Source organism: Centrocercus urophasianus, unplaced genomic scaffold, assembly GCF_019232065.1.
Source record: "Centrocercus urophasianus isolate 14NV4802_14NV808 unplaced genomic scaffold, USGS_Curo_1.0 seq_5, whole genome shotgun sequence".
NCBI lineage: Eukaryota > Metazoa > Chordata > Aves > Galliformes > Phasianidae > Centrocercus > Centrocercus urophasianus.
In genome coordinates this window covers 687,202-750,918 of record NW_024885088.1, presented here as the reverse complement: position 1 = coordinate 750,918, position 63,717 = coordinate 687,202, and the positions used below count along the sequence as shown (strand labels likewise).

The window sequence follows — 63,717 nt, the reverse complement described above, 5'->3', positions numbered from 1 at the left end:
AGGCAGGGCAGCGAATGGCAGCGGCCAACCTACTGCTAGGGCACCTGTACCACAGGGAGTTTTTGAGAGAAAACCCCAGCATAATGTTCACAGTGCGCTTCCTTTCATCTCTACTGATCTTGCATTTCAGTCTTTTCATCCATTACTGTTTTCATAAACGTTTTCTCCCTCTGATCTGCCTGAGAGTAGTTGTAGAATGCTGTTCGTTTCAGTTCTGCTGTCAGAAGTGTCAGGTTGTGCCTGGTGTGATGCATAGGAATTCTCTCGTGTGGCACTGGAGACAGATTATAGAAACAGCAGTAAATCTCATGTCTACCACTTTTTTTCAGCCAGGTAAGAAAGCGCCATTCAGCAGAATTACAATCATTTGGGTTCCAAAGGAACAGGTAAATGATGCCACCCAAAATAAAAGCTCATGGGAACAGTGGTGGCTGTTTAGGAGAAAAGAAAGATGGAGTTAAAGATGCAAAGCAGAAAGGTGGAGCGGTAAGGAAGCATCAAATAGATGCATATCATCCAGTGGAGGGCCACAGAAATGACCCAAGGGATGGCACACTCCCCCTGTGAGGACAGGCTGAGAGCTGGGGCTGTGCAGCCTGGAGAGGAGTCAGGAGAATGTTCAGTATCTCAGGGAAGGATGTGAGAAAGAGAAGGACAGACTATTTAGCAGGGTCTGTTGGGATAAGAGAAAGGAAATGATTTCAAGCTAAAAGAGGGGAGATTTGGATGAGATTGAACAAAAAAAGTTTTTTACTGTAAGAGTAATGAAGCACTGGCACAGGTTGCCCAGAGAAGTGGCGGATCTCCACCCATGGAGATGCTCAAGGTCAGGCTGGATGGGGTTCTGAGCAGCCTGATATGCCGCAGGTGTCCCTGTTCACTGCAGGGGAGTTGGACTGGATGGCCTTTGAAAGTCCCTTCCAACTCAAAAGATTCTATGATTCTGTGATAACTGCTGTTCAGTGCTCATGAGGCAATTCAATCCATTCACCATTAACTTCAGATTCCAAACACGACGTAGAAACAGCAATGCTGTGGCAGTCCAAAAGTGTGTTTAATCAAGTATGCCGCCTCTGGTGATGCACAGGATCAAGGCCTACAGGAGCTGCAAGAACAGAACAGGCATCTAGGGGTATTTCCTGGTACTCTTCTAGCCTCAAGATGTTTGTGCCATAGCAGTTTCCTAAAAGATGGATTCATGCTTGATGGTTGCACATGGGTTTTCCTTCTGTTAATTTATCCATTTTTCTTTGAACACATGTAAAATTTGGTATCTACGATATCTAGTGTTAACGAGTTTCACAGCTTGCCTCTGTTTTGAGGAAAAAATACCTCATTTTGCTTTGTTTTCATCTACCCACTGGAAAATTTCACGAGAAATTCCCTGCTCCCTTCTGATATTGTGAGAAGTACTATGAACAGAAAATAAGCTGAAAATATTCATTTCCTCTGTGCCATTTGTGATTTTTCAGACTGCTCCTGAATCCACTGTTAGTCATCTCATTTTCCAGATGAAGTGTCCCAGTCGTTTTAGTCTAAATATAAGAATAGTTACATGCTTTGATCATTCTTTAGGTTGGGCACATGAACTAGATGCAAATTGAAATTGCAGGTCACCAGGTTTTCTCTTCATGTTTTCCTTTCTATTTATTTTCCTAATGATGCTCTGTTTCCTAGTCTGATTGTTCCTGAGCACTGAGCTGAACTGATATTTTTACAAAAATAATTAAAAATAATTCCAAGGTCATCCAAGGTCATTCATAATCCATCAATGTTTCTATAAATTTAGCTTTTGCTTTTTTTTTTTTCTTTTCCTTTTTTTTTTAGCTATGTGCATCCTTTTATACCCTTACTTCCTTTATATCCTTATATCCTTTACTTATATCTTTGTATGCAAGAAAGAAGTCTTTTACAGTGAGGGCAGTGAGGCACTGGTACATGTTGCCCAAAGATGCAGTTGGCGCATCCCTGGAGACTTTCAAGCAAGGCTGGATCAGACCCAGTACCTGTTCACTGCAGGGGAGTTGGACTAGATGACCTTTAAAGGTCCCTTGCAACTCTAAGAATTATATGATTCCATGATATTTACAGTCATAATTACCTGCTATTTTGACATACCTGTACTCAACTCCAGAAAGTCCTTTTATATCTCTTTGTAAATAAGTCTTGTTTTGTTGAATTCTTTAAGACTATTATCCTGAAGGATTTAATCTCATCAGCAAATGTTGTCTCTACTCTATTTGCCTCCATTTCCATATCATTTTCTCAGTTGCACCCTCTCATCTATTTCTCATCTTTTAACCAATCAACGAGGGTAGCCACTAGAGCATCTTTTCCTGAGAGCTTATCTTTCAGAAGGCTTTGGTAAGGATCCTTGTCAAGTCTTTTGTAAATTCAGCCACTGAGACCTCTACTGTCTGCATGCTCATGGAATCCTTTAAAGAAATTCCTGGACTAGCTAGGCAGGACTTCCTTTTACACAAGTCATACTGAGTTTGCCCTTTGATGCATATTTACCCAAACATCTTTTTTCATTCCTTACTGCAACTTCTACAGTTCCTCCAGAAAATAAAGGGAAAGGAGAAATGTTATCTGAGCTGCAGACAGTGTTTGCTACTGCAAAGTCAAAACATCAAATTCTTCAGACATACGATGAAAAAGTGTTATTTTTATTTATAGTTGAGATGGCCCTGAACTGAAATAAAAATCAGAAAAATGAGACCGAAACAATGAGAAGCTACACAGCTTCCCTCAAACATTGATTGAGGACATTGTTCATTTCTATGCTAGATTTTCCATTAATGCAAAGCATTCTGTGAATGCATGACAGTGCTGTTAAACTTTAGAAGTTTTAATGAATAAGTTGTTCACAGCTATAGAGAATTCAGTAATTTATATGCTTCCATTGCAAAGACTTTTCACAAGTTTGAGACACCCACAAGGTGAACGTGAGCTATGACACCTGGGTCCCTACACACAGATGATGTATGTAAACAGCCAGAAACCCTGCAATTAGTACATCCCACTCATTTTGTTGGTGGGCAGATGAGCACAGCATTCCTCCAGTTTGCTTTGGGTTCATGAGTAGATTTTGTTTTGCAGTTGGCCAAAGGGGTTTCACTCATGCACATTATTTAAATGAGAACTGAATAAACTTACATTTTAGACACAGAAATATGAGGAACTACAGTCTGGAAAATGAAAAAGCTTTATAAAAACCATATGGGGAAATCTGAAGGAGGCAGCTTATGTAATTGCACAGTTCTACAATGAATGAAAGGCAGAAACCCATAGCCTGATACATTCTCAAAGGTTTCCTTTTATAACCCTTGTCTGTCCAAAGAGGATAGGGTGCAGCTGGGTAGAAATTGTCTTTTTTTAGCAAAAATCTAACAAAAAAAAAAAAAAAAAAAATTAAAAAAAATCTGGGATTCTGTGGGGTTTTTTTTGTTTGTTTGGTTGGTTTGTTTTATTGGTGGGTTTGTTTTTTTTTTTCCTTTTGAAATGGAATGAGAACAAAAGATTTTAAAATTTTCTGTGGTAAAGTGTGGGAAAATTATTATCCAATCAAAAGGTGTAATTTTGACAAAATCACTGTTTCAATTTGAATTTGAACTTCTTCAATTTTGGAAGGTTTTTTGTTTTTGTCTTTCTTTTGTAAATTGTGCTCTTTTGAAATGTGTTCCAAAGCCATTCAAATGTCAAAATGCATCGCTTTCAAAAATACCATCGTGGTGTATTCTGATCTTTCTAAATACTTTTCTTCTCCTTAGCTTTTCTAATAAAGCTTCCTTAGTTTCTGTGGTTGCAAGAAAGTCCTTCTGCTGCTTCTTACTACTCCCCCTCCCCCCCAAATAATCTTTCATTTAAAATATATGTGTCAGGGAAGATCTGTGGCCAATTTCAGTCACAAAACTAAATCCATTAAGAATTAAGGGAGTAAGTGCAGGACGCAATTTCAGTATAGCTGCCTTGCAGGACTGTAAGTATGGCTCTGGAGAGCTCTTAAAATTGTGAAGTAACTGAGGGAAAGACAAACCTCTGGATGCGAATAAGGCTGGTGCTGCAGAAATTTCCTAACATGTAGGAAGCTTCCAAGAAACAACCATGTATTACACCAATTGTAATTGGTGTGTGTGCACGTGTGAATGTCTGCATATATACAAGACATTAGAGTAAACAATTGTGTTGGTTTAATTAGGTAGGTTGCACCAGAAGTAATGCCTCCTATTTATTTCTGTGGATGCTACAGTAGATACAAAGTGCACAATGAAACTATTTGATAGAATAAATTCTCAGCTACAAGATGCTGTTTTTCCACATAGCCACCACCATTAGATATGCATTTTGGCCAGTGATGAACAAGAGTTCTTCATTTTGTGGTGTGACAACTACACATTTCCATCCAGAATGTGTCTTGTCTTTCACAACTCTGTCACCGCCGCTGAAATGCACCATCCACTGCCTCACTATGCTCACATTCACTGTTTGGTCTCCATTAATCTTCCGTAAGTGTCAAGGAAGGTCAGTGGGTGCCATTTTTTGCATACAGAGTAATTCAGTGCCACACCTTTGCTTCATATGCACTTCCATGTCAGATGCCATACTGTCTGACTGCCTCTTTGCTGCCATCTTTCACACGGCAACAAATTGCAAAGGGATATTGGTGGGAAGGTTCAACTTCCATTGCCATACCACCAGTATCTGCTTCTGACATCATGGACTAACATAATAAAATAGGAGGCATTCCTTTCAGAGCAGTCCTTGTATTTCAGGGGATAGGTCATTTAGTATCTTGGGCATACAATCAAATAATAAGAGAAGCTGAAATAATAAACAGAAACTGGTGGTACCAACTCCTGGTCTCCATTTTGGAAAAGAAACAAATGGGGTTCTTAGCAGAAATGAGAAGATGGAGGTGCAGGAGCCCCTCTCAGTTACAAGCTCCTATCACCGCTCTGAAGAAGTGCTTGAGTGAGATGTAAGGTTTTAGTGTAATCTGCAGGGCAGATCTATTTGTAGTAGCACCTTTCCCCAGTGCTTGTTTCTTCGTGCCTATCTTCATGCCATTCTGCCACCTCCTCAGATGCACCAACTTGACTGTGTGTGGGCTGTGTTGTGTAAAATGGATTACTGGAGCGATCTGGGTTTAAAAAATCCCTGATAAAAAGCGTAGGAGGAGGAAGTAAATGGTTGTAGGTGCTGACGGGTGGAAAGTGCTTAAGCTGGCATCACAGTAAAGGACTACAGATTGCACAGTCAATTCAGAGAAACATCTAAAAATAGCATAAAAAGAGATGAACGTGGTAACAGAGCACCTGACAACCAGGAGAACACCAAGAAAAAGGCTGAAGGGGAAAAGTTTTTCTGTGCAAGGGTAATGGAAATTGGGAACAAACACCATGCCTCCTGCTGCTTCATTCCCACCCATTGGGAAAACAGCATTTTTACACAATAAGCACTTTGTGAGCCTGTCACTTATTTCTACCCCAAGAGTTAAGAAAAACAACCCAAGAGTTAATCAAGAACAGAGTTTGTTCCCAATGTTGATTCCAGCTCAATTTACAGCCACTCACCTTCTGCCTCTCCTCACAGCCTCCCCGGCCGTGGCCATGGTGGCTTGCAGGTTCCTCCCTCCTCTTCCAGAAGGTTCTGACAACCCTGCCTCAGCTGCTGCCTGCCATGCACAATGCTGATGGACTGAGGGCTTCAAGGAGACTTTTTGGTGGAGGTTAGGTGTTACCGGAGGCAGAAAGCATGGTGTGGGAGCCGCTGCAAGCTGTGCAGAGGGGCAGAGGCCCAGCACACAGCAGAACCCACCTCAGCTGGTGCCACCGAATGCATCCTTAGTGATTCCAGAGCGTCTGTCAAAACCGATCCAATCTTCCACCTTTTCAGGGAAGGAAGATGATTCCCAGTCAGCCCATTTCCCCCTACCTGATGTAATTCCTAAGATGCCATAACTGCTGAGCTGCTTCTTCCCCTGCCCCACCTGCTGGAAAAAATGGAAGAAGGGAAGTGAAGCTATTGTCTTTTTATCTGGGGAGGTTGGGAAAGAAAGGAGGCTGCAGTTTTAGGATAATCTTTCACATACACTAGATTGTTCAACATAAAAGGCAGCCAGCCAGGCCACTGGAAGACTCGGTAGTTCCCGCATTTCCTCATACTGGAGGGACATGATTAAGGGATATTGTAATGCTGCTGCCTTTGATAAGCTCAAGAACTTGGGGATTCGATTTCTGCTCCTTGTCTGCTGGAGCCCATCTTGGTTCCCCCTGGAGAGGATGTCCAGGGGATCTGGATGTTTCTGTCTCACACCTATAGGTGCAGCTGCAGCTCCCACCTTTACAAGTTCAGCCAGTAGCGAGGCATGACGTATGTCCCATGGAGACACACATGCACATCCTCATGCATGCACACAACAGTGATATGAAACAGTAGTTTGCTCGTGTGGCCAAGAATACCAGCGGTATCCTTGAAAAGAGTGTGGCCAGCAGGTCAAGGGAGGCAATCCTCCCCCTTTCCAGTACTGCTGAGGCCATGTCTGAAGTACTGCATCCAGTTTTGGGCTCCCCTATTCAAGAAAAACAGGGAACTGCTGGGGAGAATCCAGTGGAGGGCCACAAAGATGATGAGGAGCTTGAAGCATCTCCTTTAAAGGAAAGGCTGAGAGACATGGGGTTGTTCGGACTAGAGAAGACAGAGAAGGGGGTTTTATCAATGCTTACAAATATCTAATGGGCAGGAGTGAGGTGAATAGAGCCAGGCTGTTCTGGGTGGTGGCCAGTGACAGGACAAGTGGCAGTGGGCACAAACTGGAACAGGAGAAGTTTGAGCTGAGCATAAGAAATTCTTTACTTTGAGGATGACAGAGCACTGGAACAGGCTGCCCAGAGAGGTAGTGGGGTTATTTTCTCTGGAGATAGTCTAAATCCTCCTGGACACTTTCCTGTGCAATTTATGGTAGGGAACCTTTTTTAGCAGGGGTTTTGTGCTGGATGATCTCCAGAAACACCTTCCAACCACAGTGATTCTGTGATTCTGTTTGAAGAGGAAAATGACATATATTTTGAAAGACAGACATAATGGGATGGAAGGAGGGGGACAATTTTTTTTTACCAAAAACGTCTTTCACACTAAAACAGTATAAACTGCAAATCTTGCTTTTTCTGATTTTAGTGGAAGAGCTTTTGAGTGACTGGAGAAAGGAAGACGGTCAGGCAACTGCACTGTCGCAAGCTGAATGCTGACTGTCCTCATTCATCCTCGAATTTCAGCGTGACTGCTTTGAACGCTGCCAGCTGAGAGACAGGCCAGCTCCACGCGTTTCACAGTGAGTGGCTCTCTGTAAAAAGTTCAACACTCATTTGGTGGTTTAAAACTACAAGGCAGTTCACCAAGTCTAAATTGAAATTTACAGAGACTCCGCAGAAATACTGCAGACTGACCAAAAATTTCCAAGAAGGGTTTCTGGGAAGCACCGACGTTTCTCTTCCTCGCAGCTCCCCCTGGCGGCCCCGCTGCAGGGTGGCAGGTACACGGCTTTCAGCGAGCAGACTTCCAGGCGTGCGGATAAACTAGCTGCTAAGGACGGCTCTATCGCACGCGTGCATCTTGGAGATATATCTCAAGATCTGTTTACAAATCCCGACTTCGGCATCATGAGTTTCACACTAAATTACTCCGCATCACTTCTGTCATTTTTTTTCTGCAAATTATCACGTAGTTGAGGGGGATGCATTAGCATATTAAAAATGTGTTGAAATTTGCTTGGACGGGGATTACGGTAACTTCAGAATCCCTGTTAGACTAAGCACGAGTTGCAGATTTTCTGAAATGTTTTGATGTGCCAAGACCAATACTACAGGGGTAAAGCAGGGAACAATAGGGGGCCACAAAAGCCAAAACTGTTTATTAAAAAAGACTGGAAATGGCACACTGGTGCTGTCAGAGCTGATAATGGTAACATGAAGATTAGAAGTAATAGTCAAAGGAAGCCAGGACACAGCAGCCAGAGAGATGGAGACCAAGGGCTGATAGCAACATATTAAAAGGGACTGCAGGGAAACCTACAGTCATTATAGGGAAGTGAACTTTACTTTTTCAGCTTTATAATTAAGCAAACCAGAAAGGTGGCAGCTAGAATAGCCTATATCTTGAAATTAGCTTGAAACTTGGCAAGGAGATTGCTTTAAAGTAATCAAATAAAGTCTTGCCTTGTGACATCTTCTGCAGAGATGTCTTTTATAACCTTGCTGATAGTCTCTTAAAATAGCAGTACCATATTGTGAGCAATAACAATGTCAAAGTATTCTTGGTTAATTAATGGCAACGGTTCCCCAAAAGTAACTGGCCATAAACTATACACAGATTTAGATTATATCTCTCACAGTTTAACAGATACAACTAGGTGTACTCGGAATTTTTTTTCTTTTTTAAACCAGGAAGCATTAACTCCTTGGATACAACCACCTTCTTAGGATATAACCAACTTTACCAAAGCTAGTAGAAAGGCTAAAACTTCAGTCAAACTAAGGTTTTAGAGCACCACCTAGTACTTAGAACAAGCACACCTCAACAACAAATTTAAATTCCTGCTTTGGTATTCTACTTTTTCTATGAAAATCCACAGCAGTGGGATGCAAGCTTGCACATCACTACAGAATAACAAAGCCTGCTTATCAGGCCACTCTCTGGGATACAGAGATCACACCTGTGTGCTTGAAATAGAGGGATCAGAACCTGCCATAAGTTCTAGACACATCTTTTTTCTCCTAAACTTTCACTTACTTCCTTTCTTGCATGAAGAGGACATGGTAGTTTAGCAAAGTTTCCAACCTAATTGTGATTTTCACATTGTGATGTTTGAAACTAGAACATGAAAAACAGCTGGGATTGTGACTGCGATTGTAGCTGTTGTCTTCAGAAACAGATTTTGACCAAAGTACTAAAGCTCAAGGTGCTCAGGATTACACAGTAGTGAGCAACAAAGCAATGGAAAACATCACACACTGCAATTGAGAATGTCCTATTCACCTGGAAGCTATGCATTGTCAGTGGATTGCCCCTGGGATCAAGCAGCAGTACAGGAAGATGCCTACAAAAGCAAGGGGCAGATGCTTATGTAAAAGAATACTTACTGTAAGAGACAAACTTTTAAATTAAGATTAATCAAAGACTATTCACTATGAAAGTAAAATCACCATAAGATGGAAAAGCACATACTCCTTAACCTTTGGAAAGGAATACTTGTCAAAACGTTTTCTCAGCATTCAGGTGTAAAGAGACACAAAGACAACTTATAGAAAAAGGTACCCATTTATTCAAGATATGACAAGTATATTTACAGTATCCATTTGCTCAGAATGAAATCCACCCTTACAATTTTTTTTTTAAAGCAGCAATTATAAATTACATATGAAAGAGGAAACGTTCCAAATATGTTTCTGTTAGAGATTTTTTTTTTTTAAACAACAGAAACATTTAAGGCTAAGTAGTTTAGACCATTGCTGCCACCCACATTTATCTTGGCAAAACCATCTAAAAGACAACATTACCTTGAGGGATTAAGACTGTGAAACTCAGCATACCCTTTTGTTCCCTCAGATGCATTTCACAACAGTTCAAAACTGACAAAAATTGACTTTTCATTTAAAACAAAAAATTAAACAGGAGCAAGATGAACTGCCTACATCTCAATTCCAGAGGGCTAAAAGATAATACACAGTAATGCATTCATTACCACTGAAAGATGTCAGATTTCTTGTCGATGAAAGAATTTCAGCTTACCAAGCTATCTGCTTTCAGTTAGAGCTCCAGTCACACGGCATGATCCACCTGTCCCAGCAGCTTACTTTTCAAAAGACAAGAAAAATCTTCAGGTAGCTGACTTGTAATGTAAATGATGAACACTGCTTTAAACAGCACTTGATTCCCACAGTACAGACTACTGCTCTACCAAAGCAAACATGATGAGTTTGCTGAACAGTTGTAGTGTTATTTCTAGTCATTGAACACACAACAGATCCGCAGGAACAGTTAAAACTGGTTCATCTCTTGAGGTAGGAGCCACAAGTCACATTTAGTCCATATGTAACACATGCTATCAGGCAAATATAGCCAACTTTTTCATATAAACATTCAAGAAAACACTGATGTGTCTTCTCAGATACTGTTCACTAACTGTCATGGCATTTTTTCCTCCCAGTGAATCATTTTGTGCCTGTTTGAGAAGGAAACTAATTAAATATAGGAGTTAGAAATACTAGGTCACAGCCATTCCATTAACATTAATGCAGCTGCAATGAGAAAACACTGGTGCCTTATACAAAAAGCTTTGTAGCAACTTCCAAAACAGTATCTGAGAATTCTTAAAAGATGTTTTGAAAAAATACCAATTTTAACTGCATAATAATAAGATCAGTCATTAGGCCGTTAAGACTACATAGCTAGGTGAAATACTATCATTGCATTTCAGTAAGTTTTCGGGATTACATTTGAAGGGAAAAAGAACATTAAAACAGAAAATCCCCAAAACCTTCACAGATGCAGTGATCACTTAACGATCACTTTTTGTTAGGTATCTATAGCTATATCTATTGAAAGTACACAATGTTTAACATTCCAAGAGAAGCAGCAAGTGACCTTTGCATTAGTGGGGGACACATACTCCAGGCAATGGCTAAGTTGTTGTTATGACAGATACAAGTTTTGAGTTATTTGAAGGTTTGAAGATAACTCAAGGAACAAGTTATGTAACGCTGAGATTGGCACTTGATTGTTAATTAGCCCATTCACTAAATTTGCTCCCCAGAGACTCACATACACAGAGTTTTAAGTTTTCATTTTATTACTGTAAAAAATAAACGTCAACTTGTAGTTCCAGAATAAACAAAGAAACCTTAGCTTCAAACCATTTAAAAACAAAAGGTTCATATTTTGATAAGATACATTTCACAAGATCCATGTCAGCACCGTAACCAAGTGCATTTTTTTTGTTTTTTTAACCAAACACATTTTGAAGTTTCCACGTTAGTGAGAAGGGGCTACATTCTCACCTGGATGCAGACATAACATGACTCAAGAAGAACAAACTGGAAGGAGTGTAAGTCAGTTTCTAGAGTTCCCTGTTGAACTCTACATGTTCGGAATCAACACTTAAGACTGAAGTTACTGAAGACTGACCTTCTGCATATTCCAAAATGGAAGGCAAATACAGTCAACTTACATTTGGCTTTGAAACATTACCTTAATGTTTTATTTCAACCACATATTTACAGAAATGCATACAACAGAAGTGTGCAGGATTTCCTTTTTAGTCATGATATACTTAGAGATGAACAGTCATCTCAACTTTCATGCAAAGGTGCATCTCCTGTTACACAAGTTCTCTGTACTCTGCTTTTTTTTTTTTTTTTTTTGGTTTGTTTGTTTTGCATTCTGAGGGTAACAAGAGGAAGGTTGGAGAAGTTGGAGTGACCTTAAAAATGGAGGCCTGTTTGCTCTACTGCACCTTCACAATGAGGAGGTAAAGTACAGGCACCTTTAAATCCGGAAGGGTTCATTACCTTTTCCAAAACCAACAAACACAGTCTTGAACAGTTGTAATGTGAGTTATTCCATGACTTTCACCTCTTCAGTTTACTTCCTGAACTCTGGAGTTACTTTTCCTAGAAGCATACTTGCCCAGCTTCTAATGTATACTGTCGACTATACATTTTAATTTAAACTGTTATGTAAAGAATGTTACAAGCCTTTCCTTTGTACACAACTTAATCTTTGTGCTGAGTATTCTTCAGAAGGATTTTATAAATAATACAATAAGTTTAGAATCAGTCTTCTGCCCTGTTGTCATTATACCATGTTGTTGCTTTCTCCAACTTTATCTACAAGCTGCAAAAAAGAAACAAAAGAAGCTTTAAGCTACAATACTCTCATGTACAATTGAATTAATCTCAGATGCAACTTGCTGTTTGCACAGTTGGTATGTAACTGAAAATGAGAGTAGTACTCACCAAGGTTTCATGATTTAAGTTTGTGAAATTAAAAATCTTGCATTGCAACTGTGTTTCTAGATGACATGTTTTCTTATATAAGACATTAACAGCGCAACATGAAGATGCAAGAGAATGAAAAAGGAAATAGAAGAATACAGATACCACTGCTAGCTTAATGATTAAAACAAAACAATGCGGTATCAGCCACACATGCATTAGAAGACCAAGTAAGATATTTCAACTGACCATTACTGTGGATTCTCTTCTGAGCCTACGTAGGCTTTGAATAAAACATTAACAATTATCTTTTTAAAAGAAGATTTAACCCCATTATGATCAAATTAAACGTGAGTAGACAAGATCAATTGACAAGTAAAACATTCAATTGATCATGAACGATGAGCCAGAATGTGGCCTAAGCTGTACAATTGGAACACATGATCTTGAAAACTGATTTTTAAAATACAGACTGATATATCTCTTAGTTACGTCCCCTATTAATTTTTAAGCAGTAGCTATTAAAACTGCAGCTTTCAAAACCAGGGTTAAAAACACTTGTGTTAAAATACATACAGAAATTATCACAGTAAAAGCAGTTGACCAAAATACCCTACCTAGATTACCATCTTTCTGGCACCCATTTACTGGCTACTTAGTTAAGAATCCCTGGTTACTTAGTTATGAAAATGGAAAACTGCATTTGAAGAAGTACAGAGTTTAGTAAATAGCCAAGAATCAATCCGTTACAGCAGGCCTGAATAAATGTTGTACTTGATGAATGATTATGCATAATGAGAGTTTCTGGATTCACCATGCAAGCTGCAAATTAACACTGTGCAAACCTCTTTGTTACTACAGACCACTTTTCTTAGATACATCCAGATGCTGCACAAAGAGGAGAAATGCCTCTCTCATCTGACAGGCAGGAGAAGAGGCACAGAACAGAAGAGGCACAACAGAACAGTTGCACGGTTTGCCTGTCTGTGGTCACCTAGGGCCAGCAGTGAGGCAGGAACCAGTATTCATAGTCACAATCCTGACACACAATCCAGGGCTTTTTCCCCTTTACAAGGCTTAAGCAGGGGCAGCTTCTGCAAAGGTGTTGTTTCTTTTACATTTGAAAGCCTCTCACTGGGAAAGAGGGTTATTTGAGGGTTATTTGTACGGTTCAAAAACTATGCAGTAATACATTCAAATTCATTGTTATAAAAAGCTGTATCTTATTTACTCCCAATGCATTTGTGCTACTGCAATAGTAATGAAATAGGAAAAACAGCAAAAGCCTTGCATTTTACATTAAGTGCCAAACACTTACCGAGCTTATACCAGGTAAATTCAAGAGAGAACCAAGGACTGGAACTCTTCTAATAAAGCCAATCACCACAGGAAAGAACCCCCTTTAGGTTAGATAAAAATATCGTATTAGTTTTTATAAACAAACTATTCTAACGTTGCTCTGAAGAACTGGAAATTCAAGTCCTGTCATTCCTTCACTGAAAATTACTTCACCAAATACATAAACAGACATTTAGCAAAGAAAAAAAAAACAAAAAAAAACCAGAAAGAAAGATTATTTTAAATTGAGGTAAACATTTTCCTCATAGTTGGCAACCTTCAGAATCAGCTGTTCAGAGAATTAACTAAGAGATGAATATCCAACTTAGTCAAGAGAACTGATGTTCTCATCTACTTTCTCAAAATTATTATAAACATCGAGATAACTTGTTTTTAACCTTATAGGAAATACATTCTTGCAATATCACTCATCACTCTATATCCAATGTAAAAACACTTAGAAGGTAATTCTACGTAATCCACTTTGAAACCAGATATGGCAGCGTTTAATCGATTAAAGAAAATTAAGCACAACATGTTTGTGCACTCACATAATTGACAAAAACATGTAATGTCAGAAATTTGAATAACGAGCCAGGAGTTGCTGCCTTTTACAGCTGGCAGGGTCTAGCCCCTGCACTACCTGTTTGTCCCTGCAGCAGGAAGAAGGATTTTCTGTGGCAGTATCTCAGCTGTCTGAAGTCAACTGCAGCAATTCAGCTGGTACTGGCATTCTAAGTTCTCTAGCTGAGCTATACACTTCCCAGCATAGAATAAGGACTGGCATCTAAATCTACCTGTCATGTCTGACCAGAGGAATTTCACTATTCACCATCCTCTTGCTGGTAAAAACGATTTGTTGGATCACATCAATATCAGTAAGTCCTCCCTCCTCCCTGGGCTATCCATTTATTATTATTCTTTTTTAAAGACCAGATCATTACACTGAACCTACATACCATGATGCAGGGCACACAAACCACTTTTAACAGACAGACGTGTAATTGGTGTAGCCAAGAATGCAAAATAGTCATTATAGTTAGGATAGCATCTTTAACAAGAACTTTGGGTATCTTTGATCTGAACAAGGCTCTGAGAGCAGTTTAGACTATGATAAAAGAGACTGTACTGTAATAGCTGTCTCCAGGGAATGCAATTTGAATGTGTAAAGGCAAAGAACTGAACCTCTGATAGGAAACTTCTGGCAGTACGCTAAATAAAGGGAAGAACATTCTGGATATAATCCAGAGTAAAATCACAACTGCATCTCTCTCACTGCAGTAAAACATGTATTAAGTAAAAATCTCTGCTGTCATTATTAACTGTTTAAGTGTTCCTGGCTACCAGTACCTAAAAGCTTTGCTCTGTGCAATTTCTTCTACAGAGTATGAAAGATGACTTCATACAAGAAGTCTAAATGTACAAGAGAACTGTCTACACACAAAAATTCTGGTGGAACTGTTTTAGTGGTCTAAAATAAATAAATAAATAAAGAGACCAAATAAAGTATAATACAGTGCACCTGCCACACAAAAAGTTCCCAAAAACATAATTACAGTTGATACTGACAAATCTGAAGCAAAACATAGAGCTTTGCTTGAAGTAGTAACTTGCTAGCACTGTAAGAGATACAATTCTTAGCAAGTATCAAGAAGTAGGAAAAGTTGTTTAGAGGCAAGTTTAAAAATTCATTTGGAATTATTTATCAGTTGTTGACACTTTTCAGGGTAAGATGTAGTCCTAGTGACTTTGAGATAACAATTCAGTGGGCTTTAAGTTAAATAAATAAGCATTAGATGGAATTTTGTCTTCAAAAGAGAAGTCCAGGAACCGACAAAATCTTCCCTTCTTACTTATATTAACACACTTTCTTACTTTGTTTTCTGAAGTATGGAACTTCAACCAAGGAAATAAATGGTATGTTGCAACAACCCAGGTTCTTTCACCCTTACAATTAATTGTAAGTTAAATGACATGTTGTAACAGATGCAACATACCTGTTGTAATCTTATTAAGTATGTAACATACCTACATAGTGGAGAAACAAATGCTTAAGTCATTTCAGACATCAGTAACCAAAACCAGCATCTCATACATTGTAAACAGGGCACAAGTATAACAACACATCACAGAAGCCACCTCCTCACCTGCAAGGTTTGGAGGCTAAGATGTTTGTAAGCACATATTTTGCCTCATTTATTAATTCAAAGAACAAACTCTCCACCAAAAAAGCCGAACGACCAACAACTTAACCAACAAAACCAAGAAAATACAAGCATTTTAGTTTTCTTTTATATGGAGATACTTAAAACTTGGCACTTACAATAATTTGATCTCCCAAATACTTTGAAGCTGTACAGTTATTGGATTAGATATAAGCTACATTGCCAGAAGTCGGTTTGATATCTGCCTCACCAACATCAGCAAATTTGAGTCCTGGAACCTTTTCACTTCTTGCAAATATAACCCAACAGCTTTAAACAAAATCCAGCAGAAGTGAACACTCAAAGAATGTTTTCCCAGTTGTAATACAGTACACTAAGCAAGTACATGTGCTCCTCAATACATCAATATAGAAAGCAATTTTGAAGCAAGTCTTACCTGAATAATAGGAAGAACCCATAAATTTCAAGAATCATTCCTATTAAAGGCCAACCAATCAGAACTATCAGCACACCACCCAGGAAAAAGCCCGTTGCTTTCATTTTGTGTTTTTGGAAGAAGAATCTAAATGTTCTTTCTAAACCAATAACAAAAGCCAAGCCAGCCACAAATAAAACCTAGAAGAGACAAAAACCAACCAAATAAAGAACACAGCTAAATACATTCCTAAGTTTAGAATGCAAGCACATATTATTAATCTACAAAATTAGACTGCATTTTTGCACAACTTATTTTAATATCGAGATTAACAATGAGAGAACTTATTAGTGATTTTAAGAGTCTACCTTCGTGGCCTCTAACAAGCATAATCATGTCAGAAGACCTGGTGACAACAGCTGTCTTTCCTGTAATATAAATACAGTTGTTACCTGCAGTCAGTACTGAAGATTAGTACCACTAACAGCTAAGATTCCTATAACTGGGAACAGACATGCTCAGAAGCACCCTATAATGGTCATTTTCAATAGCTTGTGCCGATCATTGCAAAGGCAAAACAAGAAAAAAGCTGAAGGGCATTATCAGCTATCTTCCTTAATTTTGTCTGTGTAACAGGCTACTACTATTCACTAGTTCCAGTGTAGGCTGACCATCATCACAGCAGTCTAACCTAACTAAAACTGTTTTGAGTATCCTTCAGCAGCAGAGCATTACTTCATTCTGTAAGCATACATCTGGGCAACATCTTTTCTGGAAAGAGATTAACGTCTCAGATTTTACTCATAACTAACAGATGAAATTCAAGTTTACGTTATGTAAAAAAACAAAAAACAAAAAACAAACACAAACCATAAACATGAAGCTACTTCCTTACCACCTTTTACCCCTTCTCTTTTATAATTAAACTTTCCTCTGATGATATATAGTAACTTTTCTTGTGTTATCTCTGGTTACCACATTGCCTTTAACTGTGTCTTCCTACCTACATTCTCATTATTTTCCCCAAACTGGATCTTGCATTTCCACCTTATCTTAGAAACACAGCAATATAAGCACTGTTTTATTCTCTACTCTTTTCAGTGTGCACCCAAATTCAAAGAACATTCATAGAGTTTCCATCCAACAAACCGCAGTAGTTGATACTGCTGTCACAGATTGAAACTGGTCCATTTTGTCCACAGACTTTTGGTAATCAAAAGGAGGACACAAATCTCTATCAAGCTGGGCTCGCTGGCTGGCAAAGCTGACAACAGCTGGGGCACAGCAGTATCAGATTTAGAAAACACCATGTTATTTTATGTACCTGACCTAGGATTTATTTTCTATCCTGCTTAAGCAAAAATTTCATTTTGGTAAAAACTGAAGATATTTCAGCTTTCTGTTGTGGTGATCTGCTCTCCTAAGCCATTACCAGCAATTCATGCTTCTCTCCATCCTAACAAAGCACAGCAAAACAGCATTTAACAGAATGCACAGAACATGCCATCAGCATTCTTACTCAAATAGATACCTAGCTTTTACAGTTACCTTACAAGACCATAAAAAGAAAGTGTTAGTAATGATAGCTAATCTAGAAATCTTATTTGCATCAGCATAACTGTAGGACAAGCTGCTGCTTGTCAGACCAACATACCACAGGCCTGACCTGGAGGTACAACATTAAGATTGATGTGAGCTGCTCTAATGTTAATCAGAGAAAATGATTCACTGAGATCACTGCGCATAACTCTTCCTTTACACTAAGTTACCACAGTACCTGTTATGACCCAGTTTCTAATTGAAAACATATAATCTTCTAAATTTATTTTTAATACGTTATATACTTAAAAGATACACACTTACATTTCCAATAGCAAGAAGAGCTTTGTCAAAGAAGAGTATCATTCCAAAGAAAAGGAAAAACACTCCAAAACCGGTTAAACCCATTCCGATCTCTGCAAGGAGAAATAAAATTAAGTATATTACATAACATGGTAACAGGAAAAACTCATGCTTAGAAATTGATACAAACTTGGAAGATGCAACACACAGGAAGTTTAAATTCATAGACAAGCTCACAGACTATTTCATTCGCTATTTCACTACTTAAAAATTTCCCTGAACGTACAAATAAAGCTAGTCCTGTATAAACCAGTTATTTCAATACCAGAAAAAGAGATGTTTGGGAACTGCTTATCATAAAAAGGATCAATTTAACAATGTACTGAAATGGAATGCAACAAAAGCATGTATGGATATACACATATGGCAAACATCCCTTTTGATTTACTGCTAGCAAGGACTATTTTGGGAACAGATAATAAAACCTTGTTTTCTATTTGCAACTCTTATCCCATAATGCTTATTGCGAACACGCAAGTACCTCGTCCTCCTGAGACCTCACGTTCCATGTTACATGCATGGCAATCCCATTTTCCCAACTTCCGGATTAAATGCAACACAGATTAATGCTGCAGGCTGCTTCCATATAACACATGCTGATGGCTGTTAAACATTAGCTTGGGTCTCCTGCCAGCTGTCAGTTTTCACAGGACTCGTAGGTGGTATCTATCTCTGAGCTCTGCCTGTCGGTCAAGGCTGTTCAAGAAATATTGGATAGGCAAGAGCAGGATGGAAGATTCATTTGCCTGGAAATGTCAGGCTACGATTAAAACCATCATTTGACAATAGCCTCTGAGGTATTTTGAAGAACATACACAGAAGTGCATCACATCTTTAAAATTAAACGCCTATGGTCTTCCTGTCACTCTCACACAGACCGAATACAAGAAATAACAGGAACAGAAGCAATCTTAGCTGTAAAAGCTTTGGTGTTTATCCACGCACTCACCATCGTGACTGGAGAATTTAGAAATCTACAGGACAAACACATAGCTAGCAAGAACAACATTAACTAACAGTGTTAATACAGGCAGGCTGGCAATCCAGTATACTTTAAAGATGTCAGTATTTTTGTGTGGTCTAGGCCTAACAAACAAAAAGCCCTTCACTGATACCACTAGCCAAATTAAATCTGGAAGAGATATCTAAAAGTATTTTTATTTGCTCTTTTGACTGCAACACAGATCATTTAACATTGCCTGAAGAGCTCAGGAATGAAGGATCATAACACTGTCGACTTCAGATGCTTAATTTACAACAAAAAATTCCCAAACAGCTCAGAGTAAAGAGATTTGTTACAGCAACGTCCAGATTCCCCAACTTCTCCTTTCAGCAAGGTTGCTGACCACATGGTGTTAAATCACGGTATTAAGTCTGCCACATTAAAGCTTTACTATGAGCATTTTAACCACTCTGTATTAAAATCACTACAAGACAATTAACTCTCTGCAGACATTTACAGTACTTTCTTACAATGAACTGCAATGAACAGTGAATTGCAAATTGCATCTCCACTGAATCAACTGACTGAAACTAACATAGGAATTGTAGTCTGCCCTTTCTTCTAGTGCTCTTTACTTTAGAAGAGCAGAAACAATCTGTATTCTGGAAAGAAAACACTCTGAGGCAGGATTCCAAAGGAATTACCAGCTGCCAATAAGATAAATATGCTGCCACGGGAAGCGAGTACTCATTCCTTCTTCAGACACAGTACAAAGTGGGGTGCGAGCAAGAAACAGAGGCTAACTCCCAACAGCTGCTGCAATTATAGCTCTAACACTTCTGTATTCACTTGAAAACCATTTGTAACCACTTACTGCCACAGCGGGTTCAGTTTCCCTTTAGAAATCAACCACACTCTCTGGTTAGCACAGGAAAAAAAATGCCCACCATTCTCATCATCCCAAAGTTACTGCTGAAAGCAGATGAGATACTGGCAATGGAGGGCAGTAGTTCTGGACTCATTTCAAGTAAATGTTACCAATCCAATCACATCAGAACTGTGTTAGTTCTGTTTTTTTTTTTTCCTCCAAAGAACATCAAGTCAAGTATGTCTGGCCCTGTCATTTTGTAGTCTTGGCAAACAACAAGCTAGGAAGTTTTGTGATGGGCACAAACTACTGTTAGAATGCTTTCTCCCACGACATAAAAGCCTTCCTATATATCACTCAAATACAACTTTTTCAGTGTCTAGAAATGCAGATACACATTCCAGCCATGTGACAGCTATCCTTCAATAACTGCAATTTGCAGAGAGGAGGGATCAACACATTCCCAGTGTTCCTACAGAAACCCCATGAATTGTGTGAGTAGTGCAGCAAAGCACCAAAATCTTAGCAAATACTAAGTCTTAAGATAGACTGGTTATGAAAGTTAAGGGATGGAACTACACACTCTCTATCTTTTTTATAAAAGTAATTATTTTTTGTGTTACAATTCTGTATTTTCCCTAACAGAAGTGAGTTTCAAAACATCTGAAGAAATATCTTAGAAAAATGCTGAAATTCAAAAGCCTCGCACTACATCTACTACTCGCAGCTCTGAGTTAAAGCTAACAGTTAGCTCAGTGTCCCAAAAAGAAATTAACACAAGTACAAACAGTGAACAGAGCTCTTTTTCCCAATGAATACTTTGAATGGGACAACGGAGGAATGAGCAAAAGTGAAGCCTACAAGGTTTTAACAGATTATATACCTAAGAATTAGCTCTAAAATTTAACACCCATTCCAGTAGCAGAGCATAGCACCTGAATTTCTCAGGAAGTCATTAACCTTGTGTGTTGCTAACCTGCTGTACTGCCCATTTACATCCTTTGCCTCAGTTGGTTCACCAGTGTTTTCAGTGCTCTGCTATCAAGTTAAACTTCCTTTCCCTACAGCTTTCACACTTGTCCTCCTTTGAGCAACATTACAACACTCATTTCCTTTTATGATAACTATACTGAGAATGCATCATGCATGACGCATTAACTTAAATAAAAGAATGATGTTCCCCTTTTCTTTGCAGTTTCAATGCCTACAAGCCCTCTGATTTCTTTCAATTTCCCCTTTCAGCATTTTTAACCCCAGCTATTCCTAGTCAGGGAAAGCAAAACTACTGTCAGGTCCAAGCTGTTCTTCATTTGTTTCAGACTGAGTGCCCGCTGCTCACTTTAAAACCCCTTCTATGTCACCTGCAAACTCCATTCAGTAGCAAAGTTAAAAGGAACAGTAAAGACACTGATATGTATTTACTCAAAACCATTAACGTCCACATGGAGGCATACGGAATAACAGGCATCTGCCAATTCTCACTTTTGTGTACCAGTCAGTTTTCATTCATTCTCTTCTTGCCATTACCGCCAGGCAGCAACACCACCACCGCGAAACACCTCACATCCCAAAGCAGACGCCGGCAGCAGCAGCGCTGTTGACCAACGCCCACCTGAAGATGCTGGGAGGGCCCCGATAGGCTCTATTCTAAGCTCACACCCCCCTCGCTTTCAGCTTCACCCCACGAGCCCCATCAGCACCGCCGCCCCAAGGTATGAGCGCATCCATAGCGTCCCTCAAAGCACGGCGATGCTGACAGCAGCAGCTGAGCTCCCTCTCGGCCCGCACACCCCTACCGCCGGCAATCACCGCCTGAGCCGGACCCTCCCAGCGACTCCACCGCTCCGCCCGGCCCCGTGCTTCGCCCATACTCCGAAAGCGAGAAGCGCCAACAAAGGGCGCGACGCTGGGGTGGGTCCGTCACGTGCGGCCCTATGCCGGGCTCACTCAGCCCTCCCGCCAGCACTCCGACGGGCACTCCGCCGCGGCAGGAGACCCGCATTCCCCTCCCACCGGGAGCCAATGGGGCGAGGGCGCGGCGCTCACTCTGCGTGTCCGAGAGGGAGATCATGGTGGCGGCGGGGCGACGGCGGGGAAGGAGAAAGAACCGAACGGCAGGAGCAGGGCGACAACGGCCACGTCTTCCGGAAACACGCAGCCCCCTTCGCCTCGCCGCCGGCTGAAAGGACAGCGCCGATTGGCGGGGCGGCGCCCAATTAGCAGCCGCCTTGTTCGAGCGGCTCTGCCCCTCCGCCTTCGTTCCGCCGAGCGGGAGGCTCGTAACGTCGGCGTGGATTGGGGGAGAGGGCAGCGCGTGGTGATGCTCGCGCTCGTCTCGCTGTAGGTGATTGGCTGAGGGGAGCCGGCAGCGGAAGTAGGGGACGCAGGGGAGGGGTGGAGCTTGGGAGCCGGCCGGCAGGTGGGAGGGCGCGGCAGCCGTGGGGTGCCTGTGGCCGCGTGGGAGCGGGCGTAGCGAGGCGCGGTCAGAGGTTGCGCGCGTGGTCGCTGCGGTTCCGTCACGGGCCTCGGGAGCTGCGGGACTCGCTACGCTGAGGTGGGCGCTGCCCGTGTGTCTGCGGAATGCTCTGCCCGCAGGTGGTGCACGCTTTTCCCTGTGAGTTCAGGTATTTTTCTGTTTATTTACTTATTTTTCTCACAGTGAGATGTTATGGGCGTACGTGTTGGGGTTTTATTGCTGAGTGAGGGAGCTGTCTCTAAGGAAGAGTGTTATTGTGGGTTTTATTCCCTTCGTATTTGCAACCATAGAGTGCCTTGGGCTGGAAGTTCCAACCCCCGTCACGGACAGGGCTGCTGCCTACCAGCTCAGGCTGCACAGGGCCCCATCCAGACTGGCCTTGAACATCTCTAGGGATGGGGTATCCACTCTGGGCAGCCTGTTCCAGCACCTCACCACTCTCATAGTAAAGAATTTCCTCCTGATGCCCATCCTAAATCTTCCCTCCTTCAACTTAAAACCATTTCCCCTTGTCCTGCAGTTATGTACCCTTATAAAGAGTTGATTCCCCTCCTGTTTGTAGGCTCCCTTTAGGTACTGAAAGGCTGCAATGAAGTCACCTCACAGCCTTCTTTTCTCCAGGCTGAACAAGCCCAGCTCCCTCAGCTTTTCTTCGTAGGAGAGGTGCTCCAACCCTCTGGTCATCTTCATGGCCTCCTCCGGATGTGTTCCAACAGCTCTGTGTCTTTCCTGTGCTGGGGGCTCTGAGCCTCAATGCAGTACTCCATAGGGGCCTCGTGAGGGCAGAGTACAGGAGAACAGTCATAGTATATCTGAGTTGTAAGGGACCGATAGGGTTCATTGACTCAAACACAACTGATCCAATGTGGTGGATCCAATGCTCAAACACAGACTTGCACTATTTCTGTCAGTGATTGCATATACCAGGTGTGAATTAAATTTATTTCTTATTTAAAGAAGAGATGTGGGGGGAGATGAATGAGTTCTGAAAGACATGGTTTATTCTTTTCCCCTCTAACAAGAAACTGGACCAGGGCACACCAGAAATGCCACTGCTGTACCTGAGCCCTGCATTTACAGCAGCTGCAAGCTGATTGAGAAAGTTTTCTTCCCATCCTTTTTTGTTATAGTTAATAATATTATTAGTAATAGTATTATATTATAACACATTATTATCTTTTAGAGCAGATCTGCTATTTCTGTGGGGCAAGATAAGGAGATCCCTTTACAGAGCTCTTCTGGGTACTTATATGTGCATGCATGAGAAAATACATGCATGAGAAAATACATGCATGAGAAAATACATGCATGTGTTTGTTTGATTCTTATCATTGGTTTTGTGGGTACAAAGGTGGCAAAAGAGGGGAGAAGGGACAGAGCCCCATTGTGGAGCACAGCAGGTTTTGGGGGCTGCAGCTTTGGCACCATCCTTGACCCTGTTGGATGTGTGGGTGGGAACATTGGAGCTCTTTCCTGTTCTTGTTTCTATCTCTAGCTCCAACACAACCTATCTCCATTTCCATTACTACCCATACCATGAAGTCATGCACAATCCCATGCTCATCCCTCAGCTTCGTAGGGCTCATGTAGAGCCTCAATCCATGCACAGCCCCGTCTCGTGCACAGTGCCATTCCCAACAGGATCTCTACTACATCCCTGTTCCATGCACAGCCCAGTGTTCAAACAATCCCCTCCCTTGTTCTGCTGGCCACCCCTCTTGATGCAGCCCAGGGTAACTGTAGGGATGCTTTCCTTGATAGCATCTTATTAGCATTGCTCTCTTAGAGTTGGACTGAGGGGCTTTTATTTGAGGCTGCGTAGAAGGTGGGGTAGGAAAACTGCCAGTGATGGGACACTGATTTAAATCTTCAGGGCCACAAGTGACACATATCACTAACATGCCTTGGGCATGGCTTAGCAGCCTTTCTCCATTCCAGAAGGCTGTTTAAGTAAGGGTATAATGGGATGATTGTAGTAATTTTTCTGTTTTTACAGTAGGGTACAACTGCCTACAGGGTAGAATGCTTCCACTTGTGTTTTGTCCGCTTATGGCTTGTGAGATATGAGTTTGTCTTTATTCATTGTCTTAAGAGCTGCATGTTTGATAGTCAGATGGGTTCTTTGCTGGCAGTGTTGGTACAGAATCAATTATAAGGTATACTGAATGCTTCTTTTAGAGGCAGGAGCTGAACTAAAGACTTGTAAAGCTTTAGCAGCACAAGGGGTTACTTTCCTCGGTTCCTTTCATTCACTTCCTACTCTTTTGATAAGAAAATGTTTTATGCTTAATGAGCTATCAGCATAGTGATGTTTGTGATGATTGCATTTATTTTTGGAGAATAGAAGTATATTACACTTACTGGTGTATTTCAGTTCCATAGCTACTTATTTTCCAGTGTCAATTCCATAGCTACTTATTCTCTGCATGTCTCTACTTGCCCTGTGCTTGGAAGAAGCTAACATTTCCAAATACTTTTGTGCAAGTGGCAGGTGATGGAGAGAGGACTGTGTGACTTGGATTTTGTAGGAGATGTGGACACGCTGCTGAGTACTGTCAGCTTCTCTGTGAAGTGTGGACCTTCAACTTCTAAAATAGAACATCATCTGACAAATTCAGTCCTTTATTTGCATATTTTTTTTAAATACATTTCTGTCCTATTTGTAGGAACTGAGTAAAATATCTCTTGCTTTAGGATTAGCTTTAGTGAAGATCTTCTGAATTCTGTTACACCTTCCCTCAGATTTGGCTTCTGCATATATACAATAAATCGTTGAGAATTACCCAAGGTTTAGAGAATATTAAGCTTCTTAAGATTTATATTACTAGTATATACTACAACAAAGGGTGTCATTCAAATGTTAAGCCAGCAATTAGATTTCTAAGTTTGTCTCATTTATGATCTAATCACTCTCCTCTGAACCAAACTGTCTTTCTACTTTCTCCTGGAACATCCTCTAAGTGTTATTGTGGGTATTTTTTAATGGATGCATTGTAATTTGTTCTGATTTTTATGTAAAGTAGTCTTCAAACAGAATTGAAAAAAAGGTAGTTCTAATGTGGGTGAATGACTTGTCTAAATTACACCATGCATCTGTTAAAGGGATGAGGAAGACTTCCATAAAATTTTAGTCTTGGTCAAAAGTCTCTCAATTCCATTTGGAGGATCTTTATAGCTTAAGGCTCTGTGTAACCTTAAGAGCTGTTTATAACTTCACATCTGTGTGAAGTCTCCTACACCTTTAGCAGCAAGGGAAAAAGTGTGTTGTCGTATAGTTTGGTTTATTTATTATAGTTGGGTTAAATGTACCAGTGCTTAACCTGTTCTATTAGCACCTCATATATTGACAAATTGCTTGCAGTAAATCTGCTCTAACTTTAGAAGGATTACTAATGAAACTGTTCTTCTTTGTTTTATTCTTAGTGACAGTTACTTGGTTAAGTAAATTCTCCTGAGGATAGCCCTCTGTATTCTCTAGAGATGACAGCTGTGGAAGGTAATCCAAAATTAGCACTCTGTGTTCATTTTGCTGTCTTTTGGTTAACAGACATGATCACCTGATTTATTGATTGTTATTTATAGGAATTTGATGTATGCAGAAAAGAGTATCAGATCTATGTTGTTATACTTGAGATTCGAAGAGAAAGATGTCTTCATAGAGTAATAGAATAGTTTGGGAGGGGACCTTTCAAGATGATCTGGTCCAACCACCCTGCCATGTTTGTGTTTTTTTTGTTGGTTTCTTGTTTTTAAACTGCATAATGTTTTTGTTTCTTGGAATAAAAACTAAAATTGAAGTTGATTTTCCAAGGGAAATACTTAGCTTTAAGTGTATTGAAAATATGCTTCATATTATAAAACACTTTCAGCTCCTTCCTGCTGAGTAACAGTGGACTTATGGACAAATATCCTGATTTTGTGCCATTTGTAAAGCTTTTTGCATGTGAAACATTTTTCTTCCTGTAAGCAATTCATCATATCTGCTATGTTTGGACCAAGCCTAGTATTTTGGAGGAAAAAGAAAAAATATTTTTTATGCTTTTCTAGCCTGGCTTGAAAATGATGGTACATGATTGACATACTGTGTTATTACTTCTTCATTTTATGGGGTTGAGTTCTAGAGCACAGCCCATAGAATCATATAATTGCTCAGGCTGGAAAAGACCTTGAAAATCGAGTCCAACCACAACTTACCCATACTACCCTAACTCTACCAGCCTTCTGCTAAATCATGTCCCTGAGCACCACATCCAAACTGTTTTTAAACACACCCAGGGATGGTGACTCAACCACCTCCCTGGGGATCCTATTCCAACACAACTTTCACAACCCTTTCTGTAAAGAAGTTTTTCCTGATATCCAACCTAAACTTACCTGGCACAACTTGAGGCCATTTCCCCTCATCCTGTCACCAGTGAGAAGAGACCAACCCTGCTCTTGCTGTAAGCACCTCTCAGATATTGGAAGAGAGCAGCAAGTCTCCCCTCAGCCTCCTTTTCCTCAGACTAAACGACCCCAGTTTGTTCAGCTGCCCCTTCACAAGCCTTGTTGCCCTTCTTTGAACCTGCTCCAGCACCTCAATGTCCTTTCTGTACTGAGGTGCATAAACTGAACACAGTACTCAAAGTGAGGCCTCACCAGCGCCAAGTACAGCAGCAGGATTACTTTACTGGTCCTGCTCACTGCACCGTTCCTAATACAAGCTATAATTCACATAGAGGCACATAAGGATGTGTAGAGACAAATTCCTGCCAAAGTTTCACTTATCTGAGTCAGGCATTTGGGGATTGTTTGCTTCAGCTCTTTCAGATTTGAAGAATGGCTTGTGTTCACAGAAAGCTTTTGTCCTCCATGTTCAAACCTTGACATTTAGCAAATGCTCTGGATCTGCACAAAAGATAAGATGTGAGTGCATAAAACATAGCATAAAACATTCCTGCTAATGTCTCTATTTCCATCTTCAGAAAACTTTTGCTTTGTGAGGTTAAAGTTGATTCTTATGTGTAAATGCAGTCTTCTAAAAATGTTTTAACACTGAGCTCACGCTGAAGCTACCTGGAGTACTTCTGTGTTCATTGTAACTCTTTAAGCTTTATTATCAGGCAGATGCAATTTGCTTTTCATTTCCCAACCTGTATCTGCAGAAAAGAAAACAATGGCAAGTATTTCTCTAGAGAAACTCCACTTCTGAGAAATAAGATTGTGATGTACTTTTTTCTCTATTAATCAGTGTAGCCAGTGCTAGTGTTGCATATCTCATACACTGTATCAGAGGTGACAATGTAGAGTACATAAGTGCTTTCATACAGCCTGCTAATATATGAAATACCTCGTTAAGCATTGTGAAAAATTTTTACATGGTACGTACAAAAATTAAGATGTTGTAATCTTACCAGTGGGATTAGCGTGCTGTCTTTTTCTGTAGATGCTCTTGGTTTGTGTTTAATTTTGATTGTTCTCAATCAACATGTGAAGTACATTATTCGTATTAATATTTTTGCCTCTGCCTTGTTTTTGTCGTCAGTGCTAGAGAATGAATTGCTTTCCATTGAAAATGAGCTGCAGGCAGTGGAGATGCAGATTCAGGAGCTGCTGGATAAACAGCAAGAACTCATTCAAAAGAAGATGACGTTAAAAAAGCTGATAAAGCAGTCCTTGGGAGAGTCAGCAGCAGGGGGAAGTAAAGAGACCGAAACCTCAGTTGAGGCGTGGAACAAAACAGGTTTGCAAATATTCTAACATAGAAGCCATTTAATTTAGTAGGGGTAAAATGTGTTTGTGCAGAGCTCTGTTTGAATAGTGATACAGTTCCATTCTATTTTGTTTGTCTGGGTGGCCTACCATCTTACACAGGATAATCTTGTGCTTACTTTACTGGGCATTTAACACTAATCTGAGTTCTTCTAGGCTGAGTTCTAGTGTAGAAGAATGGCCTTTAATAACTATTGTCCTGGTTTCACCTGGGGCAGAGTTGTTTTGTTGTTCGTTTGTTTTTTTTCCCCTGTCTGGTAGGATGCTATGGTTTGTCTTCGAAAGAAAAACAATATCGTTAACTCACCAGTGTTTAGTTGTTGCTGAACAGTGCTATAAACAGCCAAGAGGGTTTCAATTTCTTATATTATCCTGCTAGGAAAGAGGGCTGAAGCTGCACAAGAAGCGGGGAGGGGACAGAACTGGGGCAGCTGACCAAAGGGATATTTCATACTACATGACATCATGTGAGGAAATTATAGAACTGAGGGGAGTTGGCTGGGGTGAGGGATGCTGCTGTTCAGGGGCTGGCTGCACAGCTGTCGGCAGATGGCGAGCAATTGTTTTGTAAATCACTTGTTTTGTAAATATGTATTACATTGTTATCATTTCTATTATAATTCTCCTTTTCTGTTGCTTTTCTTCTTAGTAAATAGTTTTTATCTCAACCCACAAGTTCTACTTTGCTTTTTTTCCCAATCCTCTCCCCCATCCTACTGCGATAAGGAAGTGAGTGAGCAACTGTGTGGTGCTGAGCTGTCTGTTGGGTTAAACCATAGCAACTGCTCTTATTCTTTTCCTGATGCAAAGTCACAGCTTAATTGTATTTGCAATAATAATCCAAGAGTAAACCTGGATACATTGCAGTGCTTGTTTTTTGATTAAAAAATAAACAGGAAATAATTATTCTGGATGTTTTCAGGTTTTATTGATAACAATCTTGCATTCTTAAAGTTGCTTCTTACTGTCTCTGTTTCTTTTTGCTTGAATGGGTAGGACACCAGTGGTTTTAGTGTCGGTTTTATACCTCCACTATCTTGCCTAATGATGCAAATTTGATAGATGCTGACTTAAAAAAAAAAAAAAGTATAATGTAGAAAATGTTAGCAATGTAGACTTAGTTCAAGTTACAAATGCCCCATGGTGGTGTGAGGGCTGCTGTTCTTTTGGAAGTGCTGTTTTTCAAGTGAACATTAATTGAAGATCTGGATGGCTGGTTGGTTTGGACCTCGTTATGACTAGCAAATTCAATTAAATCTTTTCACTATCATTTTCCTCCTCTTTAACTTTACTGATTACTGATACTGTGTAATTTCAGATCAGTGCTATTGAACAAAGTTATATATTTCGGGGGTCTTTTCTCCTGTGCTTTAAAACTTAACATTTTTTTCAATCAAGTGCTGTGTTTGTATGTACTGAATAAGAAGTGTAGCAAAATTTGTTCTCAATATAGAGCCTATTGAAATCAACGGGAGGCTTTCCTTTTTCTCACGGAGCCCTGGGACTTGGCTATGATCTCTGTAAATTAAGGAAGCAATGCTACCTCAAGTCCCAAAGCTTATTATCTCTGGAATATATGGAACAAATGATAAACCTGCCTTTATTATCTTACTTGCAATGACTGCATTTGTATGAAGGAGGCATTTGGGCAACCGTGTAGTAAGGCTGTTGTAGGACTCCATGTCTGCTTTTGTTTATTTTCAGGATGGGCTTCTTGTTTCCCTTTAATTTTGTAGTAACCAATTGACTTAATCGTCAGCATTTTAAAGTGCTTCATCTGTTTGTGAGTTTTTAGCATTAGCATGTAAATGAAAGCCCGTAGTCTTGAGGTGGATCAGTTTGCATTTACATAGGGTTTTCAAAGGTACACCTACTAGAAATTAGATTATACAGACTTGGTTTTTGTGCCCTTACTGAGTCTTTGAAAACTCTTGCATCAAAAGGTGTGTCACGTTCTACTCTAGTTACTGTATATGTAAGTTACCCTTGTATTTTAGGAAAATGAGTAAAAATGCGTTTTTTTGTCCTTTACAGATTTTCCATGGTATGAGAAGATAAAAACTGCACTGCAAAACAAGTTTAAACTCCAGAAGTTTAGATCCTTGCAACTTGAAACAGTAAATGCTACAATGGCAGGAAAGGATGTATTTCTTGTCATGCCTACAGGTGGTGGGAAGAGCCTCTGTTATCAGTTGCCTGCTGTCTGTTCTGATGGTATGTATGAGGAGGAGGGGCCATGTATAAACAACTGAATTTAGCTTCCCCCTTACGAAGTTCTTCGGAGAATGCATGTTGCATTGGTGTCTGATCATAGAATCATGAATGTTGGAAAAGACTGCAAAGATCATCCAGTCATCAGCCCATCCCCACCAACCCACTGACCACATCCCTCAGTGCCGCATCAACACGGCTCTTGAACACTTCCAGGGATGGTGACTCCACCTCCTTGTGCAGCCTGTGCCAGTGCATCACCACTCTTTCTGAGAAGAAATTTTTTCCTAACGTCCAACCTGAACCTGCCCTGATACCTGACATTAAGCAAGAGAAAAAAGAGCAAATATAAGAGAGATTTACTGGAAATATTTGCGTTGCTCTTTTTTCTTTTTTTTTTTTTTTAAGGAGCAGCCTTAAAATAGATGAGCCTTTTAGATGTGAGTCAAATCATTTGCATACATTCCTGTCATTACTTCATATTTTTAAACACTGGAAGAAGTTTTTTAATGTTTGTCACTATATTTTTTTCTTAAGCTTTTAATTTAATATACAGATTACTCTGTATTATCATTACTTCAGTGGTGAGTGGAGACAGGACAAGGGGAAATGGCGGGAAACTGCAGCATAGGAAGTTCCACACAAATGTGCGCAAGAACTTCTTTACAGTGAGGTGACGGAGCACTGGAACAGGCTGCCCAGGGAGGTGGTGGAGTCTCCTTCTCTGGAGATGTTCAAGACCTGCCTGGATGCCTACCTGTGTGACCTGCTGTAGGGAACCTGCTTTGGCAGGGGGGTTGGACTCGATCATCTCTGGAGGTCCCTTCCAACCCCTACAATTCTGTGATTATTAATTATTCAAATATCGATAACTGTTATTTTTCTGTATTTTAGCTCCAGATTATTTGAGAGAGGCTTTGTGCATATATAAAACAAACAAACAAAGAAAAAAACAACAAAAAACAAGTATCCAGCTGTAGTTTTTAAACTTCTTTTGGAAAAAATAACACTTCTGACTGCATGGAAGCTTCTTTATTTACAAAGATCAAGCCTATCACTATCTAGCATTGCTTAATTACACGTCACCTCATGACACAGCTGTGAATTTAACTTGCTTTGTTTTGTATGTTAGCCCTTATACTCTGCTTTTTGCATCTTAGTTCTAGATTTTAAGAGAAGGTGCATGTCATAGTCAGTTGATCAAATGTCCCTGACATGTGTGACCATGCACTTATCAGCTATCTAGGAGAGGAATCAGCTACTAGCTATATAAAGTTTAAGCTCCTATTAGGCAGTTCTAACAGGACAGGATTGATGCATTATTTATAAAAAAAAAAAAAAAAAAAGTGTTAGAAGTGACAGCATGCAAACTTAATGGTTCAGATGTCACAGATAATTTATTATTACAGGTTTTACACTTGTGATATGTCCTTTGATATCACTTATGGAAGATCAGCTCATGGTTTTGGAACAGCTTGGCATTTCTGCAACTTTATTAAATGCTTCAAGCAGTAAGGTATGTTTATCTGTTAAGATTTTATGTCCAAGCTCGCATCTTGCCTCTGTTTGTTATTTATGAACACTGAATGGCACAGTTTTAGCAGCCAGTGCTATCAACAGAATCTTGCTAGCTGTGTGCTGTGGTATGGGTAACATGAATGAATTTATAGCATTCTTGTTTTAATAACAAGGGCCATTTAGACCAACAGCTTTCATGGAATAGGTAGATTACGTGGGGCTATTTAAAGGATGTGCAGTACCTTTGGCTGGTGTTTATTTTCTGTCTCTACTGCATTTCTAGACATGAAAGAAGATTGGAGGAGGTGATTTTGTCTGCTAGTGACTTCTTGAGCAGTGCAGGCTTTTACATGCAGCATTTTGTCTTCCCTTGGGATGGTAAATGTTTAACACCAAGGGCAAGAAGTATTTTATTTCCCAGTGTGTTATTAGTCAATTACTTTTTGCAGTGATTTTTTTTTTCCTGACTACCAGAAGGCCATGGTCATTAAATTGCACGTGACAATGGATTTGATGGCTTAGTGGCCTGATGCTACTTGCCGGACTTGCAGCCAGCTTTCAGGTGGAGCATATTGAAAATACAGTAATACAGGTTACAGCTGGGAGTCCTTGTTGCGTACAAATAATTATTTTATCCTTGTAGTATCACAGGCTTGCTTGATACATTATAGTTTAATGGGAAAATACTGACAACAGATGCTGAAGCAAAAACAAAAATTGAATAGTTTTGTTTTTCAGACTTATGTGAAAGATTTTCCAAGTATTAAAATTAGTGTTTTATATATATAGTGGTCTTTTGCAAAGACTTGCACTAGTGGTAAATACTGTGTTACAGTTTATCTCTCTGTTGGTTACCTTCTGCAAATTGTCAATAACCTCTTAGAATCCCAGCGATAAACAACTTCAGTGTGTTGTCCTAGTTTCCCCACGCCTGATTTCTCCTTTTGTTTTGAACAGGAACATGTGAAGTGGGTTCATACACAGATGCTAGACAGAAATTCACAGCTGAAGCTCCTTTATGTGACCCCAGAAAAGATTGCAAAGAGCAAAATGTTCATGTCAAAGCTAGAGAAAGCTTATCAAGCAGGATGTCTTGCTCGCATTGCTGTAGATGAGGTCCACTGTTGCAGTCAGTGGGGCCATGACTTCAGGCCAGGTATGCTCCTTAGAAATCCAATTTGCGGGGTTGTTCAGGCATCAATAAATAATAAGTTAGGCCTGAAATAAAGTTAAGTGCTTTCTTCATATGTTAAGTAAATAATTCCATAGTTAGGTATGACAGGAATGTGTGTTAGCTCAAGAACTTCTGTTCATAAGCGACTCTATCCTTGTCTGGTAGCTAGATTCATTCAAGTTGGGGCTATTTCAATATCCTTTTTGGTGTTAGTATTCTGAAAAAACTGCTATTGAAACTGTTTTTGGATATCATCTTGAATAAAGCCCATGCAGTCATCTCTAGTCTTCTGCTAGAGGAAAAATGTGCAATTTTGTAGACCAGTCTTTAGCACTCTAGATGAGGTAAAGGATCTCATTTTGGGATGCAAAGTCTCGTGTTCTGTTAAGATAGTTAGGTGATGATAATGCCTTTGGAATTGATAAAATACATTTTAATTGCTCATAAAGAAGTTTGAATCTTTCCTTAGTATACTCTGTTCTGTTTATCCAAATTCCACATTTCTTGTTTATTAGCAAAGCTGTGTTTACAAAAACAAAACAAAACCCAACCAACAGGTTTTAAAAATACCTGCAAAGTAATCTGTATGTTGTTTAATGCAGTGTAATAATATTTTAATATTCTTTTTTTATTCTTGCTCAGACTACAAATCCCTTGGTATCTTGAAAAGACAGTTTCCCCTTGCTCCCTTGATTGGATTAACTGCAACTGCTACAAATCATGTTTTAAAGGATGCTCAGAATATTTTACACATTCGGAAATGCATTACCTTTACTGCATCTTTCAACCGGCCTAATCTTTACTATGAGGTATGTCTGCTGAAGTGCATCACAGCCATATTATCTTCTGTAAGTTACAGCTGATGAACTTCAGGATAGATTGCCAGTTACGTGTATTATTAATGTCTAGTCTGCAACTGAGTGGCAGTGCTCTTTAATGTCTTCATCTGGATCTACTATCATTTGCATAGGAACATGGGCTGCCCTGATCTTTCTGAGCAAGGCTTAGCAAATAGAACCATATACAGGGGAGGGGCAGACGAGCAGTTTCAGGCTGCTGCAATCTGTTGGGAAACGTCCTATCATTACAAAAGGCATGAATTAGTGTGTTGTGCTGCACTGTATGACAGTGACTTACTGTTCTTCATGGCATCTTAGTTTTCCTTTTCATCCTGTGAGCTTTTCAGATGTAATCTGACTCTTAGTAATGAGAGTGTAGCCGTTTTGGTTAAATGACAGAACAGTTGTATTTACAGTGCTTGGAGAAGTAGGATAAAAGCATTGTTTTAACAGATTGCTTGCCAACCTCTCTGGCATGTGTGTATTATGTTTTTGAGGTTCGGCATAAACCTTCAAATAATGAAGATTTCATTGAGGACATTGTTAAGATCATTAATGGAAGATACAAAGGGCTCTCAGGTAAATGATATAAAACCGTACTATTATAAATAGCATTTAGCATTACATGAATTGTTTCAAGTGATCCTTAAACTTACAGAGAAATTCCAAATTTAGTAAGATCTGTACCTTGAGTAATCACTCATTCCATTCAATAGTGTTTAATTTTTCTTACAATTAATGTCTGTTTTAATACTTCAGAAGATACAGTGTTGATGTATGTAGAACAGTGCTTACACAGGTAAGAATAATAGCAATTTTTAAGACTGTAAAAACAAGTCAGAAAAGAGGTTCTCTCTATGCTTTTAATTCATGCATTTCCCATGTATTATCTGTGTTAATATACTTAGTAACAATTTAACAACTCTTTTTTGTGTTTGATCATAATATTCATGTATTACTCAGTGCCCAGAATGGATGGATGAATGGTGAATTGCACTTGTTGTGATGAAAGCAGAACTGTAAAAGCTGGACTTTGTGCATTCAGTAAATTATGAAGGCTGCTCCAAAAGTAATGCCTCCTATTCTATTATGTTGGCCCATGACATCTAAGGCATTGGTATGGCAGCTGAATGTGAACTTTCCCACCAATATCTTGTCACATTTTGTTGCCCTAAAGCAGATGGGAGCAGAGGGGCAGTCTGATAGAATGGTGTCTGACTTGGAAGTGTGTATAAAGCAAAGGTGTGGCACTGAATTCTTCCATGCAGAAAAAAATGGCACCTGTTGACATTCATCAATGCTTGCTGAACATTTATTGAGACCAAAGAATGGGTGTGAGCACAGTGGAGGTGGTGTGTTTCAGCAGTGGTGACAGACCACTGTTCTGAAACCATGTTCTGAATGGCCGTGCACATTTTTATGAATGTGTCATCCGGTTCTTGTTCAATACTGGAGAAAATGCACAGCTAATAGTGAGGACTACTTTGAAAAATAGTGTTTTGTATTGGAGAATTCAACCTATCAAATAGTGTTATTGTGCTCTTTGTATCTGTTGTAGTTTCCATGGTAATAAGTAGGAGAAATTACTTTTGGAGCACCCTACATATATAGCGCACATCAAAAGTAATATATTTACAAGAGCAACAGATCCCAGTTTTCTGGAGCAGCAGTCTTTGCTTGTCCTTGATGTACAACTTTGCACCTGTGTATACAGGGCAGCTCTCTGTATACAGAACTGTACTAAGAAGATGAAAAACTGCATGAGTTAGTGTATCATCTTAGGTTTAGTCCGAATTGACAAGAAGTTGATTTATCTGAAATCTCAGATGAGATGTCAGATGCCGTAGGAGTCTTAATGGGCCCCTATAGTAAAGGACTACTTCACATAAGGACTAAAAAGCATTGTCTTCCTTGATCATAATCGCTGCCATGATAATGCAGATTGGAATCCATTTTTTCTCTTTAACCTACAAGCTAAAGCTGTAAGTTGAACTGTTTTTCTGTACGGTAGGAAAAAAGCCCCAAAAGGTAGGTAAGCCAATTTTTTTTTCCTAAATTTAAGAAGCTTGACAGGAGAGCTTCTGTGTTGCTTTTGACCTATTCTGTCTTATTCAGATTGATTATTTAAATTCCTCTTGTGGCTACCAATACTGTATACTGAATAGGCACAAAGACTATTTACTGACTAGTTATTTGTAAATTAATAAAACTTTCACAATTTCTTTCTTCTTAAGCATTGGGGATCGTAGGGTGTGTTTGTTTTTTATGGCATTATAATAAGGCATCTTTTTCTTTTATGCAGGAATTGTTTACTGTTTTTCTCAGAAGGACTCTGAACAAGTTACCATCAGTTTGCAGAAACTAGGAATAAAGGCAGGAACTTACCATGCAAACATGGATGCTAAATATAAGACCAAAGTTCATAAAGGATGGGCAGCAAATCAAATTCAGGTTAAACAGATATTTTTCACAGATTTGTGTCTCATGAAAACAAATTGTAACTTGGTACCTTGATGGTTTCTCAACCTTATTTCAGGTTGTAGTGGCAACTGTTGCTTTCGGCATGGGAATTGATAAACCTGATGTGAGGTTTGTAATTCATCATTCAATGAGCAAGTCAATGGAGAATTACTACCAAGAGAGCGGACGTGCAGGTATTGTAGGAAACAGCAAAGCATCCCTTAACATCTGTTTGGCTAATAAAATTATGCTTTCATTTCAGACCTACGTGCAGTATTTTTGTCTTTGATTTTAATTCCAAAGTATTCCACCGCTCTGCCCTCCATAAAGATGTTGTAAAGCAGATACAAACTACATTCTTGGATGTCAAACCTCTGTACTGCAGAGTAGCAAAAATAGCTGAATGTCCAGCCCTTTAGGCAGATTTTTGTTGAGTTACTTGATTTTTCTGGCATCTGTGGCTTACCAGAGCAACATGACATTGATCAGACTTGTCACAGAAGTTTTTTTTTCCTTAGCACAGCAACTAGGATGTGTAATCTGCTCAGAATCTCTAGATGATGTGTGATCTCTGAATTTTGCTGGCCACAGAAATAAAAGTGGAACGGAGGGCCTGGGGCAATGAATTTTAAAGATTAATCACTAAATTGTACAGCAGGATTAAATAGCTGGAAGAGCTTTAAAAAATGCTTTTTGGTTTGTTTGTTTCCTGTTTAGTTATTAGCTAATTTACAGCTTATTTAGCTGTATTAGTTCTTTTTCAAAAACAGATTTCACTGTATGTGGAGGAAAGCTTTTATTTTTTTCTAAGGGCCCAAAAGGGCAGTTGGTTGAGATTTTAACTCTCTCTATGGTAGAACATGCTGGCCTAAAAGATAAGAGCCGTCAAAGTTGCGGGAATTTGTTCTTGTTGTTCTGCTTCTGTACTTATTGTGCTGAACTAAAGCTAGTTAAACCTGGCTATTAGTGGAGCAAAGATGTTTGCATGAATCAGCCAAACAGTATTAAGCTATGTGTTCATACTTGTTGGTGGTGTCATTATGGAGAAATATCTTCTGGGACTTTTCTTCATACACTGTTACTGTCCATGTAGCAAAAGTGAAATGTTTTTCTCTGGATTCAAATTTCAAACTCAATTAAGTACATATGCATCTGTCAGCTGCTTCACTCCATGAGTTTATACTTCACATAAATGCTATAATGACTTGAGAATATTTAATTGCACTAAAAATACTTCTATTTAAATAAAAAGGATGTTTTTATTTTCAGAAATCTCTGATAGTCTGAAATCAAAAGAATTTTCTCAGTAGTCTTGAATACCATGTCATATTTTTACTTGAATAATTCCATTATTAGAATTTTCAGGTCTTCATATTACCCATCTCTAGAGTCCCAGTTCAGAGTAGGAAGATTGTACAAAATTCTGATCGGTTCTTTCTGATGTCTGTCTTTCATGTCATGCTAAATGATGACCTCTGCTTACACTAGAACCTGTTTCATTCTAGATAGTGCAGGAGTTAATGTGAATTATAAATATTGTAAAGTCAGGGGTCTTACGGGTGCTAAGTAGTTGTTTCACAGTCTTTATCAGCTCAGGGTGATTACAGTAGGCTTTTGTATGTTTTCCATTACTTAATTTAAATGGGATTTTTCTGAGGGGGATTCTTTAAGTACTGCTACTCATTTGCCTTAACATATCACTTAGTTTATGAAACTTTCCTTTCTCCTCCCAGTTGGCTGCCCAAGTGAAGTAGTTCCTCTCTTTCTTTGTTAAACTCTTATCAAGTATAGGCTCTTTAGATCCTTTCTGCTCTTTGGATCTTGCAAACAGTAGGAGAGTACCCATTGCATCATCAGGAGGAGTGGCCAACAGAAAGATTATCTGAGTTCAGCTGTAGAAGTCACAGTTGGTTTTAAATGGAATATTTTGTTTAATTGTAATTCTCAATTCATTATGAATACCTAATAAGGTATTTGAAGGTCACAGTATCTTTTAATAGAGTATGAATTAGGCTTCAGAATATATTTGGATAGGATTTTCCAAGAGATGTAGGATGAGAAAATGGTGATTGCATTCAATTTCTGTATCACATCAGTGTTATTTTTAGTAGTTCAAGAGTCAGAACCTTCCTTCCTTCCACAGACTTTTCAGTTTGCTTGTGTAGCTGTAAAAGACTGTTCTAGATCTATTTTGTTTCTAGTCTGTATCACGTTGTGTTCTATTGGCTGATGTTACACTCAGTAGTCTGTTACAGTGATGTACTCTATATGAGGCTACAGAAGCCAAAGAAGATGTGATTAGAATTTGTACCGGACTATGCTTAAAGTCTACATCTTTTGTTTGTCTTACTGTATTGCAGGTAGGGATGACCAGAAAGCTGACTGCATCCTGTATTATGGTTTTGGAGATATATTCAGAATCAGCTCAATGGTAGTGATGGAAAATGTGGGGCAAGAGAAGCTGTATGATATGGTGTCTTACTGCCAGAATACGAGCAAGTGAGTTACTTCAGTTGCTTGATTGCTTTGTTTTTAAATAGCATTCAGAGCAGCCTTTCTTGGGCTCAGTCTAAGAATGAGCTTATATTAAAAGATTTATTTCATTCTATTGGAATTGCAAATCATACTTATTCTCCTGCTTTAACCATGCTGTTTACAGACTAGTTTTTATATTAGTGAAAGCTAACTACTTCTCGTAGCGTAACTGACAGAGAATACCGTGTTGTGGTATTTATCTTCTGATTTTCCTGAGACACTTCTTTATGCTTGCTGAGAGATAAAAGCTTACCAGGATAATTTCTTTTCACTACTCCCATGATTTGTAACGCTTGCATATAGATTTGTATTCTATAGCCCCTCTTTGCTCTTCTGTTCTTTCAGGTGCCGCCGGGTGCTCATAGCCCGTCATTTTGACGAAGTATGGGAGTCTGCAAGCTGCAACAGAATGTGTGATAACTGCTGTAGAGAAAACTGTAAGTAATTTGCTTTTACAAATAAAGACAGAGCACGTGGAAAAGTTTTGCTTAAAAATAATCTAGTTTAGAGTGACTGTGAGCAACTTCTGTAAAGTATGCTTGATATATTATCTGTTTTACCCAGTTGCAACTTCTGTTATGGAGATCAGTTTTCATTGACTTTTTGTTGCCAATTACGGAGTATTTAGCAGGATACATCTTTGTACAGCTTTTTGTCTGAGATATCTTTCAGGCTTAGCAGTTCATCTGCTTCCAAAAGTGAATATGAGACTTAGGGGGGATTGGTTTGGGACCTGTTTTGTTTAAGGGTTTTCTTAGGGGTGCAAAAGCTGCATTTCCAGGAATTGTCCTGCTCCTTCCCCATCAACCTGTTCACACTTTGGCTCTGAGAAGGCACAGTTTGTGCTTTTACAACTTGTCTGGTAAAATCTCTAGGGATTTCAGTACTGCGTGCTCATGAGTCCTGCCTGTATCAGCACTGTGCATATGACAGTTGAGCACACTAATGTAGCAAAATCCTGAATGTCAGCCATAATAGCACAGTGTGGGTTTGGAGTATGCTTTTCCTTTGGAGAGAAGTTGGGTTTATAAGTGGGACCATATGGGCCAGACGTACAGGGAGGTTGGTAGAGGAGCTGAAACAAGTCCTGCAGTGTGGTAAAAGAGGATGCCTTCGGTAGAATGCAGTTCTGGTACTTAATTTCTTTTATTGCTTTGCCAGCAAGCATCCTAAGCACTGTTGGGTAGCTAGCTTAAAATACACTGTTGTGGTAATTGTTGCTGTTTTAACTGTCACTTTTTGTGCCCATCCAGAAAGCTGTGAGTCTCTGAAAATGTACAAAGTATTTTTTGTCATGCTTACAAAGTGGAATCCATAGCTTAGACATAGGAAATGCCCTATAAAGCTGAGAAATCATTCAGAAGAATGTTGAGAAATAATTAGTCCTGGGGATCTCTGAGACACACAAAAACACCTTAAAATTTTTTGAATGCTAGATAATTTGTATAAAATGTGGAAAATACCAACTCATTGTCTTCTATCTGTTGTGAAGCATTGCATACTGTAGTGATGAGTACTTGAAAAATTTTACATGATGAAGCTGATTTGTACAATTAAATATATTTTTATCTCTTATTTTGTAAGTGCCTTGAGAAAAGAAACATGCCTTGAGCACGTTCCTCAGTTGCTCTTTGCTCTCTAATCTTTCTATAATAAACATTATAGGTAAGGAAAAGGAATCCAGTTGCAGAACAATGTAATAGCTACTGTACAAATATTATGCCTTGTAAATAAGTCTTTGAAATAATTTATGTGGTTTGTAATACAAACACCTAAAAATATTTGCAGGATCAGAGTTTTAATAATGAACTAGAAACGTAAGTGTAAGTTTGAGTAGAAAAAGTCCCACGTGGACAGAGGAGAAGTTACAGATCAGTTTAAGTTACAGTTCAAAAAAACAAAACAAAGCACTGAAAGCATTGGCATTATATGGCACATAGATTCATGTATTTATAGATGTATCTTTTCATATAGAAGTACTTATATATGTACCTACTTTTCATATGGAAACTAACTATAAATGATTTGCATTTTAAATACTATTGATTTTTGTAGCACTTGAGCAAAAGGATATCACAGAATACTGCAGGGATCTAATCAAGATACTGGAGCAAGCAGAAAACATGAGTGAGAAGCTCACTCCACTGAAGTTAATTGATGCTTGGTCTGGAAAAGGTTTATCAAAACTCAGGGTGGCTGAAGTAACTCCACCAAAGCTCCCTCGAGAAGAACTGGAGAGAATTATTGCCCATTTACTGCTGCAGCAGTATCTGAGGTAGGAAGATTATTACTTTCTTCTCTTACAATTCATAGCCATTTTTAGTTATTGTCATGTTGCTTCCATATAATATTAATGGATGTTCTGTCATCTCCTTCAGAATCATTTAATGTATTTAGCAAACAAACAGGGGATTACCGTGTTTCTATTTGAGTAAGTTAAAACAAGTTGTAGGAACATCTGAAACACTCTCAATTTTTAAAAAGTCTGGGGGCTTCTGCAGTTCTGTAAGTGGAACCTTTAGATCTGCAGGAAGCTTTGTGTTGGAGAAGTCTGCTATTTATAGTGAGTCTTATGCCATGGATAAGCAAAGTAAGTTGGGTTACCACATAGAATTTAAGATAGGACAGGCTGATTAATGTGAGAAGCAGCACTCAAATTTTAAGAAAGCATAGTGAAAAAGTTCTCCTTTTCCAACATGGCTCTATGTTGGGGGGGGGGTGTTTGTATGTGTATAAAAGTCTGCAAACTAAATTATGTTAACTACTGACCAGATGCAGTGACTATCTACTTGGCTAAGAGAAGCAGAATCAAGTTGCTGCCACCTTGAACATCAATCAGAACAATTACTGTATGTGTCCTGTTTTTCCCCTGCACGCTGACTTTGTCTCCAACCTTCTCAAATGAAACCATTTTAATTTACTCAGGGAAGACTTCAGCTTCACGGCATTTGCTACAATATCCTACCTGAAGATAGGACCAAAAGCAAGTCTGTTGAAAAATGAGGCACATGTCATCACAATACAAGGGACAGCCAGCAAGAAAAGCGTTTACCGGGTATTTATATCTGTATTTACATAGAGCTTATTTTAAGAGGTTGGCATCTGTTCAATTTATTTAATATAGCTATCATCTCTTTTGCATGAGAACACTAGAAAAGAAGAAAACTTAGAATTTTAATAGAATTGTTTATGACTTACAGAACAAACCATCCGAGTCTTCAAATTCAGAAGGAAGCAGTGAAAATGCTCAGACTGTTTCAAAGACTACCCAGGATTCAGTGGTGAAGAAGTCACAAGAACGTAAGCGGCACAACTGTGGAACTAACTTAAAAGCAAAGAAGCCTAAGCTTCAAGCAGGGGGAGCTGACCAACCTGTAGAACTTGACTGAGTAACACAGACTGCATTTAGGATCTCATTATTATGTTTACCTCTCCATGGACAGTCCAGCATGTAAGCTCACTTTGTATTTTAATAACGGAGTTTTGTATATGATTTTTTTTAAAAAAATAATTTAAGTTAAAAAAAAGGGAACCAAGTATCTTTGAAATCCTCAAATCTAGCAAAGATCTTCTGGTCAAGAGAAGAATGCTTGATATCAAATAACAGGTGTGTATCTTACAATACAGCAACAACTATAATATATAAATATCGATCATGTTGCATTTCTTAACTCTTCAGAAAATGTAGCTGGTAATAACAACTACAGTAAATGTTGCAGAATCACACGTTAGAAGGGGCTTCCAGCTTGTCCAACGCAACTTCACTGCTCAAATTCAGTTCTCTAAGAACAGCGTGCTCTGGGCTACATCTCACTGAGTTTCATTGCTCCCCAAGGACAGAAATATCACAACACTTCTCAGCACTTGTTGTGGTGTTTTACCAGCTCATAACAACGACAAATAAAAAACAAAAACAGAAATTTCTTAGAGCTTTTATTTCCTATTGTGACTTGTCTCTTGCCTCATGTCCTACCTCTTACTGTGCTCAAGCTGGACCTCATTGCTCCTGTACTCTACCATGAGATAGTTAAAGACAAGATGACAACATTCCCATGTCATCCAGCCTTTTTCTTTTCTTAATGTGGAACAAATGCAATTATCTCCAAGCCACAAGAAAGTTTAGAAACGTTTTGCTGGACTCAGTATATTGCATCAGTTTCTTTAACAAGGAAGTCTAAAAATGAACCCAGAATTGTAGCTATCGTATCCCAAAGGATTGTACTGATCCTCTCTATTCTGCAGCTACTATTAAAGAACTACAGCCTGTGTTTATTGGAAGATTACTGCTTTGTTTCAAAGTTTTTAAGAGCTTCAGTAAGCATGTAAACTATAATGTTCGCTTAGAGATAATGACTGAGAAGTAGAATCATAGAATCCAGAATTGTTTGAGTTGGAAGGGACCCTTTTAAAGTAGTTCAACTCCCCTGCAATGAACAGAGACAGCTCCACCTCAGTCAAGTTGCTCAGAGTCTGTTCCAGCCTGACCTTGAATGTCTCCAGGGCAAGGACATCCACCACCTCTCTGAACAACCTGTTGAGTCCTTCACCACCATTACTGTGGGGGGGAAAGAAGAAAAAACACCAAAAAGCTTCTTCCTTCCATCTAATCTAAATCTCCTGTCTTTTAGTTTGAAACCATTTCCCCTTGTCCTATTCCAGCAGATCTTGCTAAAGAGTCTGTCCCTTTTTTTCTTATAACCCCCCTTTAGAGGCCTTTCGGTATCTATCAGTCTCTCCCAAGCCTTCTCTTCCCCAGGCTGAATAGCCCCATCTCTTTCTGCCTGACCTCACGGGGGAGGCATTCCATCCCTTGGATTGTTTTTGTGGCCCCTTCCTGGACAAACCCCTACAGGTTTATGTTTCTTCTGTAATGAGAACTCCACATCTAGAATCAATGTTCCAGCTGAGGTCTCACCAATGCAGGGGGGAAGAATCACTTCCCTCACCCTGCTGGCCATGATTCTTATGATGCAGCCCAGGATACAGTTGGCTTTCTGGACTGTGAGGGCACATTGCTAGCTCATGCCCATCTCAGCATCTGCCAGAGCCTCAACTCTACCCTCACATCCCCCAGCCTGTACTGGTGGCAGAGGTTACCACAACTCAGGTGCAACAGCTTGTAATTGGATTTGTTGAACCTCATGAGGATCACCTGAGCCCACTGCTTGAGTTTCTCAGAATGGCATCCCATCCCTCAGGCATGTCAACTGCACCTCACAGCTTGGTGTCATCTACAAACTTGCTGAGCGTGCACTTGATGCCCCTGCTGATGACACTGAGAAGATGTTAAAAAGAACCAGCCTGAGTACAGACCCCTGCAGGACACCACTTGTCAGCCAGCTCCATCTGGACATTGAGCCACTGACCACCACTCTCTGGGTACAATCTCAGAACCAGTTCCTCACCCGTCAAATTCTTTCCAAGTTGGAAAGAAGGATGTTTTGGAGGACCTTGTCAAAGGCCTTACTGCAGTCCAGACAGATGACACCACTGGCTCTTTCCTTGTCCACTGAGTCAGTTATGCCATCAGAAAAAGCCATAAGGGTGGTCAGGCAGGACCTACCCTTAGTGAAGCCATGCTGATTATCCTATATAATCTCCATCTCCTCCACGTGCCTTAGCATGGCTTCCAGGAGGATCTGTTCCATGATCTTCCCTGGCACAGAGGTGAAGCTAACAGGTTGGTATTTCCCTGGGTTATCCTTTCTTCTCCCCTGCTTAAAAATGGGTTTTTCAGTCACCTGGTGGACTGCACCTGAGCAGTAAGTAAATGTTATGCTCCCACCAGGTTATAGACCTTAGCACTCAGCTTTTTTCAAGTGAAATTTAGTCCTTTCCTTGACTAAGGGTTCTGGATTTCCCCCTTCTCAGAAACTAGAACATAAATGTACATTGACCTAATGTAGGGTACTCCAAAAGTAATGCCTGTGTTTATTTTAAAGAGAATCACGATAGATACAAAGAGCACACTAACACTGTTTGATAGCGCAAATTCTCAGCTACAAAACACTTTTCCAACACAGTCCCCACAATTAGCTATTCCTTTTCTCCAGCACTGAACAAGAACCTGAATGCCATGCTTGTGAAAACTGCAGCAGCCCCTGTGACCCGCTGTTGCTGTAATGCACCACCCACTATGTCCCTATGCTCACAGCCCTGTTTGGTCTCTGTAAACATTCAGCAAGCATCAACAGATGTCAGTGGATACCATTTTTTTCCACGTGGTGGAATTCAGTGACACACCTTGGCTTCACATGCACTTCCGTGTCAGATGCTTCCATCTGTCACACTGGAACAAAATGTAACAGAATATTGGGGGGGAAGGTTCAAGTTTCACTGCCATACCACCAATATCTGTCTCTGACATTGTAGGCCAACAGGAAGCTTTACTTTGACAGCAGTCCTCATACATCAACTCGCTAGTATCAGGATTACAAATTGCTGCTGGATAAACTCAATGACCAGGATATTACTTTCATCAACTCCTTTGAGACTGAACTCAACCTAGAACCAAATGACCATTCTCCTCTTACCTTTATTTAAGGGAACCTACAGCAGTTGGCCTTTCACAAGCTTTTATGCCTTAGGCTGAACTGTGCTTGCAGCTTTGATCACAAATTTCTGTTTTTCTGCTAGTCTTAAATGCAAGTGGTCGCTGCACAGTACATTGTTACCACCAGCAATATCTGGTTTGAAAACACAACATTCAGCTTAACTTCTCATTCAGAGCTCTTTCCTTATAAAGCTCGTCATAGCACTTGCAACCTCTTTCTTACCAAACAAACCCTATCCTTAAACTGTTATCAGCACAAGCTTTGCCACCTACTTAGTAAAATCAGCTGAAAAAGATGTGCAGCTTCCTAACAACTGATTTAAATCTATTTCACCAAAGCTTTATGGAGGAGCTGCTGTTAAACACAACATTCTTGCTATATAACTATTTACATCTGACTAATTACCATAAATTTTGGGAAGGTTCATTTTCATACAGTAAGTGAAGATGAGGAAAGTAATACTCCTTTCCAAACAAGGAGCAAAATCTGTAGCTTAGCATTGTTTCACAGACATGAAATGGCTCTTGAAGAAAAAAAGCTGATGCTTTTTAGCACCCACAAATGCTGGGGTATGTTAAGAGCTTCAGTTCTTTCTGCAGTGGTGGGGTTACTACAAGTTTTCTTTCCATTTCTACTCTCCTCAGTCCTGAATGATGTGTTTATATAGCAATCTTCTGAATTTGATTATTTGAAGTGTGACAGTACTGTTTGCTTAACTCTACCTTCTTTGTTATATAATTGAGTGCCAGGAAGCCTTTCTCTTTTCAAGCCTAACTTCACTGTAACATGGGAATGCAGTGACCTGTACCACCCTCCTGGCTCAACTGTGGCATTTTTTATGGGTCATGATCTCTCCTCAGCAATCCCTACGGATTTGAGGAAAGCTTTAGCTACAGGATCTTTTTGCTTCCTTCACAGAGGAGCTGCAGATGCCAGAAGAATGTATGTATTTCTACTGCACATACAGTTAAATATAGAAAAAGTTGGCTTCCTTAGACGCACACGTACACCAGTATTGTCAGAAAAAGGTAACTGTGCTACCACAGGGGGAAAGACACAGCTACTACTGACTGCAAGAGCTAGTTAGGCACATATGTGTTTGAATGCTTGATCTGCTACGTTTTTTGTAGGCACTCAGCTGTGTATCAACTTCAAATTCCACACACAAAAAATACTCCATGTTACTCAAGTAAAGCTCTTCAGCTTTATTTTTCTGATAGAATTCCATGACTGAAGCTTAGAGTTTTCACGCATCAATAAATTGAAAGCTTTGCCAAAAATAGAATTAATTCATTTAATTAAACAGTCATTCTCTAAAAAAAAATAATTAGAGTAGTTTTCTGGAAGAAGTCCCAGCATATAATGCCAACTTTGTACAAAGAAATACTCATAGTTCAATCCTAAATAGTAACTCAACTGCAGATCAAAATCAAGTATGAAACAATTTGTGTCCATGAATACAAAGACAATGCAAAGGAATAGCTTGAATAGTTGGATTTTATCACTAGGAAATGAGGCACTTAGTGTAATTATTATTACTTGTCACAAAGAAAGTAACATATGCAAACCCATGCATATGTATCATGATGACTACAGTACATCTTCCATAACTAGACATACATCCAGGAAGTGTGTTATAATTCAAGACTTATATTTAAAATAATTTAAATAAAAAAATAAATCTTAAAACATTCTGCTAAGTTGCAGGAAGGGGGCTTATATTAGTGACCAAAAGTCAAATTTGAATTTCTTACCTCCAGAAATTCCTTCCTGGAACCAACATACGTGATCGTAAGCAAGGAGAGGGCAGAAAGCTGCAAGGACAAAGAACCTCCTGAGTGACTTCTTTATCTGACTGCAATAGTTCTCTGCTTGAACCCCATCAGCATAATGGAAATCGCACAAAAGTGTAAGAAAAATCTTCAAAACACACAGCAAAACAATTGGTATTGAAAATGCAAAACTTCCAATATCAGCTTTGTGCACAGGGCCACTCTCTTTCCAGCAGTCAGAATGGCACCCAGTACCATCTACCTAATGAGATACATCCAGCAGTCTGCTCTACAGATCTGATAAGGTCTCTGCAGGTGACAGCCACCAGTGGTGTTGTGCCAACCCTTCTTTGGAGTGGCTTCACACTGCTCCTGTTGAAAATCACACAGGATGGCATCAGTTCAGCTTTACCACAATACCTGAAACAAACATAAAGGATCCAGTTTGTTCTGTATTTGCAAACTACACTGCAGATGGCAAAAGCTTTAATTGCCAGCTTGAAAGTGGTGGTGCTGTTAGCTGGAACAGGAGACTTAGAACCTGAGCCAAGTACTTGAAGTTAGTAGCAGCAGCAGGATGCAAATGGAATGGATTGTAGAACATTATGCATGGCTCTTCCCCCAGTAGGAAGGCACTGGATTTAACATGCATTATGTAGTGCTTTATTTACATTCTTTCCAACAGTGAAGACCACCCTGAACTGAATGCAGTGCTATCTTAACAGCACAGCAAAGCCTGCTTTTCAGGAATGCAATAGTCCTGCTTCCATATTCTCATCTAATCTAGATCAAATCACTGCTAACATTAATCAACTTGCTTTTACTGCTGCATTTCTACACAGATCTACCTTATTTGCCTTCTACTAATTTGACATCAACTCTAAGATCTTAATAAAGAATCGCGCTTCTCCCTGTTTTCTGGTAAACCCCAGAAGACATTTCAGAAGACAAATAGTATTAAAGCTGTATACAAAATAGAAATAGGTTTTCATTCAATCAAAATAATCTTCTATATCAATATCTGGATTCAGGAGATCTTCCCCATAAGCTGAAAGGTCCATTTGATTTAAAATCAAGTTCTCAAAAGTTTCTTCCAAGTCTGTTTCACCGATCAGCACTGCTCCCATCATTCGTCCATTCTGCATCACCACTTTAACATACTCTTGTCCCTTGGTACATCTCAGCATTAGTTCATGGTCTAAACCCAAGCCTTGAGCATTGAATTTTCCCAAAACCACCACCTAGCAGAAGGAAAAAAGAAAAACCACTCATAAGAACATCGCAGCGGCTTTTAGTGTTCTCACCATTAACATTCTACGCTTCAAAAGAAGGATGTAAACAGGGATTCACCCCTAGAGTAAAAAGAAAGTCTGCCTTCCATTGGTTCTGGGAGCCACAGTGTAATTAAAAACCTTCACCTTGAAATATGACAGTAAAAGCAATAATGAGCTAATTCCCGTGCTTGACTGCATTGAATTTCTTTATGAACAGAATCTTAATGAAATAAAACGGATACCTTTGTCCCTTTCAGTTTCAGCATTCAGCCAGCATGAATGGAGAAAATCTTAATTATACAGAGAACACTGTTTCATCAATATTAAACCAACTGTTCAGCATTAGCAATTGAATATAAACAAGCAATGCATGTTACTCAGTAATTTAAAACAGATAGAGTATACTTACCTTGTAATTGAAGAATTTTGTTACATGAGCAAACAATTCAAAGCAGAAATCCTGATCAACAGACTCCCCCGAAGCATCTGCTGCCATGCATTTTGCTGCATACCATCCCATCTGCCTAGCTTGAGTCCACAGTCTCATCTGGAAAGGGAAGGTACACGATACGTGTCGGCGTGCAATGAAAGCACAGCGTGTATTTTCTTCATAGTCAGAAAGATGAACAGCTTGGCTTTCAGCCACATAGATAAAGTTACCTGTTATCAGCACGCCCAGGATTATCTACTAACCCAATGGTTTCCTGCTCAATAACGCTTTTCCTCACATCTAAGGAACTGTGTATTTTACTTTATAGATTACTACTGAGCACACAGCTGTACCGTTTGTTTTACCTGATGCCACACAGGGCTGGGTTCCCACGCCGCACTGCAGATATCCCCAGCTGCATAGATGTCTGGCAGGGATGTGTGCATGTGTTTGTCTACTTTAAGGCCTCCATCGTCACCTATAGCAAACTAAGGATTTGCACAGATCAGCACAGAAGAATAACAGTAATCTTAACTGAGTAATTTTCTTTATCTATCTTAGGTGGTCGCCTCATTTGCTACTTTTTGATTGCAGACTCTCCTTCAAAATTTCTACTTAAACATTTGAAGATAGGGATTCATACTACGCAAGGTGCTCTTATGGACTCCATTTAACAACAGAGAAAAGCTAATGCAGTGTAAACAACTTGTGACTATTCAAGCTCATCTAATCTGACTCAATTAGAGAAGACTGATTAAAAGGCAGAAAGACATTCAAACATCCCAATCTTAAGGGAACTTTGTTTTTAAGGGAACGTAACAGATTTCCCTGAAGAGCGTCAGAACAAAGTACTTCTGCAATCACTTACATATGCAGAATTACCATGCCATATTATAATGCAACCCCACCCCCTGCTGAACTTACCCTGAATCTTGTCAAACCCTTCAAATGAGCAATAATAAAATTAGCAAAAGTAGAACTTCTTACCAACCCACACTTTCTTCTCACTGTGTTTCAGAACAGATCAGTACTGCATTTCAGAATTCAGCATACCCGCCTTATTTTGAAATGCTGTACATCAATGTTTCACATCAAGAGAAGCATAAACCATTTGAAAGAGCTCCTCTTCCTGTACAAATAAAGAAGGAAAAAAAAACCCACCAAAACCAAACAGCTCAAACTTTGAAGTAAATCGGTAAATACTTACATTATTGCTATCAAGAAATGGTTTCACATTTGGCACAACTCCAGTTGCACTGACAATGAAATTGCAGCCATAAATTTTTCCATTAGTTAATTCCACATATACAGGCCACTGAACTGAAAAAGGGGAAAAAATTGCCCTGAGAATATAACTAACAGAAGATAATTTAATAATGTCTTATTATAGGAAGTGAAATGAAAATAATTTGAGATATCTGGTTGATTAGATGGGAAAAAATATTTTCCAAATATAGAGATTACCTGTAAAACCTTTTCATTTCATTTGGGACCAAAAAAAAATGAGATCTGGAGCTGAGCCAGTCGCACTAGCAGCTTTCTCTGAATTTTCCTGAATCAAATCCTTTTATTGAATCACCACAGGAACAAATATTTTACACACAATATTTAGGTGACTCTGTTGAAAAATAAGCCTGTTTCATAGCATTTTGTAAAGTAAACATAGCCCATAAATCCTCAACTCCTACAAATGGGGCATTCAAGGCCAGGCTGGATGAGGCTTTGAGCAACCTGGTCTGGATGGAGGTGTCCCTGCCTATAGCAGGGAGTTGGAACTTGATGATCTTAAAGGTCCTTTCCAACCCAAACCATTCTATGATTCTACAAAAACTGCTAGAACACCATTTAATTTACAGAAGTAAAGGTCTGTTCTTTCAAATCTGCATTTTCTTTAGTACAAAGCAATCAAGCTCAAACATGCTCCAACATTACTTCAGCATGCTTTCCTAATCAGCACCGGCACTCACATTTTTTTTTTGGTCACACCTACCTTCATCTGGTTCTACATTCTTCCCCTCCTTAGGAAAAGCCAAGGAATTCTGTTGCAGTTGTATAAATTCTTGCTGTGAATGTATTTTCTTCACTTCACATAGTATTTCAATATGTATTTTATGAGAAAACTAAAGAAAGATTGTCAAAAATTTTAATTAATTAGCAATATTATAGCAAATAATAGAGTATTATTTAGTAATTTAGTAACACCTCATCCAAATTGAGGTGTTACTAAACAAAAAACAATTACCATATATCCCATCCTATCACATGGCATATTAGCCAGCTACAGATCACAGCCTGAACAGGTGACTAGCCTGTTACCTTGGGAATGCAAGTAATCTGCCTCTACCTTCTGCACACAGCTAGAAGAAATGTGTTTGTGAGAAACTGTTGTGCAGCTGTACAGGTCTCCTTGCTTTCTGTGAAGGACCTGGTTCATTCTGCTTCACGGTGCTTTATTGTCTCCTGCTGTTATATATATGGCCACAGTACTAAGGGAGTTAAGTGACCAGTAGCAGCCTGCTGGTGAGATGTTATCTGCTGGGGTAACCCCAGGGCAGACACTCTACTGGCCAGCTGCCTCCCATTGATGTTAGTATCTCTATTGAATAGATGAGTATTAGCTTGCCTCTGCATACTTTATTGGAAACTTATGCAGAAGTACTGGTGCTTTTCATTACAAGAGGGAAATCCAGAACTTAACAACAATAAAAAAATTCTCTCTTTGTTACAATCAGAAAGGTCACAGTGGAACGGTGATGTAGGAGCATAGAAACAAAGGGACTGGCATAAATGGAATGGTGTTACAAAGGAAAAAGAAAGGTGCTCACCTGTCTCTGAAGATCTAGGATCACAGGGAAGACTCCACAAGGCAGGAATCTCCAGAAAGAGATCCTTCCTTAGTGGCAATCAGCCTTTAAATGGGGTCTAAGAGAGGTGCAGTCAGGCTCTACCCTTCCAGTCACACAGGTGAATTGCTTCACCTGTGCTCCCAAGGCTGAGTCCCTTCCCCAGGTGACCAGTCATAGTTCAGACTATGACACAACAGTTACCTTACACTGTCTTGCAGAACTTTAAGTCCTTCCACTTTCTATCATAATTTATGATAAAGATAATACCTCTATACCCCTGTACAAGTATACTGTCCTATTTTTCACATAGGAAAATATATCTACAGCAGCTAGAAGAGAGTGGACGTATTACTGCTTCTGTTTAATGCTAGGATTGACACCAGTCCTGGAGAGGTGTGCAAACCATCATTTATGTTTAATCTGAATAGGAAATTGATGAAACCATGTCAGTGGATCTGATTTGCTACCTCCCTCTTGAAATAGAAAGCAATTCGACTTCTGTTAACACATTTTTCTCTGTAATTCTGATAAGTGAACCAATTCAAATACATTTAATTTTTCTCATCCTAATAATCCTGAAAGTTACATTTCATCATCATAAGTTCTGTAATGCTATCATCATAAAACAGCAATTAAACAAATGCAAGCAAGATCACAAACATACCTCTTTGGTTCCTTTCAGCTGTAGGCCTTCATGCCAGTCGGGGCCCAAAGCACTGCCCAGTTTGTCAGATGCTGCTGCAGCCCTTTCTTTCTTCTCACTTCCTGATGACAGAGAGATGGAGAATATCAGATTCAGCATACATACTTCACTGCCTGCTGAATTCAGACCAACAACTATGAATCAAGAGGAATATGATCTGGTTACAAAAAGAGGGGGAGAAACATGGAACAAACAAGGTAAGGTAAGGCAAAATCCCAAACATCATTAGTTTGCAGACAAATCATAGAACCATAGAATGGCCTGGGTTGAAAAGGACCTCAAAGATCATCCAGTTTCAACCCCCCTGCTATGTGCAGGGTCGCCAACCAGCAGCCCAGGCTGCCCAGAGCCACATCCAGCCTGGCCTTGAATGCCTCCAGGGATGGGGCATCCACAGTCTCCTGGGGCAACCTGTTCCACTGCGTCACCACCCTCTGTGTAAAAAACTTCCTCCTAATATCTAAGTAATATCTAAATCAAACCCAAACAAGTATTTATCACTTTTCAGTGTTATGCCTTCTATTACTGCACTTGCCTCTGAAACAACCATGCTATTGCTAGGCATCAGAATGGGCTCTTAAGAGCTAGAAAGACTGCAATAGCTTATAATAGTAAACCATGATTACAGCCTGCTAAATTAACTGTTTTCAGGGCTATTTTTAATATTCAGCATTGCTGTAGTGCTAGGGGACTGAAACACAATACCTTCCATTGTATACTTGGTTCTTTTACATTCAATTGGGGTCTCTTGTTTTTCAGCAGTCAGTTTTGGAATAAGAAATTCAGCTGCTCCTGCATCAAAAAAAGTGTTTCCAATGGCTTTGTCTTTGATAGCCCAGATTACTTCGCAGCCTTCAATTTCATACCTGTGAGCATTTAAACAACAGATAAAATTAGACAGTACCCAAAAAAGGATCGATGACTCTGAATAAGACAACAAGAAGTCTGTAAGGTTCTATTCCAGAAGCTAGAAATAAGGAACAAGACTTCCAAACCTATCAAATTCACTACAGCCCTTTATATATTTACTTCAGGAAGCCACAAAAGAAAGAAGAGACACCTTTCTTCTTCCACTTTCTCATGACTACAAACTTAACTGTTGTTATGGCAGGAGGGAAAGGTAGATCAAGTCTGTAGTAATAATGCTTAGCATTTCCTGTTCCTCACAATGAAAAAACCCAGCCATTTTCTCCAAACTGCCCACTGCTGACAACTGGTATTTGGAACTGTTCCTGTCCATCAAAGATGCTATCAGATGGAACACGGACTGCAACGCAGAGGAGGATTTACAGAATCATAGCATCATGTAGGTTGGAAGACCTTCACGATCATCAAGTCCAACCAGCATCAAGTTTGTATCTGTCCAATTTAAAAACCAGTTCCCTACAATGCAAAACAAGACTACATAATTGTATAATATAAATGGTTTCACAATCTATCAGACTGTATCTTCCCTACAACAAAAGCCATATCAGACAGTTCAGAAGCTCTATCTGCTTAAATCAGGCTGGATGCAAGAACAGCTGTTTCATTGTTACACTTCCTATCTCTAGAAAGTAGAGAAGTTTTGTAATATAAATGTCACTGTTAATAGCATAAACAGAAATCTGTTGGTGCCAAATTAGAAAAATGCTGTATATTCTTCATATCTGTATGTCAAAGCTTCTAATAAAGCTGTCTGAATTTTGTGACAACACCCTTCACTATGTGGTGAAAAACAATTCTTAAGGCATTTAGTAGAAAAATCGATTAAGAGCTCTTTATAAGTCAACCTTCTTCCAAACTCATGCACACGACTGAACATCAAACTATTAAAGATTTTATCTGCATATGTGAATTTATAACTTAGTTGTTGACTTACACTAATTCAAGTGCAATCCCACCATTACCAACCACTACTATTCTCTCAGCTCGAGCCAAGTTCTTCTGAAAAGCCTGTGTCAGAAAAGAAAACAATTGAAGGAACACTGATAAAATATATCCTTTCCTATACTTTCTCTCAGTGGTTTTAATTTCATTTTCTCAAACTACTGATAAATGTTCACTTATGCTAAGAATCTGTTAAAGAAGCCAATGGAACCCATGAAGTTCTATCACATTAAGGGATGAAATTGTTTCTGCAGCACTGTAAGTCTCAAGCTGAGCCAGGAGAATGTTAAGTAATTACATTTAAGTCAAACTGACAGAACCCATAATAGAATCCATAAAAGCTTTATGTCCCAGAGACCATTAGCATTGTATGATCTCTTAATCAAATTTTATCACAGTAAGTATAATTTTCAAGGTGATTTTTGCAACATTAAGAGAGCAAAGATACAGACATTTAGGAAAGTAAGAATTCCTGATTAGAATTCAGGAGCAAAACAAACGATCTGTAGAAAATCTGAGAAGTTATTTTTATTTGCCCCCAAAATTTTTTAGAAAGAAATAAGTCTCCAAATCCAATCTTAGTGGTGAGAGAAATAAAAGAAACAAGCCAATATAGCTTCTATTTTTAGTTCTCCATTTTGTAACCTCAGGTAAAGTTTTAATATCCAAAACAAACAGCAACACACAAAAACATCCTGTAGTTCACATCCTGGATTACAATAGTAATTCTTTTCTGTACAACCAAAAGAAGTCCACCCACGGTTGCTTCTCACTATGAAGCAGCCCTTCACACAATGTACTGGCTGCACCTTTTCAGGGAAGTTCCTACTTCCCGTCTGCATTTTCAGGTTGGCTTCTGCCCAGAGAGCAAAAGAACACCTTTTATTCTGGACTCTTCTGTTAGAAATACAATCTATGAACCATTTATTAACTTGATAAACTTAGTCACCAATTACTTAATGTTTCTGAAGGCTTTCTCTGCTATTGAAAACGTTCTATTTAAGGACATAAAATAATAAACAGCATTTGATGTTCCTCTGTTTCACCCTGCAACCATTTTTAGCAACTCCCATCAGAAAGATGAATATATTACACACATACAAGTCCAAAATGCATTTACCTGTGCGCTGTCAGTATCCCGAATTCCTAATACATATGGGTTTCCTTCAAAAATTAATTTAGGTTTTGCTCCAGCACACAGGCAGAGTTTCTCATACGTATATTCTCTCCCATCTTCAGTGAAAATTTTCTTTTAAAATTAAGGGGAAAAAAGAAGTAATTGGAGACATATAAAACAACACTGGCTTCTTTTTTTTTCTTGGTGTATTTTGCAGGTAATAAAAGTTTGCACTGGCTTCCTAAAAACAAGCAAGCTTCCACTCTCTCATTATGACCTATTTCATTCATGTTACCTCCCCACAGACTGACAGGCCTAAATACGTGATATGGTGTGACTGATGAAATGGAACACGTACACTTCAAACAGATGGAATCTAAATATTACCTCTTGGTGGCACCCTGTACTCACCATCTGTATTGAAAGAATCAGTTTCCTATCTGATAGTGTCCCCCCACCCCAGCAACAGATGTAGATCTGTGCACTACTCTGTATTAGCAAATAAGAATCCCACTCATAACACTTCTAGATAGTAGTGAGATAGCTGTAAGAGCAAAACACTGTGCAATCCAGATCTTTGGTTTTATTAGGAAAAAATAAGTATGGCTTTATGACACCAACACATTTTTGTGTCTTTTATGATTTTTAATAGATGAATAATCACACACACAATTGGAGACTGACACTACACTCTTTGACTTCTCTTACCTTAAGAACTGCAGTAGTGTATTAACTAAGGGCTACCCAGAATAAAGTTTAGAAAGATTGCAAATTTAGTTCTTTGCTGAAGACAAAGGGTAGGTGCTAAACAAGCTACATCACTCTGCAATAAAGTCACATTAAATTTAAAGTATTGTTTGATGCTTTCCAAACTAGAAGCCAAACAGTTTACAGGTGTTTCACACAAAGGGAGGTTTAAAGATTTTGAGATAACAGAGGAAAAAGATCCTTCAAAATCCATTTACATGAGCTACTGGAATCCACTTAGACTAAACTATAACCCTACAGGAGTGAAGCTACAAGTCAACAGTTCATGTCACAATATAAGCAGCCTTATAATCTAATTGAAGTCACAGCTCTGCAACTTAAAATGAGCAAGAACAGTTTGAGAGCTGAACATGAATTTCTGATAATCACTGAATTAAAACAAAGCAAGCATATCAAGCTGACTTGGACAGTAAAGAGGACATGTATGTACTGTGCATTGCTCCTGCCTGCAACGTTTCTTTTGTTAAAAAGAACAAAGGAAAGGTAGAAATGCTGCTTCTTTTGAGAACTAGTTTTTCATACATCATAAAGTTGTTAAAATTTTGGCCTTTGTAGCAACAAGTTGTAATTCAGGAATCACAAAGACACACAGTTAAGGGTTACAGAACTTTTCTGACATCTACACTGACAAACTATGTAGGTTTAATTGACTGTCTTCCCTCCTGTTCCAACCAGGTATTCAATACCACAAATCCAAGGTATTGAAAATATGAATCAAAAGGGCACAGTTTGTTGATTAACAACTAAATTTTGATCTATAATCGTTTAACAAGCAGCCACAGTCTACGAGAACACCACTATAAATGTCTATTAAAAGAAGAGTACAGTGATAATAGCAGGCTGGCACAGTCTTCAGCTGCAGCAAATGAAGACAAGCACAAATGCAGCAACTGTGGACACAAAAACAAAGGATAAAAGCTGCTTATCTTTGGGATGCCTCAAGCAGGCAGGGATCTCCAGTAAGAGACCCCTTACTTTTACTTCCAACCCTTACACGAGGTCTGGGAAGGGATGGATCCTGGCTCCACCTCTTCCAGTCACTAGGTGCACTGCATACACCTGAGCTCCCCTGGGTTGGCCCTGCCTTCTCACCAGGTGCTCAAACACTGGTTCAGGCTGTGACTTCACATGTCTATTACAGAGGTACTCTCTTGTAATTTTTAGTAAATTACATTTTAATAACCAGAACACTGCTGAACAGAATTTCATGCCAAAATCATTCAACAGTTTCTCAGATTTATTTATTTTTTTTACCTCCAAAATCATGATAAGTTAAAAAGAGAAAACATTATCTTACATGCTCATTACTTTTCAATTGTTTTACAGCAGAGTGGATAACTTTAATATTAGGATATCGTTGTTCTAATAGAGAACTTGGTTGCTCTTCTACATCAAATTCCTCAAGTGTTTTTGAGACCTGGAAGAAGCAGAAAGAGATTTAAAAATAAGAATAATCCATTTTAATTTCTGAAGTTTGTAAAAAAACAAAAAAACAAAAAACCAACAAAAAAGTATTAAGTAAATTTCTAATAATATAAAGACCATATTGTCTTGAATCATGTCACTGTGTCACTGCCAAAAGTACATTTTTATGCATAAAAACCTTTTGTGCATGTCCTTGGTAAAGGATCAAAGTAATACAGAGAATTGTAGTTCTAAAGCTATTTATCCTGATGGACACATTAACTGCTATAATGTTTTATTTTATATATATATATATATATATATATATAAAATTAGACTTAGCAACATTGCATTTTTAATCTACTGGATGCGTTTCTAAGACCCTGTTGACCTGTTTGGTAAAACTCTCATATAGTAACTCAATGATGTTACATGGTCCCCCATGCAAGCATCTTTCTTTAGTATTCTGGAGGAAGAACGTTTTGTTCAAAACAGCACAGAGAATCATTCATTCTAGACAAAAGGGCATCCATGTTTTTCCCTTCTTAAAAAATTAAGTACCCAGTGATATTTTCTTCTAACATTCAACAGTTCAACCTCATGTTGCAGGTAATTTGGTCCTTATGTCAGAAAAAGTGCTTACTTTTGTCCAACTTGTAAGTAAGATGTGTAAGGTAAATGTTCATGCAAAACAGATTCAAGATCTCCTCAGAGCATTTAGTCAGCAGCACATATGTAGTCACTATCAGATATTTCAGAGACTAGTGAAAAAAAACAAACAAACAACAGAACTTGGAAAACACCCCAATAAGTTATGACCTCAGTAACAGAACTGAGGTCTGTTCCAGAAGGAAACAGCTGCATAGGAACCTTCAGGCCTTCTACTTTGTAGGGTATTTAAACAATCTCGTGCACAGCTAGGAACTGGACACCTCTGCAATTCAAAGAGAACTTAAGGTATACATGTCCAAAACTTAGATGCTCTGCCTTCAAACAGTGCTTATTTATTCCCTTACACTTCACTTGCCAAAACTTCTGCTGATACAAATTACAGACTTTACATCTTTGCAATATGTAAATGTTTGTCCTGGATACCCACAACCACCAGAGTCAGCATTGTGAAAACACAGAATCATAGAATGGTTTGGGCTGGAAGGGACCTTTCAGATCTTTTGGTTCCAATCCCCTGCTCTAGGCAGGGAGGGCTCTCCCTCTACACCAGGTTGCTCAAAGCCCCATCCAGACTGGCCTTAAGTGCTCCCTGGGAGAGGACATTCACAACCACAATGGGCAACCTGTTCCACTGTCTCTCCAACTTCACAGTAAATAATTTTTTCCTAATATCTAATTTAAATCTACCCTCTTCCATTTTAAAGTCATTTTCCCTCATCCTGTTGCTACATGCCCTTATAAAAGGTCCGTCCCCAGCTTTCCCATAGGCCCCCTTCATGTAATGAAAGGCTGCTATAAAGTCTTCCAGAGCCTTCTCTTTTCCAGGCTGAAGAGCCCTGGCTCCCTCAGCCTGTCCCTATAGGGGAGGTGCTCCAGCCCTCTGATCATCCTCACAGCCCTCATCTGGACCCGCTCCAACAGCTTTATGTTCTTTTTGTGTTGAGGTCCCAGCACTGGACCCAGTACCCCAGGTGGGGTCTCACGAGAGCAGAGTAGAGGGGCAGAATCCCCTCCCTCGACCTGCTGGTTACACTTCTCTTGATCCAACCCAGGATACAGTTGGCCTTCTGGGCTGCAAGCACACATTGCTGGCTCATGTTGAATCTTTCATCAACTGACACTCCCACATCCTTCGCGTCAGGACTGCTCTCAAGCCATTCTCTGACCAATCTGTATCTGTGCTCGAGATACATTAGTTGGGTGTTACCTTGCATTCTCACAAAGAGCCTTCAGATACTGGCAGCCAGTTACAGCTACTAAAAGCCAAAACTTTTGTTTAAATCTCTATGCCTAAATTTCCCCCTTCAGAAATTTGGATATAAGCATCAATACATCAGGAAAACTGATTCTGAGACCTGCAGACCTAAAAGAAATAATAACTTTTTTTTACTAGTCCTAAGGTATACCTGTACTATGATATATTTGTATTATGTACCATTTCTCAGAAAAACACAAATACCAAGCAGAAGGCTGGTAACTTTCCCCAGGTGGTAAAACCTAACTTGCTATGGACTAGCTTAAGTGGCTTGCAGCTTTTCATCCTGAATTCTGGGCAATCCAAGCCCAACTCTTCCCATGACCTACTGTAGAATCTGTTCCCAAGTGGTGGGAAAAAGAGCAGTGTCTTGTAAGATCTGAGTACCTCTGGCTGATGAACCTATAAGCCAGAAATCTGAACTCGAGTATGGAATTATTTTATTTTTAAAAACAGCAGCAAAGAATCACCAGCTATGGAAGATGAAATTGAGCACAGTTTCACAGAAGGATATTCCTTTTCTGTTACATGTCAGAAGTCTGATTCTGCCTGAGATTCTAACATATTACTACTATAAGAATGGTGGGCAATCTGAGATCTACTAGCAAGGCTAAATTTCTTAAATAATTTATTCCAAAGATATCATTTTGGAGCTTAAGATGGAGCATTCCCATTAGCTAAGCAGTGAAATGATGCTTCAGTAGAAATGTATTAAACACTTATATCGTGTAAGTACCCAATTTAATCTTTGGTCATTTACTAATATTGTGAATATATTCACTGAGAACTTAGCAATGATTATGAATCACTACAAAATAACACACAGTCACAATCACTTTCAAGATTAGACTCTAAAGTTATCTGTACAAGGACAGACTTCTGAAGATGTCTTACTGTAACAAAAATTAAAGCTTTCTTACCTGTTTGAAATTTGTTACAGCTTTTATGATTGGAGAAGCTGTCACTAAAAAAATGTCTTCTGACGGGAAGTCCATGGCCAGCTTGTAAAGAAACAGAAAATATGATGAGCAAGTAGTCATCAACAGAATTTGAATTAAACACAATAAAATTACTGGAGTAAAGTAATAACCATTACTACATTACCTAAATGTGAATCAGGTAAACAGTGTTTCAAGGCTACGGAAGAAGGACATAACTGAAATGAATCAAACTGGGAAAGCCAAAACTTATGTCATACAACTTCAACTACTGCAGCCACTGTAAGAAAGACTACTCAAAAGAATGTATTCTTTTGTTCACTTTTGTTATTTGTTATTCTTCACTGTATTCTGAAGGCTGGCTGTTGGAAGACTCTCATCACAATTTATGGAGATTCCCTGCATTTTTGTTATGATTTCTAACAGACTTCATTTTGACAGAGGAAATACTGATTCCTATCGGTTAATTTAAATGTAATTTAGTAAACTGACAAGTGAATCATCTTCAGAATGCTGTTAAGCAGTACAGTACAAGACTCTTACAGGCTGCAAGCAACTGAAGAATTTCCTCCTTAAGTGCTGCATTGCTCAGCCACAGTAGAACCCAGGTTCCATATCACCAGTATCCTACAGATGAACAAGACAGTTGTAAAAACGACCAGGAAGCATGTTCTGTCTTATACATGACCAAATGGGTGTTTATAATGGTACTTCAGATGGGAAGAACCTGAAGGTCAAAGTACCAAGACTTTGGTTTAAGGGAGATCCACATAGCCACACTTCTGGCATAAAATACAAATGCATTTAATGAGGATATGTGAAAAACGTCATGTAATACACCCTGTATAGCATGACTCCCTAATATGTATTTCATACCCATTGTAGCTGTATGCTTTATGTTGACAGAAAAGAAGAATGGTTGACACGTTCATGCAACAGAGCAGCACAGTGTGCCCCTGCAGCTGCTTCCAGGTGTACCTTATTAAAGTCTCCAAAAAAACTACAGAATGCCATAGAAAGCATGGGATCAGATAATAACCATCGGATGTATTTAAGACCTTTTTACACCAACATCACATACTTTGCACCACTTACACACGCTCTAATGTTTATCCCTCTCTTTTTACTCAGACTGAATGGTTGTTTGAAATGTTCGTTCAGTCCCCTTGATGTTGTTCCACTCCTTTATCTTTTTAAGTACTAGAAATCTGCCACACAAGATATTAAGTTTATCCAAACATATGGATGTGGGTGTAAAGAAAAATACAAACCTGAAAATGACAAACCTGAAAGAAATGTTGCAACTAAATAGGGAAGGTTGAAATTAGGTTGAGACATGAAACATTTCATAACATAGGAAATAAATTTAACCTTAAAAAAAAAAAGAAAAAAGAAAAAGGTATTCAGTCAGGCTGTTTTAAATGTACTTGAAAATTACCTGACTGTGCATTTTTTTTAAGTTAGAGCTGAAGCAATGGTTGCTATCAGAGAGCAGCCTGAGAAGCCCGAAGTGCATACCCAAAATGCAGTATGATGGACAAGGTGTTTATTCCAGAGAATTATACCCTTAGTCTCAAGACTGAGAAAGATTGTATTCAATGTTTCTGGTTTATTATTTCATGCATGCCAGCAGCTACACATGTAGAGCATAGAATAGAAAGTTCTCCAGAACACGAGGCCGTTTTTGATGGGGTTAATGAATACATTAATATGGCAATGAAGGTGCTGCTCTCTGAAAAGACCCTTTCCAGGCATGTACAGAAAACACTGTACATGAGGATGGAATTACACGTGGTGCTCAGTGAAAACTTGCACTGAATCTTAACCCTTGCAATACTGCCTGGAAGGAGGAGATTGTCCTAAAAGTCTGTGTGAGAAAGCATCAGGGTTGCAGATTCTTCACTGTCAGAGGGATGGAGTACAGGAACAGGCTGCTCAGAGAGGCTGCCACTCTGGAGTCCTCTGGAGATACTGAACACCTGTCTGGACGCCTACCTGTGCAACCTGCTGTGGGGATGTGCTTTAGAATGGGGTTGGACCTGATGATCTCTAGAGATCCCTTCCAACCCCTGCAACTTTGTGATTCCATGAATTAAAACACATGCTATTAGACTGCGAATACTCATTCCGACTGTGTTTCCTGTGCTGCTGGGAAACAGCATCACAGAATGGTTTGTGTTGGAAAGGACCTCAAAGATCATCAAGTTCCATCTCCTTGATGCAGGAAGAATGAGCAAAAGCAGCAAGTCTCAGTCATCACATAAGAATCTGATCGGGAAACATGTATAAATGAAAAAGAGGCACTCGCTGTGAGATTTGGAAGAAAATATCAGGAAAGCAATACATTTTCATCTCTTTTAAAGCAGTCTTAATGATCATAAACGTTAATTGTGAGATGGGGCCACAGCAACTACGTATAGCTCTATTTCAGGCAAACAGTCTCCTGGAATATTAAACACGGACCCAAATCCCCTCTCGGCGCCGACCGCAACGAACCCACGGGCCGCCAGCCGGCGGAGGGCGCGCATGCGCTCGGTGGGCAGTGGCCCCACAGCCCGTACCTTCTCGGCGCAGGTAACTCCGGCGATGCCTCCGCCCACCACCACAAAGCGGCTCCGCGCGACGCCGGGGACTGTCGCCATTTTCCCGCCTCTCCCGAGAGCGGCAAGGAGGGGGAAAAGCACTGCCGCTTCCTCGCCCAGACGCGGAAGGTGGCGGCGGCGCTCTGCCTACGGTGTGCGGTGGCACCCAAACTTCCTCAGCTCGCGCAGCTCGGCCCTGGCTTCCGCTCTTTGCCGGACTTTGTTGGAGGATCGTAGAGAGGAGAGGGCTAGCAATTAAGACGAAGAGTGAAAAACAAAACAAACGAACAAACACCCAAGCCTCTCTGCATTTCTTAACTGGAAAGCAGGAAGATGGAGATGTGAGACTTTGGGTGGAGGCTTGTTAGGCTAGTATGGTTAGGTGGTGGTTGGACTCAATGATCTTTAAGGTCTTTTCCAACCTGAGCGATTCTATGATTCTATGATTCTTTATCTTGTAGGCTACCTCCAGTGGCATCTCGAAGGCAGGACATTACCTCAGTGCTCTCAGACACATGGTCTGATTTTTGAGTGCTCCCCTGTGGAGGGTGGAGTTGACTCTGATTCTTATGGGCTCCTTCCAACTCAGAATATTCTGCGATTCTTTGATTCTGTGTACTTCTAAGAGACTGGAAATAAAGCATAACAAGCAGTTAGAGAGCTATTTATCATTTTTGAGATGCTCGTGTCCAGAGACTTAGGACTCTAAAGGCCAACCAGTCCTCTATTCAAACATGCAGCTGTGCTGTAGTATATGGTGCTTACTCTGCAAGCATCCACTGCTGTTCAGAAAGGAGACAGCTAGAAGGAGCCTGCAGGGGGCTGGTGGGGGTAAACTTGCAGTTTGTGGAGATCAGAGCGGCTGACTTTCGTTTTCTTTCGTTTTTTTTATTATTTTTATTATTTTTTATTTTTAGCAATGCCAATTATTGTGTATGATTTACT

At 39.4% G+C, this 63,717-nt stretch overlaps 3 protein-coding genes across 4 annotated transcripts; 1 reads left to right on the top strand and 2 right to left on the bottom strand.

Annotated features, from left to right (window-relative positions):
- Window positions 1-10,831: 10,831 nt before the first annotated feature.
- Window positions 10,832-21,800, bottom strand: GOLT1B (golgi transport 1B). The gene is made up of 5 exons (XM_042835094.1): window positions 21,671-21,800; window positions 17,775-17,866; window positions 15,933-16,111; window positions 13,312-13,393; window positions 10,832-11,892 (listed from the first exon to the last, which is right to left on the bottom strand). Exons 1-5 carry the CDS (start codon window positions 21,693-21,695, stop codon window positions 11,854-11,856), a joined length of 417 nt encoding a protein of 138 aa, XP_042691028.1. The 5' UTR covers window positions 21,696-21,800; the 3' UTR covers window positions 10,832-11,853.
- Window positions 21,801-22,131: 331 nt separating this feature from the next.
- On the top strand, window positions 22,132-42,508 carry RECQL (RecQ like helicase). 2 transcript variants are annotated; one of them, XM_042834930.1, is made up of 15 exons: window positions 22,132-22,248; window positions 25,524-25,596; window positions 27,625-27,822; window positions 29,886-30,065; window positions 31,472-31,578; window positions 32,538-32,736; window positions 33,397-33,563; window positions 34,091-34,172; window positions 35,896-36,044; window positions 36,130-36,247; window positions 38,414-38,552; window positions 38,934-39,025; window positions 40,644-40,863; window positions 41,514-41,643; window positions 41,789-42,508. In XM_042834930.1, the coding sequence occupies exons 2-15, from the start codon at window positions 25,581-25,583 to the stop codon at window positions 41,975-41,977; spliced, it is 1,986 nt and encodes a 661-aa protein (XP_042690864.1). In that variant the 5' UTR covers window positions 22,132-22,248; window positions 25,524-25,580; the 3' UTR covers window positions 41,978-42,508. The 2 variants fall into 2 exon arrangements, with proteins under 2 accessions (XP_042690864.1, XP_042690865.1); XM_042834931.1 differs by having other exon boundaries at window positions 22,141-22,238.
- Window positions 42,509-46,323: 3,815 nt separating this feature from the next.
- On the bottom strand, window positions 46,324-62,900 carry PYROXD1 (pyridine nucleotide-disulphide oxidoreductase domain 1). The gene is made up of 12 exons (XM_042834932.1): window positions 62,752-62,900; window positions 60,173-60,253; window positions 57,219-57,338; window positions 55,157-55,285; window positions 54,029-54,102; window positions 52,873-53,033; window positions 52,129-52,229; window positions 50,609-50,738; window positions 49,826-49,938; window positions 48,984-49,106; window positions 48,598-48,735; window positions 46,324-48,155 (listed from the first exon to the last, which is right to left on the bottom strand). Exons 1-12 carry the CDS (start codon window positions 62,830-62,832, stop codon window positions 47,907-47,909), a joined length of 1,500 nt encoding a protein of 499 aa, XP_042690866.1. The 5' UTR covers window positions 62,833-62,900; the 3' UTR covers window positions 46,324-47,906.
- Between the last annotated feature and the right edge of the window lie 817 nt (window positions 62,901-63,717).

Coding starts and splice junctions, on each gene's coding strand:
- GOLT1B (XM_042835094.1), bottom strand. CDS start 21,695: ATGATCTCCCTCTCGGACACGCAGA. Junction 17,867..21,670: donor CTCCCTCTCGGACACGCAGA/GTGAGCGCCGCG, acceptor TTCTCCTTGCAG/AGATCGGAATGGGTTTAACC. Junction 13,394..15,932: donor GGGTTCTTCCTATTATTCAG/GTAAGACTTGCT, acceptor TCTAACCTAAAG/GGGGTTCTTTCCTGTGGTGA.
- PYROXD1 (XM_042834932.1), bottom strand. CDS start 62,832: ATGGCGACAGTCCCCGGCGTCGCGCGGAGCCGCTTTGTGGTGGTGGGC. Junction 60,254..62,751: donor GAGTTACCTGCGCCGAGAAG/GTACGGGCTGTG, acceptor TTTCTTTACAAG/CTGGCCATGGACTTCCCGTC. Junction 57,339..60,172: donor CTGTAACAAATTTCAAACAG/GTAAGAAAGCTT, acceptor TGCTTCTTCCAG/GTCTCAAAAACACTTGAGGA.
- RECQL (XM_042834930.1), top strand. Junction 32,737..33,396: donor GGGCCATGACTTCAGGCCAG/GTATGCTCCTTA, acceptor ATTCTTGCTCAG/ACTACAAATCCCTTGGTATC. Junction 38,553..38,933: donor TACTGCCAGAATACGAGCAA/GTGAGTTACTTC, acceptor CTGTTCTTTCAG/GTGCCGCCGGGTGCTCATAG.